Source organism: Rhipicephalus sanguineus, chromosome 6 (assembly GCF_013339695.2).
Source record: "Rhipicephalus sanguineus isolate Rsan-2018 chromosome 6, BIME_Rsan_1.4, whole genome shotgun sequence".
In the NCBI taxonomy this organism is placed as follows: Eukaryota; Metazoa; Arthropoda; class Arachnida; order Ixodida; family Ixodidae; genus Rhipicephalus; species Rhipicephalus sanguineus.
This window is the reverse complement of record NC_051181.1, coordinates 159,108,264-159,180,352: the sequence shown is the minus strand read 5'-3', so window position 1 is coordinate 159,180,352 and position 72,089 is coordinate 159,108,264. Positions and strand designations below refer to the sequence as shown.

The window sequence follows — 72,089 nt, the reverse complement described above, 5'->3', positions numbered from 1 at the left end:
ACGCTATTGAAGAGGCTCGACTCGGTAACCGAGGTGCATGGCTGGAGCGCTGCTTTTATGCAGCGTCAACGTTTGATCGATGCAGTGCGGTCGGAAGCTGACGGTAGGCCACGAATAGGCTGAAAAATCAAAGTGACCTTCTAGTCGACAAAAAAAGAAAAAAAAAAGAAGAAGAAAAAAAAAGTCACAGTTTCGCCGCAAGGGCGAAGCAATGAATGCGATAGCAAGAAACTAATGCTATACGAAGTGAGGCTCGCCAATGGATACTCTCAGTTTGAACAGCGCTCCTGTTGCAAAGGCGGCCGAAGCAGCGAAGGAAACTAGCGCGCTTCAAGTGTCGAGCTGTGACACTCGATAGTTCGCGCTCATCGCCTGTTTGTTCGTTCAGCGGCGTCCCTTGAGCTCGAGTGATTTTCGTACGCTCCGTAACATGAGCGCGGACACCACCGTGAAAGCTTGAAACAACCCTCTTCCCCTCACCACCAGAAAACCGCGCGAGCAGACAGCGGAAGGGCAAGGTTCTCCCTGCGCAATATAAGAAGAAGCGAGCGAGCTCGCCGACGACTTTTAAATGCGCCCGTCGTGCTCCTAGCGCCATCTCGCTGGTAATGAAGAAACGCTTATAAGCGCCGGCCGTCTCTGAGTCCGTCCAGCGGTAAAGGGTGTGTATATAACGCTCGCCGTTAGCTATGTGGAGGATCTGCGTTTCGTGGCGTAGCGGTTAGCGCCACTCGTTACGGAGCAAGAGGTCCCTGGTTCGATTCCGCGCTTCGGAAGCATTTTTCTGAATATTTTTCTTTGGGGCTTTTAATATATATATATATCATACTATACATATACGGTGCATGACGGCGACGGCAAAATTCAGCCGAGACTGTCCATATAATTGCTATCGCAATAAAAAACGGGTAAAGGACCCTCGATATTCCACATTCGCATAAATGACTCTTTTATTTGAAGCAATCTGTGCAATCTCATTTACTTGGTCAAGTCGCGCTGCCTCCTTTGAGGCCAAATTGTTGAACTGGGCTCTTTCGGTTCGATGTGTTTTGTAAAACTGTACTCTTGCCTATGGTAGCACAATGACCTAGTTAGTTAGTTAGTTAGTTAGTTAGTTAGTTAGTTAGTTAATTAGTTAGTTAGTTAGTTAGTTAGTTAGTTAGTTAGTTAGTTAGTTAGTTAGTTAGTTAGTTAGTTAGTTAGTTAGTTAGTTAGTTAGTTAGTTAGTTAGTTAGTTTAGAGTCCGCGCCTGCTTGGAGGAAGAACAGCGTCGTAAGACTTGCGCCGTCAAATAAGGCATGACAGAAGCAGTCCTATTGTGACAGAGCAATAAAAACTCACAGGTTTCCTTATATGCATTCGCCTGAGACGACTCGAGGGCGACAGCCATCTTCGTTTTCTTCTCAGTCAATGCATTGATCCTCCCCCAACCGCTCCCGAAAGCTTTCTGCACCTAACGTGGTTTTGTACTGCTTCGGTGATCGGCCCAGTTTTGACCAAGCACAAGCAACGATGTCATGCGATGTCGTCACAAATTTTGGCGATCCGTGACGTCATTATGACGTCATCTGGTGACATCGTCACGTGCTGATGATTTCTTGCATTACTCGTGTTGACGCCGCCGACGACGCGGGACGCCGACGGTCAGCCTACGCGTTTCATGGGACATCTAAGGCTTTCGTCTTAAGGCATCGAACTGAGCCAATAATCCAAACATACAGTTTCCAAAACGAACTTCACGACTTGCGATAAGCCCATGCGTACAGAAACCGTAAAAGAGTTGTGAGAGAAATGGTATAGCTTCCGCCTGAGACGAATCCTTTATCTGTCGTTGAACCTTCTGCGAAAACAAACAAAAAAATTTGTTTCTTGCGGCTCATTTGCAGATGTGTAAGGTATTTTGCTTGCGAGGAATGAATAGATTATCGCTTGTTAAATTCTTTCGGGTTGGGAGCCCAACCATTATCACGCGGTTTTGATCTGTCTTCTGCGCGGGACTCTCCTGTACTTCCTCTTCACCGCACGTGTCTCCGATGGTATCTTCTATTCCGACTTCTCTGCTGATCTCATTTCTTTCGAGCTATTTGCTTTTTACGCACACGCCAGAGTAGAGCCCGGCCACACAGCTCCATCAGCCCAGCAAGGCATACGAGCATATACTTGTGAATCATCTATAGAGTTATCCCTCTCTCTTACTCTCCCACCACTTGATTCTCTTTCCCACGTGTAGTATAGCAAACTGGCGATTCCTTCTATCTGGAACAGTTCAGTCATACTAGTGCTATGTAAGCACACTCGCCAGTCAAGGGGCAACGAGGGATGCTTATATGTGTTCCCTTGTTTTGCGAGTGCGCTTTGTACAACGACTGGTTAACATCACTACCTTTCATTTGCCCCCCCCCCCCCCCCCCCCCCCCTCTCCCTCTCTCTTCGTCACTTCCGGTGTTGGCCATTCTCGCTCCCGAGGGGAAGCCGTGACATGCATTGTCTCTCTCTGCTTCTCGTCCGATAACTTGAACCCGCCTCTTTTTGTGTGCATTACATTCCTTCCCAGTAATCTCGGCCTCCTCTGTAAACTCACTCCTTAAACTTCGCCTTAATCTCGCACTTTTTAGTTAACTGTGCTCAGCTTCCCACATCACCCTAACTCAGCTTTGCCGCCTCATCCATTTTAGGCCTTTATCATGTGCTACCGTTACAGGGGTCTCTGCAATGAACTTGGCTTGAGTTCTGTGCGCAAAAGAAAATGGGGCCAGGACCTCAGTCAGGTGTGCGCTAGCGCCTTTGGTACTGACCATTTTGGTTTTCCGTGAGAAAACTGAAAAAAAAAATTATGAATAAAAAAAGGAAAAAAAGAAACAGTAGCACATTTATATGTCAGCTTTAGACTGCGGCACCAGAAAGAGAAGATTAACAACTGTTAGCGAGCTCCACCAACAGGACATTTATGTTAGTATTCAGCGCCTTTGCGTCGGCGCAAGCTTTTCCTCGTTCTGCTTTTTTTTTCTTTATTCGCGTGCAACGCGCATAATATAAAATAGAGAACCGGGCACGCATTCCTCGTCCGCTTCTGCACTTCTCAGGTGCTCGCTCCGTGACCCGTGACAGAGGCCTCGACGCAACTTTTTATTATTTTTTAAAAAAACACTGCTTACTCTTTTTGGGTACGCGCCGGTGCAGACGCTTCGTCCGCATTTTCCTGCTAATATCCAAAGAGGTTCTCGTAAGTGCGGGGCTGTAAACATAGCACTGTGGGCTGTGCCATGTCCTTTTGCCTTTATTTGTGCCTTATTCGTTGAAACCTGTAGCGCAGGCAGCAAGCGGAGACCTTGTTCTGCTTTGAGTGAAGAAAGAAAACTTTAACGAGGAAAGCAGCGTCATGTTCGCAAATGTTTGTTTAACAAGTGCGCGAGGTGAGTTTCACCTACTTCCCTTCTAAATTCCACACACGGAGGTTTTTCCTCGCTGCTACACTGGCGTAGTGTTTAATGCGTGGAGTGTGCTTGTGGGCTGTACAGTGACACAGTACCAGTACGCTTCCCGCATCACTTCATGAGTGCATATCCTGGAGGGTATTTAGATCTGGCGCATACCTGCATACCCCGTAGTCTACGTCGTTTAAATATGTAATCACGATTTGATCTTTTCCGATTTTTAACTGAAGTGAGGGCGTGCCCAACCTAACGCAGAGCAAGTTTTCTTTCAAATTAAGAGGCAATGCCTTCTGTTTGGATGAAACCAACTGTATGTTGTTAGCAAGCTCAATACCAGGCCCGGAGCCAGGCCACCCCCCCTCCCGAAATTTTGTTGAAGTAGGTGTTTTTACCAAAAATAAGTAATGAAATTAGGTGTTTTTCTCAAATGGTCAAGGTTTTCAGCAAGTGGACTCCCCCCCGAAAAAATTCCTGGCTACGGGCCTGCTCTATACAGAAGCATTTAGTATTTTTACGTTGACAATGGAGTCATTAGCCTCAGTGACTTTTGAAGAAGTGTCTCGATTTATAAAATAGCCTGCAAGTGTCAATACGGTGCCTGTAAACCGCGCTTGAAACAAACATTGCTTTTGGTCTCTGTGACCCTTTCCTTCCTTGGCTTCGTTATCTGCTGGTTTTCATTAAGGTTGCGTCCAACAAAGAAGCGAGCTCTCGAAAAAATTCCCTTCCTTCAGTCCTTGCTATCAGTGTAACTCTTGTTAGTGCTTTAAGCGTATACCCACAATGTACCCTTAAAAGCCGTCGTGACAGGCGTCAGCGGCTTTCGTTCGAGCGGAGAATTAAATGTAAAGGTTCAATGTAAATATCCTTCTCAGCTTACGATGTAAGATTACTCTGTACGTTTTCATACGACCTGATCGACAAGTCCACTCACGCTTATAAACTTCTCTCAACATTTTAATATTCTTGCCGTCATGCATAGCTTCGCGAGCAGGTTGCACCGCCCCATATCGAGGACAGTGTAGCCGTCTTTCGCCTCCATTCGCGCGCTACGTCGATAACGCTTTCAAGAAGTATAAGCGAGCCGGGTAATAGTGGGGACTTGAAATTGCTCTTGACACGCAAACGCGCTCGATGGCCGGTCAAGGATGACCCCTATCGGACCGGTTGACAACTCTCTCCTCCGCCGGAACGCCGCGATCGTCGACAATCCGAGGTGCTCGCCTCCTTTTGTTCCTGCTTCTGGACGATGCCTATCTGCTAATTTTCAATGTCGGACATTGCTTGCTCGATCGGCGCAGCTAGGTCTTAATTTTAAACGTCTGACAGTGAAAAAACTCGCTGCGCAATTACAGCGACGTTCGAGCAGCATCGCCACTCCCTCCTTGCGAGCAGGTTTCTTGTCGCGACCTTTACGAAGTGGACGTGGAAGAAGCCGAAGATGAAGTGGAAATTGAAAGAGTTAAATGCAAGGTGGGCGTATACCTCTGCAACGACCATGCGCAAAAGTGCGCATTCCGAGCAATTTAGACGTCACAGCGGCCTTTCTTGTAGCGTTTGGGTGCATTTATCAGCTCTGTGTCTTGTGTTGTGTAGCATTTAGTTTTTATTGCACATAAGCAATTTCCTTCGTCTCACTCCAAAGCCTTCACATAACTCATCTCGTAGAGAACGAGTAGGATGGGACGAATAAATGAGAGCAGCTTGAAGGCGTGCCACGAAAATACGACAGCTGAAATTAAATCTTCGCATGGGGACGTGGGGGTATATTTTTCGAAATGAAACCTTGATGTAAGTCGCGATTGCACTAGTGTTGGGTTTACATGTGGGGCGTTCTTTCGTGTTAAGTTTAATCACAACGCGGCGCTCAGGCGGCGGCCCGAATGTTTCGTGGCGAATTATGGAGGTGACAAAGAACCATACTCACCCGGTTCTCTAAGGAGAAAAGCCAGCGAATACCCAGAACAAGAACGAAGAAGGCACACTCACTCGCACGCAATCTTATGAGCCGCTTATCCTGCGAACATAGAGGACGACGGCCAGTTGCTCCCTGGTTCGCCATTTCTGTTGTGGTGACACAGTAGGTCTGTGTACACACAAACACATACAGATATACACACCAACATGCATGAAAGGGGTCGCCCCTCTCTCCTGAAATGAAATCCTGGCAACGCCTCTGGCGCTGTTCTTGTCACCCTCTGTTGAATTGACCATGATATAACCAAGTGCCTCGGGTCGAGTGGTAAGCTCAGGTGTTAAAAAGAGAGAGAGAGAGGTTGAGAGCATATAGAACGATCGATGTGGCACACATGAACAATGATTGAAATACAAGCACTTCAGCAGATGGAGTAAACGCTGTTCTCAAAGCGGTTCCCTTTAATATAATAATGTATACACTACCTATAACAGGATGCATGCACAGTGCGGCAGTTTTACAAGCGTTCACACATACACACAAAAAAAGAATGTTCACTTTCTAAGTTAGCTATGTGGCGTTTAGTGGCTCAAAAGTGCCTGAGGCTATACTTTCCAAGTGCTGCGCAGATTACCGCGAGCGTGGCCATCTCATTTCCGTGACGTATACAGCCAGTTTACGTGCGGTGAACAGTGCTATTTGCATGACGCACATACGTGCGCTCTCACGTGCTTGTGTCGAAACAGTGTAGGTATGCCGAAGTCGCGCACTACGCCCCCTGGAATAGTTCGGGCGCAGTGGCCGATTATCGCTGCGGCAGCAGAAGCACCACTGGCAAAGCGGCCAGAACATATTACAGCAACTTTCTTGGCGGGCCTCCTGTAATGGGCATCTCCTCTCGGAGTGCTCCGTAATTAGCTCTCATTCCGCGCGTATTAATACGAGCCGTGCCCGTCTGCAGGGGTGTGTGCACCGGCGGTGCGTGTGCGCTCCGAGCAAGGTACCGTTGTCGCTGAGCCCTGCGAGGCGGCGCGTCATGAGCCAAACAAACGCGCACTGCCTTCGAGAAGCCACGGTTGTGAGGAGGAGACGGAAACGATGATACATTATCTTGGATATTGTGGGAGCCGGTTATAATCACTCCGCTTTCTGTACAATTCTCGGAAAGGCTTCGCTGTGTGATTCTTAAGATATTATCGCAAATCAGTTCTTTGGAATCCCGCAAGGTGGCGGAAGGTTTTAGAGAGGGAAATTGACAACCACCCGTATACGTGCTTCAAGTTGTCGATTAATTTACCCTCGCGCTGCCAATTGCTTCCTGGTTAGCTCAATTGGTAGAGCGACCACCCCGGAAAGGCGTTGGTCCCGGGTTCGATCCGCGAACCAGGGCGACTTTTTCGGCAACTAAGAAGCATTCTTTCTGGGAAATCCGTGCGGATCTCCTTGTGGCTTCGTGCTACAAACGGGTGGTTGTCAATTTGCTTCTCTTAGCTAGGGTAAGGTGAACAAGGGAGACAGTCTAGAGATTCTATTGCCGCGCGTCTTATTTTTCATGAGTTGAAGCTTCACCCACGAAGGCTGTGGGCAACGCGCTGCGCAGGCCGCGCCGCAATGTGTAAGAAGCTTCGCGATTGTTTTAGAACGTTCCGTTAAGATTGAGCGCCGCACGCGAATGTTCCAGAGCTTTGTCGAGAAATAACGCCGCCACCAGCGATATCGCTGGAAAGTTCGATAGCGCCTGTATAAAAGCCGACGCGCTTGACCGCTTGTGAGTTGATCGACGGTCGACTGTCTGTTCGCCGCAATCCGTGCTCATTGTGCATCGCTTGTAAAGTGACATTTCGTTTCTTGGCACAAGTTCGCCAAATAAAAGACTCGTTCTTATCCTGCTGACTTTTGCCTTCGTCCACGTCACGACCACGTGACACTATAGTACGTACATGTTTTGAGAAATGCTTACAATTTTTACAAAAACGCCCTTGTGGGAAAGAGATAGTTTACACGCGGGCAAAAAAAAAAAATTAGTTGAATGGGAGTAAAAGAAGAGCAGGGAGGTTAGTTACATTGCGCGTGGTCTGCTTCCGTATATGGGCAAAGGGGGAAGCAGCAGGAAGAACAAATATTAAGTACAAGAGAAGAAGGAACTAGGGATGCGCACACGCACATTGCAGCGTACATCGCGCAATCACAGACAGTCGCACAGCTCAGTAGAAAGAGATCGAAACGATAGTGGCCTTATTCGCTTACACTTTTTTTCCTTAAAGACCCCTCTTGGGTGTATTGCGTAAGGAGTCGATTACACACAAATATTACACGGTGAAAGTGATAGTGGCCACTATCAGGTTCACTATCAGTTCGTAGCACTGTCCGGCCAGAGTGTGTATGGGTAATCATTGTGGAGGAGTACTTTTGGGGTACTTTTTGGCTAGCTAGCTCACAATCATATCGCGGCTATGTACACGTCAAACTTCACCATTAAATTTTTAAAGGAGTTTTTTTTTAATGTTTGACAGCATATACGCATATCAAGCCTTCAACGTAGAAGGCTGGGTTGTCGAAGACATCCTTAAAATCATATAAGTGCCTTTAAGAGACGTCACAGGGTTGTGCGCAGGAATTGTATTTGCATGCGACCTGCAATGACATTCCGATACATGCGCAGGGCTGCATTTATCGGAATGCCGCCGGCGCAAAGGGCAATGCAGCCCGCAGCCACGGCGACCGAACGCCGCAACCGCTCAACACTGTGGCACAGTCGAGTTCGCATACCACGAGTCGTGTGTGCGTACAAGGATTTCATGACCTGCACTCGTTCTGCACGCCGTTCAATCGCTCGCAATGGACCAGCGAGAGGCCCGCACTGGCCTCAGTGAGCGTATACAACGCCGGCGAGCTCGCCACCCGCGTGATGACGCTGGAAATGCGGGTGCACTGCGATCTCTAATGGCTGCTCATTACGGGCGGACACACCGAGTTCTCCGCTCTGCCGGGGAATAAGCTAGCAGTCCGTAGAGCGAACCACGCAGAGCGCGCCCATATATATCGCATCGGCGAGCTTGTTTTCGACGGCACGCGGCTCCTTTCGTCGCGAGGCGTTGCGTACGCATGGTGCCGGGAATTTCGGGTGACGAGCCACCGCTCGCACCACGTTTCGTTGCCTCTTCGTTTGCCGTCTCGGAGCGAGCCGATGTGTCCCGCCACAGGCGGGCGTCGTGGCACGACAGCAATGCCAGGAATCCGTATTAACGGGCGCTCGCATTATCGGCAGTCTGTAGTGACGCGGGCCCCGGTAGTGAGGAAGAAGCTTTGGCGGTGCTTCTGAGCTGCCCGAAGGAATCCCCGGCGGCGGCGGGGTGAGCGAGCGTCTTTCAGGAGTGCACGTCGGGGTCGAGCGCATTGCTGCGTGCCGCGATTAGAGCGCAAATTACGGAAGCAGCCGCTGGCCTCGAGCTCCGAGAAGATGCTGCCGAGGTAGTCTGCCCCGAGAGAGAGAGCAGAGCCCTGCTGTCGACGGGCCATGGTTTGCTCTTGGCGTTCTTTCGCTTTCGTGCTTGGGACATTCTTTCTCGCGTTGGTATGGTGTAAAAAAAAGAATCGTGTCCTCGACCTTCTCAATCACTGAAGATATTGACACGATAGCTATCGGAACAATCTTTAAAGCTTTGCGTTATGTACATTACATATTTGCGGTGAAGATAGCCGGAGGTTAAGGATCAAAGGATTAAACGCTTATGGAAAGGTTGCGAGCGGCTGCCTTGGACAAGGAAGAGTCGAACGTTACATGAAGCAATGAGACGGTATAATAACTGACCACGCCTTGAAACAAGAAGGGTCGGTGTTTCATCAGGCCCTTGTTCAAACGAAATGGGCAAGGACTTTTCCCGAGTTTGTACGTACCAAGCCGTGGCGTAGTAAATGCGTGTGGACAGATGTTGCGCTTTATTGGTATTTAGCCTGTTTAAGATGATTAACAATTCCAGCAAATGTTCATATTCACGGTTTAGAGCTGTTCGTTGCCAGTGTAGTAACTTGCTTGACGACACCCAGAGAAATTACCTATAATGACGTTCCTTTTTTCTTACGACAGGTTGCTTTCACGTCCGAAAGTAATGCTCATTCTATACGTTTCTCAGATTCTATTGAGCTTTCCCGTATTATTTTTATTCTCCAGATGGCAACGAAAATGATGGAGTGCGATAGGGGTGCTGCCGCGAGAGTGGATCGCCAGCCAGAAGCGGGAGCCAGTGTCTTTCCGGTTTAGCTACAGCGGCACCTCGATGTGGCAGACCACTGCTTACTTGCCTCGACTTAAAGAAGACGCTCGCTCTGTTTCACTCACTCACTCACTCACTCACTCACTCACTCACTCACTCACTCACTCACTCACTCACTCACTCACTCACTCACTCACTCACTCACTCACTCACTCACTCACTCACTCACTCACTCACTCACTCACTCACTCACTCACTAAGCGACGGCGAGAAGTAGGAGAAATGAAAACATGCCCTTTAGTGACTGGTTGTCGGGGCAACACGCGTCGGTTGTGTGGCGACTGTGCGCACTCTGTATCCTTCTTATCGCTTCGTTGCGAGATGCAGCGTTTTCCTTCACTTGTTGCTCGTCTCGGATAGAACAGGTCTCGCCGCGCGGCCCCCCGCGCATTCCCCCGGCGCCATGTGCATGTGTCAGCCCAACAGCGCTCGGAGGCATGGCGATTTTATCGAACGAGGAGCACGTGAAACAGAGCGGAGCCGTCCAGAGCCAGGCGCGCAGCATTCCTGGACGAACCAGCTGCGGGCAGCATTAGAGTGCAAGCCCGGCTCATCGTTGCAGTAATGGCATGTCGTGTGTTGGATATGTTTCGCTTGAGCAATGCAGCGCCGCGTAGAAGCTACAGACGCAGTGTTGCCGACGCGGTAGACCGACAGTTAATCGCTCATAGCCTATATAGGTACTACTTCGCGTTTCATTAGTGGCCTGTGCATTGGTTACCGTATCGTTAGCTATCGTGACTGGCTCACCGCGACGGCGCTGATTGAGCACGAATATGCCTAACTCATGCGGAGAGTCTGTGCGATATATAGACTTCGGCGGTCTGCATGTCTGCCAACATATTACTAAGCAGAACAACAAGCTAAACGGAATGCAACACTGTCTTCATTAAATGTCAATCCGATAAATAAGTTGTCTTTCATTTCTTTAGCTGAGTTTCTTTTCCAGAGCATTGGACGAGTCAGATATGCGTTCGTTTGCGCAGTCATAGTCGGATTACGTTCATATGAAAAATACCTGGCAGTATTATGGAACAAGTCGGTGGGAGTATATGTGCCTGTAGAGACACAATGCACTGCAGACGGGTTTTTCCATCGGGCGAATCGTTCCCCGTGGTCGCCGAGTTTTCCTTAAAGTACATGGCGCTTATAAGTTTCCTCTTCGCATGGTTACACAGCCTCCGGTATTGGGATATCAGCTCTGGCTCGCCAGCATCGGGTGCAGTCCCTCTCTGTCTTCCGTATCCTGCATTCCGTGCCCAACCGTTGAGGATTATGACCAATGCTCGCGCATAAAACTGCGCCGCCTAACGGAGCACCCGGAATGTGTAGGTTGTACAGCTACGCCTCTACATTCCCGCCGCTCCTCTGCGAGCGGCACTTGGTTCGGACACCGCGCTAGCCCTTTAGCCCTGTCCAGTTCCACACCTGTGAAATCTGAGTAAAGAGCGGAGCTGGCAAGCAAGCGCATCCACCTGGCGACTGAGGTCTTTCTTCACCATCTTCTTTCTTTCATGTTCTTTCTTTATCTCTTTCTGTATTGCCCTCTCCTCCTTACTCTCACATCACTCTTGCTGACCCTCACTTCTCTTTCCCGCCCCTCGCCATGCTATCATGTACGTGGTTATGCCATGGTTTACCCTCTCACCTCCTTTTTTCCTCGTCTATTTCTCTCTTCCTCACCCTGACATCAGACCTCCTCACCCTCACTTCTCTTTCCTACCCCCTTGCTATGCATGGCTATTCTATGCTAGGAGCTGCTTGGCACATACCCGCTTTCTGTGGAGCATAGTTTTTGCATCCGACGCCGGACAAACCCCAAGATTAAACAGATCCGCCAGCAACGGATCGCCTCTCACGTTGTCCGCTGCAAAGCTCGTGTCTGTGTCAAGAAAGCGCCCACCGCAACGCGTTCTTGACGTCGCGGCTCGAGTGGCGCTGCACTGGACGGCTTCAGGCCGACCTACGCTCGGTGAACCGATCGCCGCGCGTAATCGCGAAGGCGAGGCCCCCTGTTTGCTCGCGTTGCCAAGCGGTGGGCGTGCGGCCGCTGCGGATTGGCATCGAGGCTAAGAGGTGCTTACTGTGGCGCGACAATCGACGTTCTGTGTGCGCTGGTCGTTGACGAAGCGCAACAAGAACGCGTCGGCGCTCGCTTGACGTTGGCAAACGCTGGCTGACTGAGTGAGTGGAATAACGATGACGCAACTTGCGAGAAAAACCGAGAACGATTTAGACAAATAGCGTCATCTCTCGAAGAGGCAGGAAGCGCGAGGCCCCGGAAGCACTTCATCAGTCGATCGGCAAACGGTGTCCTCGCTATGGCTACAGCTGTTTGACGACAGGCCATTCCCGGTCTCTTTCTTTTCTCGAAGTTGACGGACAGGTCGGGAAGAAGAATTGCGAAGAGCTGACTGGAAGAAAAGAACGAAAACGAAAAAGGAAGCTGCGCAGTTGGCTCAAGGGGGCAGACGAAATCCACGCGAAGATTTGTTCAGTTAAAGTGCCGCAACAGCTAATACACGCAGCTATTCGGAAGGATCGTGCTTTCCAATAAGTGGCATAGGTACCTTTGCATGTAAAAATTGCATATTTCGCGCTGGGCGAGTGCATTACATAGCGACGCATAGCTTGAGATCAGCGAGTGGATCCACGTGCAGCGTCCTTTTTACGTGCCATCCTAATGGGATCTGGCTGGGGCATCGCCGACACTTTGGCCGTCCCTTGAACAGGTATATTGTTCGCTTTTTCTCACTTTCAGTGAAATGTCGGATTCACACAGCCGTCAAACGCCCCGTCCCGTCACCGTCACGGCATCCATCATGACAGTTTTCTTGGCGGTTATTCAAAAATAGCACGCTGGCGATGCTAAGGGCAGTGGCCAAACGTCACTGGCCAACGTGACCGGCTTGCTATTTTCCGGAAGAAACCGGCGAGGAAACATTGTATCGAAACGAACGCCCATGCCACGACGTTGATGACTCAGCCATTTTCGTGCGGCGGCATACCGCTGTGCGCTTCGCTATCAGTCGGGAAAGCAGCTCGATCGGGAGTGCCGAAATCTCACTTTGAGTACATAATTATCAGTGGATATAGTAAAATAAGTCGCCTCGCGCATACTTCACGCGAATCGACGCCTTCCATTGGGTGTCTTTTTTTTTCGTTCTGACAGTATTTTAAATTTTGTTTCTTCATTGCAGTTTACCGGTTTCATGTTGTGGGCCGTCTGTATTGAACTTCCTATAGCCGTCGGTGGTACGGTGGTAACAGCCGTCAATACAGTCGGTACGACAGCACGGATCTAGAGGCCGCATTCTTAGAACTTCGGTGGGGACACGCACAGTCAGCGAAGAGGCCTCGTTTACTTCCTTAGAACGTAAGAATTCGCCCACACAGCCTCACATTCTGTGATTTATCAGCTTCTCACGTTGTCACGTATCTACTCATGATTTTTTTTTTCACTCAGTAGATGAAAATGTGCCTTCGTGCGAATCCATTCCGTACGCTTGAAAGGTACCTGTGTCAAGGACGAGAGGACTGCCGCTGTCGTCACATGTGAGCCACCGCTCCATGTCACCAAGCAAAGCAATTTTCCCTATGCTTTCTTTGGGTCTGTTGGCTCCATATGACTGTAACCGTAGCAGAATCGTGCCTCTCGGTTCCCCTTCTCGGACTGTTAACGGAATAACCAGCAGTAAGAATATAGATGCGAGAATTCAAGCTTTAGTAAACCTGTACAGCCGCTTGGCAGCTCTCAATCGAACCATTAGCATACGATTAACAGTCAGTCTACCGCGTTCCTAGCGTTAGTTTCCTTATTCTATTTTTCTGGCACGTAGAGGCACTGAAGACTCGCTTACGCATTTTCCCGCTCGTGCTTGTTACCACGACTCACTTCACTCCTATAATTCTTTTCATCCTGCCATGGGGACGTCATAATGTAGCTGTGTTCCCACCAGCCTTTACTTTCGAGCTCTATACAGTGTAGACACGGCCTGCCTTGAGACCACGATTTCCTCGCGGCGTTTCCAGCGAAGAGAATACGCAGCGCGTTCCTTTAACGTCGTCATTCTGCGCGGCGTAACCGCTTGTCTCATTCCACCCAAGCGGCCGACCGGTTCCTCCGTGACGCGGTAATCGCCAACAACGCGCGAACCGCGCACACATGGGAGCGGCGCTTGCACGGCGTTCTTCTGCGCGCTGCCTCGCACGTCCGCGCGGTGTCAAGTGTATGTGCCTCGCACCGGGCTAGGCGGGAGTGTCGAAGCGTTGGGCGCAACAATCGATTGACCTTGATGGGAGCGTGCGATGCGCTACCACCTTTTTCACTGTAGCGCGGGTCTCCATTGACAAACAGCCAGCCGCACTCTAGACGAGGACCGCGTCGAGGTTGACGGCGGAGGTGTGTGTGTGTAGTATACCCCGTATTGACCATCATCACGCTCCGTCGGCTGTGGCCGGCGTCTTCGCCGCTTAAGTCGTCGGCGCGTAGATATGGATTGTTTCCCAGAGTACACATGACACGCTGATAAAATGTCGCACGGTTTCTTTCTTTCTTTCTTTCTTTCTTTCTTTCTTTCTTTCTTTCTTTCTTTCTTTCTTTCTTTCTTTCTTTCTTTCTTTCTTTCTTTCTTTCTTTCTTTCTTTCTTTCTTTCTTTCTTTCTTTCTTTCTTTCTTTCGTACGTGAGCGCGATCACATTTAAGGACTCGATCTTTGTGACGTTTCTCGTCACTCATTACGTTACGTTTCTCGTAGCAAAATGACCGCGACATGCTTGCAACGTTAATATCCGCAGCCTGAGTATTTTAACATGCGCATTGCAACTTTCGATCGAACGTCTTTTTATACACGTAGACTTGGAAACGAAGGGCGGCTCATGTCTGTTGCAATCCGTGTTTTTGTATCAGTGTAATTTATCCCAGGAAAAAAACACCCTAATTGTGACGTTGATGATCGTTTCTGTTTTTGAACTTTGAAACGAAAAGGGGAAAGAAATATTAAGGCGATACAGCCGATTATTTGTTGAATTTTTCAGAAAAGTATAACCGGCGCACATTTATGATGTGAAGCTTGCGTCATATATAATGTTTAGGGCTTTCATTCTGAGAATTATGTTTCCGTCCATATGAATTACTGGTGTATTTCTTAGCTATAAGTGGTAAGATATCAGCGCACCACAGATTGTGTCCTTCAGCTGTACTAGGCACTGCGCAAAGTTAATGCGTTAATAGGCAGTTTTCGAATAGCGTACGCAAAGATTTGCGTTGGCGTTTCGCACAACTGCGCATGCGTCGTACGCTAACCGCTTGCGGGCTCCCGTTAAGTGACGGAAATAGCCGGCCGCAAACGCTAACTCAGCGTACGCTATTCGAAAGCTCCCTAATGTTGTGATTTGCCAGGGAAATACGCTAACACAAAGTGATACTATGTGTTTACATACATTAAATGAAAACAACATTTGTCGAAACGTTATCTCTTATGAAGAAAAGAGGTTGTACTGCAAATTCCGTATGCGTTCAAAGACGTTTAAATGAATCTAAGGACTTGTATTCCCGCGGTCAGCCTCCAGTTGTGAATGCACCGGACAGACGGCTGAACGACTCTCGAATCACCCTTCGTTCGTGGAGTGCCGGACTGCAGCAGTTAGTTGAACGCTGCAGGCTTATCGCGATTCTGCATTCCTGTGCGCGGCATCAAAGCAGGCGCCGAGCGAGGCATGCCTCGCATTCGGGTCGAAGTGGGTACTCACGATTTGTCAATAAATCGAGCACATTCAGGGAGCGTTCAGAGAGAGCAGCATATTATGGACTGTACAGGTCATACCTCTTACAACAACAGTCGTGTTCTCCATAAAAGTAGTTCGATATATAAGGTGATTCGTTATACCGAAACTCAGCTCTATTAATCTATAACGAGCACGTAAGTAGTCTTTCTAATGCTGGATTTTATGGCACAGAGATCAGTTGTTATCGGTATGGCTCCAGGAATAACTCTGTTAAGCCTTATTCTATTTCAAGCTCTGCCATTGTTCTCTGGTGTGGGTACGATAACAAAAAATATATAAAATGAATATTTGTGTTACAGAAGATATTACAAATTTATTCGGATTGAATGGTTTTCGTGTGAACTGGCCCCTTATTAGGGCATATTTAAGTGTACGGCACGAAGGCACACCAGATTAGAAGCGAAATCGGATGCTAAAAACACTGCACTCCACTATGACCTCAGACCAAACACACTCCGACGACGCGAACGTTTAAACTAAGGAATGCAAAATTTGGAAACTATATGCGAGCACGTCTCGAAAAAAAAGAATAATTTGACAGAATTTTACTGTAGTAGAGGCGTACCTAAGAAACAAGTCAAAGAAAACTTAGAGAATACATGTGTTCTGGTTGATAAGTACGACACTTACGCTGTCGTCATGCTCCCCGAGTTCAATACCGTATTTATTCGAATCTAAGCCGATGGTTTTTTTTTCTTCGAAAAAAAACGATGTACGAAAGTGTGTGTGTGTGGGGGGGGGGGGGGGGGGAGCGGCTTAGATTTGAGTACAATGATTAAGTTTTTTTTTTCTGGCCTTGCGAATTTCGGGGGTCGGCTAAGAACCGGGGCCGGCCTAGATTCGAGTAAATACGGTATATTATATATCAAGTTCATCATGAGGGATTTATTTTATGTGAGTGTCGGTCAGTGAGTTTTGCGTGTTCGATGTAGAGAATAATTCATTTTATGAAAATTTGTTGTGTATTCTAATTCGACTGTACACCGTCGAAATTTGGCCTCCGCCAAACTTCAGTACAATAGCCTTATACGGCTGTTCCCTCCTTGTAAGCAATGAAAGCTGAATTGAAATAAATTTAATCATTGACACTAAAGACAACTTGCTGCGATGGCTTAGTGACTTTGACTTCCTGTTACTCAATATGAATCTGTGGGTTCGATTGCCGGACACCGCGGTCGACTTACAATGTCTGCCGATACCGAAACTGAAATATCCGCGAAACGAGCTCTTTAACGCTATGGCGTTAATATATTCCTGAATATAATATACACGTCGGACGATGCATTTCTTACTTCAGCTTTATCGACTACTACTATTCAGTGTCCCGTAAAGACGCTGCTCGCGCTTTCGGTCACGACCGATGGCACGATGCCACTTGTACGGGCTGCGGATTCTGGTCAGAGGTGGGTTGCTGATGTTAGACCGGACGCCGCGGCTCACGGGAGTCGAGCCAAAACCCTGCGCTGCCAAGAGTCTCGCCGTTTGAAAAATGGCTGTGGCCGGGCTGCTCGCCGACTGCACGGAAGCGTTCCTGAAGCTTCATGGGAGTTATACTGAACAAACTCTCGCCGCGCTTGTTAATGCTTGATTAACGGCGTCACGCCCAAACGGTACTGCTCACGTGAGTTGGGCACAATGTGAAAACGATGCGCTAGAGAGACGCATTATAAGCGTCGCTGTGAATAAGTGCTGAAAGAAAGGGAGAGAGAGAGAGAGAGAAAGAGAAGTTGCCTGGCCGCACGCCTAGCAAAAAAGCTACTCGAGATACGCACTAATGAAGAACAACCGCAACTTTTACAATGCACCGCCACATGTCCTTGCACCCTCCTACGAGTGCGTCAACGAAAGGAGAACCATTCTCCTTTCATAAACCACGTAATGCCGAGGAAACCGTAAGGTTCGTTTAGTCATTAATTGTATTGTTCTTATTACGAAAATGAAGGCAAGTGAATGTGGGCTAATAAACAACTTGCCGAAAGTGGGGACCGAACCGACAACCTTCGCATTAAGTGTGCGATGTATGACCAGTTGTGTTATGGGTTAATTTCGCCATCTATATATAGGTGCTGCAAGCGCAGAGTAGTTGAAGCTATTCTCTCACAGTTTTCATTAAAGGCTCATTCACGCCTGCATCTGTAGCACCGGTCGCGCAACTATTTGCGACTGGAAGCCAAAAAGCGATTCAAGGCCACCGATGTTCACACCTGTTAGTGCTACCAAAAGCAATGAAGGACTCTGGTGCTACCTATACCCGTCGCCACAACGAATTCGCCACTGCTCACACTGCCATTGCCTCGCAAAATAAGTCTCCTGCGCGTCTCCCCGCGGTACAGAGAAACTCGATTGCCTCCTTCTTGTTGAACTCTGTCAAGCAACAAGTATCGGAAAAAGTTCTGTTGGGACCGCCACCTCGTCATCAGCGCAATATCCTGAAAGCTCTGAACAAGTTTTTGCGCGAGACGGAACTAGACAAGAGACTGTAAATAGTTTTTTTGGACATTCAAGATTTTGTTTCATTACCACCTTCCTCCTCATTGTCAACGCCTTCACTCCCCTCTTCTCCACCCCCTGCCCTTTCCTAACGCTGAGAAAATTTATTTCGGCCGACCTCTCACCTTTCTTGTCATAAAAAATCTCTCTCTCTCCCTCTCACGAAATAAACTGACGTCCTGTTCCTGGGCATCTTATTGGTTCGGAGGTTTGCGAATGCAATCGCGCGACATAGAAATAGAGCAGCGAGCGACTGAGCCAAAGCAGTCGCTTTTCGACCAAAGCAGCCATTTGCGACTGACTTGGTCGCGCGACCGCTGCTGTAATGGCCGGTATGAATTAGATTTAACTCTTTTTTATGACTGTTTGTCCGAAATAATAATAATTTGTGGGTTTTTACGTGCCAAAACCACGATATGATTATGACGCACGCCTTGTGGAGGGCTCCTGGAATTTCGAACGTCTGGAGCTGAATTCACAAAACTTGGTCAGCCGGCTTCATTAATGATATGTCCTACGTAGTATTGGCTCAAATATTGTTACGAACATTTTTAGCGAGAGACGTTTGTGTGAATACGGGTCCTGGTGTTCTTTAACGTGCAATGACATAGCACAGCACACGTGCTTCTAGCTGCGCCGAAATGCGACCGCCGCGGCTGGGAATCGAACCCGCGACCTTCGGGTCAGCAGCCGAGCAGCGTAGGTAGGCTAGTCCGAAACGAAAGCCTATTGCGCCTGTTCGCTCTCGTATAGTTCCCGGAAATGTGAACAGGCGCAGGCTATGTGCCCGACTCCCAAGAAGAGGCGTCGCACTTTGGTTGTCTTTTCCGGGGCACACACACACACATCTCGTCACGGTCCTTGTTCTCCTATTTTAGAGCTCGTACCACCACCACCGACAGCAGCAGCAGCGGCGGCGCTGCGGGGGCATTCACCTCAGGCTGGGGCGGGGTAAGGCGCGGGTGTTCGAATGCTGCAGCCTCAGACGGAAATAGCGGCGCCGAGGCACCAACACTTGGCGAATTTTTACTTCTTGCTTTTCACTGCGCGCTTGCTTTCGTCTGCGACGCTTTGGATTCTTTTTGTGGCGCCGAAAAAGTTATCTGCCGACGCCCTTTGCAGGACACACCTGGCGACGACGAGGGCCTTAATTAGAACCGCCTTCTCGTTCATGTTGGAGAGAGAGAGAAAGCGAGAATTGATTTGTTAAAAAACACCTACAGCGCACAAAAGGAACCAGACGCAGAGGTACGACGCGGATCCCTCTGTGTCCTATTCCTTTTGTGCGAGGAATAGGACACAGGGGTATCCGAGTGGTGCCTCTGCGCCATGTTCCTTTTGTGCGCTATAGGTGTTAAACATGCTCATGTTCTTTCTTATTACAGAAAGCCTCGTTTCCATGTTGTGATGAGCTGGTAGCGCAACACTAACACAGACTGAAGATAGAACAAACAAAGACGAATGCTCTGTTGACCCCCTCGGTGGTACAGTGGTCATGGTGCTCGGCTGCCGACCCGAAGGTCGCGGGTTCGATCCCGGCCGCGGCGGTCGCATGTCGATGGAGGCGTAATGCTAGAGGCCCGTGTGCTGTGCGATGTCAGTGCACGTTAAGGGACACCAGATGGCCGAAATTTCCGGAGCCCTCCACTATGGTGTGACTCATAATCCTGTCGTGGTTTTGACACGTAAAACCCCAGATATTATTATTAATATTACGATACCAAGTCGTCCGTAGGTCTACGCTGATACAGTATAAATCCTTGTTATTTCTCGACAACTTGTTCCACACGCCTTGTCTCTGGCTTTTGAAAACGCCTTTAGCAATGGTGTACCTAGACCTCCATGCGCGTAGCCATTTACTGTAAAATACAAATTAAAAAAGGCTTCGAATGCTGGAAGGATATATAGGCACAAAGCACAATATCAGTGACTACAAAGTGGCGAATTCCGCTGAAATCTTTTGTTCCACTAGGTTTTTAAACCGCGATATTGAAGGAGCATTTAGTTCTGAACAAAACCGATATCATCGAGTCCGTGTACTACATGTTAGACACCATATATAGTTCGGTCCAGTATTATCTGAAACGCATGATATATTAAAATGCCTGACTATGCCTCCTGCGACTACGCTTTCCGAGTTCTTCTAGCACCTCGTTTAATTATGCGGCTCTTCGTGACTTTCGTCGCCATGTGTGTCTAAAGTCAAGGCCATGAGAGCAAGTGCCAATATGTATAATAATATGGATCATTGAACTTAGCAGGAAGAAAAAAGAAACACCGTAAAGAACAGGCACAAGGAAAAGCACGGACTCGTACGAGTTAAGACTCGTACCTGTCATCCCTTATATTCTTTAATGTGCGTACCTGTAATGTCGTCCCAGGAAACTTGGTTGAATACGACACCTCAGAGTCTTATTCAGAGTCAACGCTGTCTTTAAGTCTCTCCAGGTTTCGCGTACTTAAAGCTCGCGGACTATTACGGTCACTGCCATCAGCTCAAACCTGTCTCCTCGCAGTGTGTACTCCTCCTGAATTCATTCGGTCGCGATTTCACGCGCCACCGCTTCAGCTAAAGTCGACCTGCTGCCGTGAAGAATTGACGGAGGCGGACCACGCACCGTCCACCGTGTCACGCACAGCGTCGCTACCGTTATCCTGCGCGTCAAGCGTGTAGATAGGCTGAAAATGTATATGCCGGTGCACACGTATACGGCAGGCGGCATGCGCTCTGTCAACGCATACACTGGAACCGTTAGTGCGATTCTGAGCCGCGGTGCCATGCTGTTGTGCGGGGGTCACGACGGCGTTTCCCACGTGCTTCCCTGGAGCGGCGCGATATCGTCCATCCACCGAACTCATCGATTCACGCCACGTTCGTCATGGACAACGGCCCGTTTTAAGTCACTGTTCCTGCGCATGCGCTGCTCTTTGTCTTTGCTCTGCAGGGAACGGGATCGGCGTGGCTTTGTTTTCCTTTCCTTTATCGCCGGGTAAGGTTAAGGTCAGAATAAATGCGCTTGCTAAGTTCGTCCGATAGCATCGTGCAAGGCGCCACGATAGGTTGTCTTTAGCCGGACTCCAGCTGCGGTGAGAATGGGGGCACGAGAACTTTCTCGACCGTGTTTTCCACGCGGCCGCAATGCTGAGTACAGCGCCAGATGTCTGCTTGGTTGAACGGTTGAACTGCATAACGAATGGTATAGCTGGATACCAGTACCTTAAAAGCGCGGCCGCTCAGTGGAGGAAAAGGTCAAGATATCTTACAACCGGGCAGGCGTACGCACAGGGCGCCCCCCTAATCATAGTAGGGGGGGAACCAAATCTGCCCCTCCTTTACTCTGTCTGACCTGTCCCGTCATTATTTAAATGCAAGGTTATGGCCATGCAGGTTTTTGACGATAATGGCAGCCGAGGACCCCTGATGTGTCACGTCATCGCTTGAATTTAATTTTTGTATCCGATGCGTATTTTCGTTCGGACTCGACCAATGACGGCGGGCCCTTTTCGGCCGTCTTGGGCGAAGTTATTTGAGTAATTTTCCGAAGTATGACAGGCCTTGTCAGCAAAGTTTGTATCACAGAGAGGTAAACTTCCAAATGATGAATGTAGAACAATACAAATCTTTCTGACGCAGTCGAATATACAGCGTTTCTCGTGCGCTATGAAGAAACGAGCTTACTAAAGACCTACAGATGATCGATGAATGACGACGGTTGTGAGCGACATGCAGTGCGCAGGAAGAAAACAATGAAGTGCTGCGTTTTCTGGACATGACTATAGTGGTGACGCTGCCGATGATGACGCAATATTTGCACTACGGCCATCGCTGCTTGTTCGTCGATAGCGTGCCCGTTCAGCTGCTCGTCAACTCGCACTGCAGCAGGGTCTTCACCACGCAGCCGCCAAGTCGACGCATCGGCGAGGTTTCCTCTCTCTCCTCGCGCGGATGCAGCATCTTGCTAAGGTCTGTCCCGCCTCCGTCGACTTTCGCAATCAATCGCCATTCTCCGCTCATTTGGCGAGGACCTCGACGCGTGCGCAATCGTCGGAGTCGTTAGCGGCACCGCGACTGAAATGTCTCCGCGTAGTCGATGTGCCTTTCGCCGTTCCCCGCCGGTTCGTTCCGCCCTTTTTGCTCCTCTGCTCGTTTTCCTCGCGCAGCGCTTGGCTGTACGACGGAGATAGACACTTAAGCTTCCGTTTGGTTTCGAAAAGGAAAATAACAACTCTGACAACTCGCTCGAGGAATGCTGACTGGCTGAAGCCGCGCTGTTGTGCCAGCGTCTGTCTGCGCGACAGCTGCTGCGAATTGCCATTGGCGCGCCTCTTCCTTCCTTCCTGTTGGCGCGTTTAATCTCGCGTGGAGAGCTCGTTTGTCAGCGGCGAAACCCCCTCCGGGGGGCGCCGGCTGCGAGAAGAAGCGGTGGCAATTACAACACGCTGCGATCATCACATTCGGCGGGAGTCCCCCTTCGAGACGCGAGGCGATGGCCCGCCGCCTCTGCGAGCGAAGCTTGGGCGCCGACCGTGCGCGCCGCCTGTCACCGACTTGAACTGCGTTGCGAAGGTTTATTGGCGCGAAACACAACAGACTAATAATGATATCAGCCTCTCAGGTATAGGCACACCTGCAACACGTCACGACCTCGTCAGGTAGCGCTCATGCGGAAGAGCTCTACGGACGTGCAGACGCAGGCCCTTCCGGCAAAGCGCGGCTGCTGATCATCCTCAACGTTATAATCGTCGGTGACTGCGTAGTGCGAGGCCGTTGCAGTGAATGTCGCAGTTAACGTTGCAGCGAAAAGTAGCCACAAGAAACGCATTTAAAGCTCGTGCAAAATCATTCAGCTCGCTTCATTTTGTGTAACTGCAATCGAACTGCAAGTGTGTCTGCTACGAAAACCAATCTTTCGCTAACGGCGCTATCTTCTCGTCGTAAAATCGCCCGTCTGGTTCTTTTTCACAAACTACACCATCATTCCACACTACGCAACGAACTCATTTCTCAGCCACAATGCATATCGCCTCAAATCGACCATCGCTACAAGGCTGTCCTCGAAGCGTGCCACACCAAATCCTTCTTTCAGTCATTTATTCTTCGATCATCCACTGAATGGAACCACCTTCCTGATGATATAGTATCAATTCATGATAACCATTTGTTTCGACCAGTTTTAGCCACTATTGTATGATCGGATGGTCCTCCTTGTTTTTACTTTGTGTGTGTAACCCGAGTGCATTCTGTTAATCCAGGACTTGATTTCTTACTACGTACATGTTCGTAACCTTAGTTCATTCTTTATCACTTGTCTGGGACCTTAGTGCATTCTTCATCACTTGTCTGGGATCACGTTATATGCCTTTGTTAATTGCAGCTAAAATTGTATAATCAGAGGCATTTGTACTATGAAGCGGTGGTGGTGGTAGCAACTTTATTCAGAAATCCGGCAAATTCGTGGCCTGGGCCTAGGCCGCCCCCGAGGAGGACTGGAGACCCTGCCTCCTCGCCGCCTCACGGGCTTGCTGGATGGCCCACAATTGATCTTGCAGGTTTGAGCTGCGCAGCGCGACCGTCCACCGCGCTGCAGCTTCAGCTGGGGAGACTGCATCTTCTTCGCCTATAACCGCGCATGCCCAGAGAATGTGCCTAAGAGATGCGTGAGTCCAGCCGCATAATTTGCAGTTATCGTCTGAATAGACGTCTGGGTATATCCTCCTGAGGTGAACAGGGTTGGGGAAGGTCTGGGTTTGTAATTGCCTCCAATCTACCGATTGGGCCCTGTCGAGTTTGGGGCTTGGGGGTAGATAAATACGCCTGGATTTTTGATAAAATTTTGTTGTCACAGCATCTGGTCATTCTGTCCCTCTTTGTCCAGCCCTCCACTGGATTTTCATCCCCTGGAGAGGACCTTTCTACACGGGCGCAGAACGTGAGACCTCGCGCTACGCGGTGGACCTCTCCATTGAGGCTGGGTACGGGGGTGTAGGGGGACGTATGAGCCGGGAACCATATAATGTGTCGTTCTTCCGTCTCTTCAGAGGTGATATAGTTCGCGTTCGCTTTGAGGATAGCCGCGGCCTCTGGTGAAACTCTGCCTTGTGCACAATTTCTGACCGCCGCCTGCGAGTCACTTATGATATATCTGCAACCGGGGCAAACGATGGCTAGGGCGATCGCCACTTCTTCCGCTACCTCAGGGCTTTTGCCGCGTACACTACACGAGCTGACCAATTGTTTATCAGTATTGAGGACTGCCACTGCGAAGGCACGTCGATCCGTGTATTCTGCTGCGTCTACAAACAGCGCTTCCTTGTCCCTACCGAATGCTTGTAGTAAAGACCTGGCTCTACTCTCTCTTCGACCCTGATTGAGTATGAAGCGGTCTGCTTTTTCTCTTTCTATCGTTTATTGTAAGCACTCCCCTCTTTAATGCCTTCGGCCAGGAGGGTTTGATAAACAAATAAATAAATAAATAAATAAATAAATAAATAAATAAATAAATAAATAAATAAATACAAAACATTTCTTTGCTCTTAACAGTAAACATTTTACGAGTCCCAGAGGCGAAGGAATCAAGATCAAGGCCGGCATCAGCAAGAAGTACCTATACCCGCTTTTATTCATTTATTCTTATCATCCACCGTTAACTGCCAGCCGATCGTGGTGATAACGACGCTAGAATCGCTGACAGGGCTGTCAAAATGGGTTGCATTGAAACAAAATTCTGGCGCCGCTTTCGTATGTACTCGTACCATCGGGAGCGTTAAAAGATGCGTGAAAGTGTTGTTGGAAATGATGAAGCAAAGGATTAATACAACCCAGAGCAGCAGGCCAGGACTCCATGACGACGCCAGCGTTTCGACAATGAAGACGTCGACGGCGTGACGAACAAAACTGCGTTGAAGGGGCACTCGTTTCCCAGGAAGCTTGCTCCTACGCAGGCCACCTTCGTGACGGCACTTGAAGTCTCATTATTAAGGCGAAATCCTTATATACCATGTCTTATGAAAGATCCAGCCTGATCACGAAAAGGTATAAAAACTACTACAGGTGAAAAAAAAAATCGGGCGAAGCTTGCACTAAGCTGCGCAAGGCTCGAAACAGCGCAACTGGACAATTCTGAAGACTAATCTGGCTGTTTCCATAGGTTGCTTCCAAGTGGTAGCTAGGCTTTAGCTAGGTGACGCCAGGTTGTTTCTACGTTGATTCTCAGCGCAGTGAGGTTCGCGTTAAACCACAGACCATCACAGACACGACACGGATGTCCATAATCCAGAGATAGAGAGATAATAATCATTAACGAATTTCCCGGAGATGCTAGCCTGGTTTGTCGCCTGGCTTGCTACTTCAGATGTCGGGTGGTGACTATGATATATACAATGATCACATATACACACAAAATAGTACGTACAGTCACAAACGCACACATATACACAAAATAGTCATTCACAAACCTCGCGCTGAAACCAAGCGCTCGCACCTCTCATAGATCTGCGGGCACGTCGTTGTTGGCGTAGGGCTTCCATCGCTTCGGGGTCTTCTCGTAGACGCCGTTGCCTTTTCCGTTCCCTAGTATTCTCTCCTTGTACGTACTCGGGGTCTTCGGCTCGCCGCCTTCGCTTCGCAGCCGTTTGGTTGGTTGGTTGTTCCTAGAGGAATGGCACAACCCACCACGGAGGATCGGCCACGACTAGTGCGGCAGTCGGATTTGTGAATAAAAAAAGGGATAATTCTAAAGAGAAAATTTGTTGGCCTAACTGTTGCCTTCTTCCTTTTTAGTGGAATTTGTGTGTAGTGGGAATCAGGGGCGTAGCCAGAAATTTTTTTCGGAGGGGGGGGGGGGAGGGTTCAACCATACTTCATGTATGTTCGTGCATGCGTTTGTATGTGTGCACGTATATACACGCAACCAAAATTGAAAACATTCAGGGGGGGGGGGATTTGAGCCCCCCCCCCTCCATTTGCTACGCCCCTGGTGGGATTTACCCAATTTCTGTCGCATATACCCGTTTATGACGATGATAGCTTTTTTTGGTACGGAGTGAACAAAGAACGAAGCCACGGTAAAAATTGGCCGCGTATCTTCGTGCTTCGCTACAAATGTCGTCTAAAGACGATAGAAGAGGCGCTGTGTGAGATATGGACGCCATCTGGCAATACGTCGGGAAACTTGAGTGCTGTATTGCGGGCTGGTAGTCCCGGCGCAGCGGCAGGCGAAGACCGGCGGTGACCAACGCGACCGGTGGGGACGCCGTCCAGCCCGAACACGCTGTTTGGCGCGATGCGCCGAAGGGGAAGAAACGTCCGCACTCAACGAGTACTCTCCACAAACTGTCTTATTTACACGTCGCCTGGGTAAAACAGGAATGCCGGAGCGGCGCCCCCTGTCATTCGTACAATGCAATACTGAACCGAAACCGAAACACAACATGAGCTTGTGCAGAGGGCACGGAGGAAGACAAGTTTCAGCGCAGTCGCATTTTCAGCGCACCTAAAGAAACTAGGGTTGTAACATGGTAGGGCGAGTAGGGCCAGAAGGACCGTCACGGCGAAAACCTGCCTCCTCAGTCGTACTCGCCTGGAACATTGGTGTGGCTTCGCGTTCCCTCCTCCGCTCCTGGCCTTTCCACAAAGCTACTGCCTAAGTACGAAGGCCCCTACCGCGTCCTACGTCAAGCATCCCCAGTTAACTATATTATTGAGCCTGTTCAATCATCTACGGACCGCCGTTGTCGCGGCCGCGAGACTGTTCACGTCGATCGACTGAAGCCGCATTATGACCCACCAGTTGTACCTGTTCCTTAGGTCACCAGGATGGCTCCTTTTCCGCGGGGGAGTGATTTGTAACACGGTAGGGCGCAGACAAGAACGCCTGTGAAAGAAGAAGACGAAGACGGTTGTTGTTGGCGCTCGCGCTTGCTCGGCTTGGACCGCTGATCGCTTCAGCTGTGGCAATCTTTTAATAAACGCGTTACTGTCTCAACGTTAAACGCATGCCATCAAGGTCTTTAAAATTGCGTATCTATGTATTTTCTATTAAAGGAACACACCACCTAATACTTACCTAATGATGTTACGCCTCAGATATGCGTAATATTTACTTTTTGATCGACAACGTTCACAAGTATGGACAGCCGTACCAGTTCAAGACGGGTGGGCGGTAAGCAGGTGGTTCAACTTTGGCCGGTTGGCTGAATCGGGGGACGTGCCGACAAACAGAAAGACAGACAGACAGGCAGAAAGACAGACCAAAATTTCTGCGTTTAAGTTCCCCAAGAAAGACTATCGTCTTTAAAATACCGTGGCTAGAGGCGTACGAGCTGCGCATTCACTTCGTCTTTGCGGCGTTCGAGTTAAAAACAAAGCAAAATATATTGCAATAGAATTGAAAGTTGGGCTAGTTGGTATGGTAGCATGTTTGTGTACAGCGCGAGAATCGAGGAAGACTGAAAGAAACGAGCGCTGTTTGAACAGAGCCCTGTTCAAACAGAAGGGACGCAGCGCTCGTCCGTGTCCCTTGCGTTCTTTCCGTCTTCGTCGATCCTCGCGCTGTACACAAACATGCAAAACAAAATCTTTGATCCTTCCGTCATAGAAATTGGTATAAGACGAAAATGAAACGTCTCCACAGAAGTGGCTGATTGCTTATTGATATATGAGAGCTTCCACAATGTCTATTGGTGTTTGGCAGCTGTAGCACCGTTTGATGTGGATGTCAAGATTACAAACTCAGATAACACAGCATGTGGTGAATTCCGCGCAAAGATAGCATTAGCAAGCACATAATAAACACTGGTACTCGATATGCACTCCTTCAAAGCGTTGTCATTTGGGGACAGAAAATCAGTCCTGCAATTATTGCGCAGTGATAGCCACGATTGAGAAGCGGCTTACGCCTACTTCGGGATACAGTAAAAAAAGAGAAGCAGAACAACTTGCATCAAATTCGATTATAGATGGCTTTGGCGTAAGTACGCGCACACGAATAAGTACAGGTCGCTAAAGCGACTGCATTGTCGGGATCTTCCGCCCTGTCTTCTAGGAATATGTCTACAGTACCGTAAAATACGAAGAGACTGCCTAACCGATCGAGTTACGCATTGCGCCCTCCTATAGACGGCAGAGCATTAACACGTATATATTTCTGCTCCTTCACCATTTAGGTCGCAAGCCCCTCGGCCGTAACCACGTGACGTGCACGAGCTTCGAAGGCGTGCCGCCGCAAGGGCGAGGCTGTCGACAGCGAGGTCTCGAGAGCGCCGAGGAGCTTGCAAGCGCAGCCGCACCAGCCATGCGGAACAGTTTATCCGGCTTCGAGGAACACGACTGTCTTCGCGACACTTCCGGAAGGTCGTGCTCCGGTCGCCTCTACAACCCTATAGCTTCATTTTTATTTTTTTATTATTTTTTTTTTTCGTCTTTAATACTGCGCCAAGGGCGTGCCATCGAGCGCGGCTTGCGTATTCGTTGGGTGCGGATGGAGACGTGCTGATTCGATCAAGTCATGCGCGACGCAGGAACGCCTCACGTTTTCAGTGGTTTCTGACTCGACTCTGTATCTCTTTACGCGCCTCGATGATACGGAATAACAATATCGTTAAGTAGGAAACGAAGCAAGAACAAAAAAGACGCGCTAGTGTGGGAAACCTACAAGCTTTGCATAATGGAGAAGTTCCTTATCGCGTTCGGGGCGTTGTCTTTCGTCCTGTGCGCCTATTCGTCCTCCTTTTGGCGCCCTCTTTCGTCACTTCGACTTGCGCCCATGGTGACAATTTTAAATGCGAATCATTTCTTAACGAACTTCTGACACTTAGAGCGTATCTATATGGCCGCCTACGACTTTGCGCCCACTTGGCCGTTTCGTTAACCTGATATATACCAGCATGGGTATGGCATGACATGAGTGTATGAAGAACATAAATGTCAGGTCGTAAATTAAAATCTTGACATGCATGGCACGTACGTCATGTTTTACATGATGCAGTCCTCGCCCTCTCGCGGGCGTTTTTTTTTCTATTTTTTTTTCTACTTTCACGTACACGAAGCAATGACAGAACTAATAAATTTTGGACAAAAAAAAAAATATAAGGAACAGAGCAGGCCGAACACTCAGCTCCTTGTTCGCTTCGGACCTTATATTTTGATTGAAGATGGATAGCGCAACAATACAGACGCAGCAGAGCGCTCTGCCGTGTGTCTCTCTTTCTGCGTGTCTTATCGAGTTGTTGCGCTATCCAACATCAGTTATGCTCTACCAACACGGCCCAGTCTCCAACCTTATAGCAACTTATATTTTCATCATTTCACAGCGGTTTAAGTGCATCGTAGTGCCGCGAACACATCCTGCGTGCTCGGGGGAATCCCCTTCTTCCACCAAGAACAGCAACAACGTGCTTGGGCACAGCGAGAGAAAGCGCCTTCCTTGCCAGGATTTAAAGGGCAACCGCGCGTCGTCGCTGCATTCACAACGGGGTTGGGGCGAGGATTAACCGCGCTGTGAAGATGGAGGCAGGGAGAGGAGACGCAGCCATTCACCCGTACCTCTACCACTGCTGCTAGCACGAACTCGTCGACGAGGCTCCCTGATACCGTGTTTTATCGTTAATAACCATTCTTGATGTCATGTGCCCGCCATCACGCCGCTCCGATTCACCGGTGCCATTTTCACTTCGTTCTTTTAAACTTGCTGTTCTTCTACTTTTGCTTTCTGTCATACTTTTAGGAGAATATTTTGAATAGTATATATGCCTTTGCTCGGGATTGTAGTACTTACCCTACAAGTTACATTCTTGCACTGTTTGGAAATTGTCTTGCCCTCAAACAATAGTCGTCATTTGCCTTCTTGCGTGCATTTTTCTTCTCTCTTCTTCTTTTACACACTTTGCGCTTGCTACTTTATTGTCATGAATGCTATATTACCTTGATGTGCGCATGTCGATTTGTGACGACCAAGGTAGATGGCTAACGTTGTTCGAAGACAGTTGCAAAGGACCGAACAATTTTAGGGTATAGGTGCCTCTGTTTCTTTCTTTCTTTACATTGGGTGAAAGTTGCTGTATTTTGTACAGACGATTATGATATGATATGGTCTATGACATCATTTGCATGTGGGGCAGAATTCACAAACATTCGTGTTTGAGTGTGTGTGTGTGTGTGTGTTTGTGTGTGTGTGTGTGTGTGCGTGTGTGTGTGTGTGTGTGCGTGTTTTGTACATGCGTGCGTGCGTGTGTGTGCGCGCGTGTGTGTGTGTGCGCGCGTGTGTGTGCGCGCGTGTGTGTTTTGGCCGTCTTCGCTCATACAATGTCAGCTTCGGGATTGAACGCCAAACAATTGCAGCGTGAGAGCTTTTTTTGTTAATGCGGGCCCCGATGTCGCCCGCGCAACTCTAAAATTCATGGCTTAACTTCAGCGTGACAAGCGTGACGCGCTGCATTCAATGTAAAATCGAGAGTCAGCCTGGTGCTCATAGAGAACGAGCGCGTGATAACACCAGCATTCGGCTCTAGCCAGCGGGCGTAGTTTCTGGACTGAGCAGTCCTGATTTGCGCCGCTCCTAATACGCGAGTAGATGCGGCAAAATGCGGTGCACGCCAGAGTCTCCGCCGGCCGCGGCCAACAACAACAACACTGTGGCGGTGCCGTGCCTGGTCCGCGGTCCCGAAGGTGCGCCCCCACAGCAGCACCGCGCACGTTGCGTGATTAAATTACCATACAGGGCTGCCCCCCCTCGGAGGATTTCCCCCGGTATGCGCGCGGCGGCGGCTTCATTACAGGGCACCGGGGCCTGGAAGAGAAACGGCGCTCTTCCACACATCGGCGGCACCGGTTTTTCTGCGCGGGGCGGAACTGCAGCCGATCGAGGGAGGGGCGCCAACCTGAATGAATCTTCGTCGCGATCGGCACTCGCTTGCGCAATCCTCTCTGGTCCGGGACAGCCGCATGCATACGGGGCCGAGCCGCTCCGTCTATGTCCAGCCTGCGGCGTATACGGGTGGGAAACTCGGGTTTTCAGGGCCACTTTGCGAGTACGTGTTATCATTTGCAATAAACATAATCGCCTTTCGCGCGACGTGCCCTTATCGAATGTCTACCTTTATCGAAAAGCCTGCCCTTTGCGCGGATGGATTTTTGACCGAGAAGACTGTGGCGATACCGGTGACAGCGTAATTAAAGATGGACTTGGCGTGCCGCTGTTTGAGGCAGAACAGTATTAAAGCAAATACAAAGCTCCATAGCGTAAGCCAATAGCGCTAACGACTCAGTGTCCCCAGAAGCATTTCTCACCTGGTCGACATATGGTTTGATTTTGACAACTTACCTACTATAGTTTCCGCCCAATGCGTTTTCTTTACCGCGTTCTTTCCGACTTTAACGCTGAGTATTCATCCACGTACCTCAACAACAAAGGCTTCACGGTGAAGTTTCAGTGGATTCCATTCCTTGTTTGTATTGCTTAGAAAACTGTAGGATTGGGTGTGTCGGTAAAACACGATTACGAGTTCTTAACAGCGTAAGAGAGACGAGGGCACAGAAAAGAGGAGACAGAGCGCTAACTTCCAACTGTTTGTTTCTTTTGAAACGCTTCACCTTGTGTAAAGTTTCACACTTTTTTTGCACAACAGTCATGCGGACATAAGGACATAACAGTAATGAGGAATCTGAGGTTCTTGCGTGCACAGCACCGTTTATCCTCATAAAGTGAAGACCCCGAAGAGTAGTCAAATTGCAATGTTTCACGTCCGCTACTCATTTTCTGTAGCTTTGTGTACCACTACACGCACCATTAGTATCGCAAGCGATTTCTTAGAGAGGGTGCATTACTTCTATATCGAAAAGACATGGTATGTTCATGCACAAACATTGCTTGTGTAATATGGGGCGTACTGATTCTCCAAACTGTACAGCACCCGAATAGACAGGTGAGGTCTAATGCTTTCTGTGGTCGTCCCAAAAATACCGTGATAAAAAGTGCGCTTGCATTGAGAAGCAGCATAAGAAAAAAATAACTTCCCGCATGCGACACCTTCTGTTTCGAGAAGGGTCTGTGATAGCCCGCAAATGCACATCTGGCATATCTCCTTCGATGCCTCAAAGAAACTGATCAGGGAAGTTGCCTGTCATGTTCTTGCATCCCTATAATATTTTAATCTGACGCACATGTGACAACGTACCGCAGGGAAATTTTAGGATATGCTAAGGCTGAGCTATTTGCGGCCTTGATCGTCAGGCTAAACCCGCCTGTTGCTGCAAACCACCACCACACAAGGTGCACTGATCCAGTCCTTTCCCCTCTCCTAAAAAAGCCATACTTGCGGTCAGGCTCTTTAAACTGCGGATGGCTCTTTCGCATCACTCCCAGCGTATAGTAAACAGTGTAGTGTGTGTAGTGTAGTGTGTGTGTGTGTGTGTGTGTGTGTGTGTGTGTGTGTGTGTGTGTGTGTGTGTGTGTGTGTGTGTGTGTGTGTGTGTGTGTGTGTGTGTGTGTGTGTGTGTGTGTGTGTGTGTGTGTGTGTGTGTGTGTGTGTGTGTGTGTGTGTGTGTGTGTGTGTGTGTGTGTGGTTATCAGTGTATATACCATAATCATCACCCAGCACCTGGAGTAGCATGTCAGGCGAATAGCCAGGCAAACATCTCCAACTTTTCATTAAAACATTCTCTCTCTCTAGCGCCGCTATATCGTGCCCTAAGTAAACCACAAATGAATTATTTCCTCCTAATCTAGCCCTTCAAAGCAACACAGGGCCAATGAATGAGGCCTCAGTGGAGACGACGCTGGTTGAGTCGTATGCAAGTGTTCTCTTTTTATTGCGCCCTCATCGGAATGCGGTCGCCGCGGCCAAGTGAACGAACAGAGCAAAGTTATATAAGTCGGCCGTAAGGCGAAATTGAAGAATGTGAATGATCCTCGATGTTACCTTTTTATTCTTTCCTCGCCTACAACGAGGTTTATGCAACTCGGTGTTGGTGCACGAGGCGATATCTCCGTCGCCGGGTGCGTGACGCGGATGCCGGAGTGGCCCCCTCCCTCTCTCCCCCTCTCCCATCCCGAGGCCACGAGAGGCGGCGCTCTGTCTGCTGCGGCGATCGCGCGGCCCGCCGATTAATCGAGGGTGTTCTGCAGCCATTTCCAGCTTGCCGCGGAGGATGAAAGGAGAGGGCGGCGCACTCCCTGTGCCATGGCAAATAGCGTACAGCGTCGCCCAGCCTGCGGTCGGCGTTCGCCATATATGCGGCTGCGGGATAGGATTAGCGGTGCTGTTAGCGCACGCAGTTCGGTTACGTGGTTAACCGGCACCTTCGCGGCCGTGTCGTTGACTCCCGGTATGTCAGCCACTCCAGCGCCAGTCGTGAACTGCTCTAGATGGACCTTCGAGTAAGCCGGTGCCACGTGCCCTGTGCGCCCTGCTGCACGGTTCTAATGAAGTGGCGGTGGCTACCGTGCCAAGAACGCTAGAAGGTAGCCATCGACGTTTCGGTCGCTGAAGAGAGGGCGAGGAGATGTGTTGGTGTCAGGAATTTTCTTCCTGGACCACTGGCGCCCCTGCGGGAGAGCGCAATTCCTGCGGCGTCCTTTCCGTGGTGCGTTTGCTAATCGGCCAAGCGGTCGCTTGCGTAAGCTCTGCTGCAGGGCGGCCGTGTTTACGCTGCAGTTGCACCCGAGAGGAGGAGGAGAGGGAGCTCCTTTCGCGCGCGCCCGTATTTCCGGGGCATAGCTGGACGCGTTTGTGGCCACTTCATCTGAGCCGACCATTCGTTGGGCGACGAAGCCAAGACGCTGCTGCGTTCAAGGTCAAGAGTCAACGCCCCGAGAAACGCTGGTGTAAACACCGCGGCTAACACGCATTCTGGGAGATTTGGGAAGCGCATGCGCTGACCCTGCAGCTGATTATGTGCTCCAGTGATAGATCACTCTTTTTCGCGTCTCGGGCCGATGTAATGTAACGATTCCTTTCGCTCGGTTTGATTCCTTTTCTTGTTATCCGCCGCTCTCCGATCCCGGTGATAACGTGGGCGGAGTGGCGCTCGCACCTCTGACGAAGAGTGAAAGTGAATAGAATCGGAATATAATCATTACATTACAGCCAGGCTTGGTTTGAGATTGACCAGCTGAGAACGATAGCGAAGGCTTTATGAAAAAAAAATGCTTTTCTTATTTTCGAGGACAGAACAAGGTAAGAAAGAATTTTTTTAAAATTGCTCTGTATGTAGACATGCTTCGGTAATAATTCGCTTCACTGGAAAAATTCGAGCACGAGAGTACGGGTTGCATGAACGTACTAGAAGAATTTAACCAGAAACCATCTATCGATGTTCTTTTGTCACAGTCAATGCGTATGACATTTCAGCACGTTAGAGATACACGCGTTAGACACGGATGAGTACAAATCACACCATACTTCAATCTCGTCGTTGATGAAGTGTTTCTTACCGTACTTATCTGCACCTATATTCGATTGAACGGCGACATGACTACACTTCGTCAGCGCTATGAAAACGTGCCAAGCGTCTCGACGCGTTGGCTTGCACAAAGGAAACTCTTCACGAAACCGTCAGTGGTGTGCAAAACGCGCCAAGAGCGTGGGCATGCTTGCTTACACGAGTCACTCGCGTTTACGTACCGTTGAAGCCGCCGATGGCAGCTGAATAAATCCCCTGAAACACATGGGGACGTATAGCAGTGTCCTAGACGTGCCATCAGTGGCAAGTACAATGTTTCACAACCCAATGACGCCGCTAGACAAACAGCGAAAACTCCGCAAACGTTTACACAAGCATCTGGGAAAGCCAAAAGGCACATGTTTGAGTGAACTCGCGACTCCATGCCACGCATGAGGAATTCCATAATATCATGTATGTTTTTGAACGAATAAACATGCCGCGCTAGAATAAGAAGAAGACGAGATGACACTTACGCGGCGCTGACTATAGCCAGCGCCGTGTTTAGTCGGCCGTTTAGCCGCATTTAGTAGCGGACTGTAGTCAGCGCCGTATTTGAGTAATCTCGTGGTTCATGTAAGGAAGGTCAAGGTTCTTCGTTCATGTAAGGAACGAAGAAAGCAAGAGAGAAGGCAGGGAGATTAACCAGACACGTGGCCTGTTGGCTACCCTGCGCTGGGGGAATGAGAAAGGGCAGTGGAAATATGAGAGAGAGGAGGATCAAAATCTGTACGTACCAACCAGCCCAATTCAAGACGCTTATACAGTTCATATACATAACCGCATGTTCAGTAATAGTCAGTGCGCGATAAGGATAAGGAGACTTAAGGTGCTCATATTTTTGTTAGCCGCACAAATGCGGAGTGACAATGACCTGAAGCATTTCGTATACACACGCAAGTTCTAGCAAGGTCAAGGCGAAATCGTTCCTGCGAGGCACGCTGGGACTTTCCGGTAACGTTTTCTCCAGTAATGTCTCTCGGAGTATCGCTGATGCATCGCGCGGGTCTCTGTTGTGAAGCGTATGCTCCGCATGCGGCTTTGACGTGAGCGCGGCGAAAACCTTCAGGAAAGCTGCGGCAGGCTGCGGCTCCTTTGGGGCGTCGTGTTGCTTCGACGGCGCCGGCTCTGTAGTGTAGCCCACTTTCAGGAAGCGTCCTCCTCGGTGGCCGTCCGGCATTAAGCGGCGCGCGCTAATGATGACGCACCATCTATCAGCGGACCGATCGGCGCAAAGGGCCGCCGCGCTCCCAGAGCCGCCGTAAAAGCGATGAGTGGCGGCGGTGCATTTTTCACGTCTCCGCTCGACCTTTTCCTTCTTCTTTTGCATCCCGTGCACTGCTGCGATGCTCGGCTGCACGAATTCTCCCTGCGACCTTCCGAGACGGTTGCGCATTATGCCATACTATACGATACTCCTCCACACCTAGCAGCACCCCGGTGCAGCCGAGGTCACGGTTCGCTTTTGAAACGGCTTCAAAGGAGACGGAGCAATGCGGGGGCAGCGCGCAAGCCCAGTGACGGGTTATGCTTTGAATTCGCACTGTCTAGTATCTAAACCCGACCACAGTAGCGTTAGATGATAATCAAGAGAGAGAGAGATGAAAAAAGGAAGGCCGGGAGGTTAGCCAGATATTAGCATTTGGTTTGCTACTAATCAATATTTTATTTCTGATATTTGATACCGAAGGCGGTCGCCAGGGCGTTCTGCTACCGAGTTCAAGGTCTCGGGTTCAGTTATCGTTCGTGGCGGTGACATGTACATGTAAAGAAATGCGAAAACGCTAGAGTACTTATACTTTGAGAGAGAAACGTTTATTGTGGTAGAAAAGCTGAGAGATCGGCCTAGACCATACTTATGACCTGCTTACTCAGGTTTTGTAGCAGGAGAATGGGTGTAAGGAGAGTATACTTTGAGTTAGGCAAGCGTTGAGCAACGCTAGGTCCGCAAAATGTATATGCGAAACGTCGGCGTCCCTCATGACACACTGCGCAGTTATGGGGCATTGAAACCACGTAATTGATATCTTGAGGTAATATAAACCTCAACCTCTCCACAGCAAGCCAGTGAAAACCGAACAGAACAGTACAGAAAGCAGCGCACAACGAAAACAAAAGTGCAAATCTTTACATTTTTTTTTTCTGATCAACAGTTATACCATTGGTAATATGTACTTGTAGAGCTAGGTTAGTGAGCAGGTGCCAGCCTAAAGGCGTGTGGTGTCACCAGGAACATTGAGAAACGGAGGGGGAAAAAATAACATATTAGTTTGCATTACGAGCTCATGTGACAGTTATCGTATGGTGCACTCAGCGCTGCCAACAGATTCGTTCAATACTTATCTTTGAGACCGATGACGGCAGAAACCGTTCCGGAATGTCGTCCTGAGAGGTCATCGCGGGTGAAGGCGACGAAGGCAGTGTTCAACTTCTTGAAGACATCAGACCTGCACCGGCGGTTATAGAAGGAGTTAAACAGTAACCTTTAAGCGAGAAGCGCCACTACAAGATAATTTGCTGTGGGCATATCAACCGAAGGCATCGATGGTTTTCATCGCACGTTGGCTATGTATTAAGCTAACATAAGTTAAAATGTTGATTCCACGAGGAACTACGGCACGTGATGCGAGCAACTACGCAGAGATCAGTTTAGCTCCGCTGCTCCCGCTAACTTGAACTCTGGCTTTGAGTCATCATTGCCCGTCTCACTGCCGCACTCAAGTGCAAGTGTTCAAACCGTCGGAATTATGAGGCACTGTTATGGCTCGAGTTCCGACGAGGCGCACCTACTGAAGTAAGCAAATGATCTGCTAAAGGCTGGTACAGCTGACGTCATAAATTTACACACCTCGGAATCTGATAAAACGCTGAACTTACGAGCAATTTGTGACCCTTATCAGTTTAAACACGCAGCGCTGTGTCATTCGCATATACGGCTATATGTGTGCTTTAGTGCGGGAGAGTCTGTTTGATCCTCAACAGCTGGGGGTCACGTGACCTGAGAAGAAAACGTCACGTATGACGCCATTGGTAGATCGGCGCGTCGCTGTCGACCATGGCTCTGGCAGATAGTGACGCTGGCAAAATAGCGAGAACCGCGAAGTGGCCCGGCATAGGTTGCTGGACCCCCCAGCGACACGGGCCAACCACGCACACTGGCAAAATGGCGATGTCTATGCAACGCCAGGCAGAACCTTGCCTTTCATTCAAATTGTACGGCGGTGGTATGATGTCATGCGGGACTTTTATGCTCAGGTCAAGTGATCCCGAGCTGTTGAGGGGCAAATCAGTGTGTCGAAACAGAACGAAAACCAAAAACGAAAAAAAAAAACGATATTTTTTGACCGGAACGAAAACGTTACCGAAACGTTATCTATTTTTTTTTTTATTTACGACAGAGACTTGCCCTTAAGGCATAATATTTGTTGGGTATATTTGTGTTAAATGTGACAACACATTCCACAAGACACTTCTTCACTTCATACACAACACCGGCCTAACGAAACGTTATCTATTATTTAGTTCCGGAGTGAAACCGAAATGTTTTTTTTTTATCGTTTTTCGGTTAACGGGAAAACTTGGCGATTTAGAACAACGGATCTCATGCATCGTAATATGACAATATCTGGGGTTTAACGTCCCAAAACCACGATTTGATATGAGAGACGCCGTAGTGGAGGGCTCCGGAAATTTCGACCACCTGGGGTTCTTTAACGTGCACCTAAAACATTTTCGCCTCCATCGAAAATGCAGCCGCCGCGGCCGGGATTCGATCCTGCGACCTTCGGGTCAGCAGTCGAGCGCCATAACCACTAGACCACCGTGGCGGGGCCTCATGCAACGTGAGCAATAATGCATATCTCGGGGTAAAGTATTAGCGGGTGTCTCAGGCAGGAATTATTCCAAAATAAAGGTGGGTACAAGACATTCTCGGCGCTGGAATTTTTTTATCAGAACAGCGGTCTCGCATATCAGAGACTACACTCGATGGCGGGCTGCATCTTAGATCATGCTCACTCCCTCGACACAAAGCATTGAGCCTGCTCAAAAAATTCGTAATTCACTTTTCAGAAAATTAAATGCCATAACTAAGTTAGAAGGGTGCTGGTTTGCGCTACTCGGTAGGAATCCGTGGTGCACTTACTTGCGCTCCTCTCAAGAACGTGGGAACGACGTGTTTTACCCATGCCCACGTTCTTAAAGGGACACTAAAGTGAAACAGTAAATTGGTTCAGGCCGATAAATTATACTCTGAAAGCCGTAGTGTCGCTAATTTCACCGTCGTAGGTTTATTAATAGATGACAAAAACAATGTAAAAAGCTTCATATTTAAATTTCCCGCCGAAACTTCCGATGGCGACGTCACGGATTTCAAGGTGTTTTTTTCGTATTTTGGCCACATTCACTCAACTAAATTCTCAGAAACTTAGTATGTTAAGTCTCTGTCTCCCTCAGAAGACAATGTACTTCATTTTTTACCTATTAGGAACTACATAAGGCCTAGTAGACGCCGCCAAAATCCATGACGTCACGGGGACTGGTGCGAAAACTAGAAAAGTTGGGCTAGTACCAACTAGTCCAACCTTCTATCCTGTTGCGAAAACTTCAAGGTGGCGTCGCCACCCGCATTTTTTTTTTTTTGCTAGTTTTCTTGCTTACCAAACGTCTTCTCGCGGCAAGTGTGTGGATTTCGGTATCGTGAAAGAGTAATTTACTATATAACACGAGAAAAATCGTTTTTCTATTTAGTGTCCTCTTAAGAGCAGCGCAAGTAACTGTACCACAAATCTTACGTTTTTATCGTTACTTTAACCTCAAATTTTTGAATACAAATAAAAACCGTTACGAACCGTTGCGCAATTTTTTTTCGTTACGGAACAGAAACGGAACGGAACTTTTTGCGGTGGAACGAAACTAAAACCGAAGCGAAAAACATTTCGTTCCGATACCCTGGTGTAAATAAACTCTCCCCTGTGGTGCACACGAATACCAGGCTGCTTCTGTATATATGCTGCGGCAATATTCAGCTTCTACTCAGACCTCGCGATCCGTAAACATTTGACGCTGATTGCACATCCGTTTGCAGACGTATAAGGGCCAAACGCAGCGCGAAGTAACAGCTGCTTTCTTTGTAAAGCCTATGGGCCGTGTAATCTGGAATTGAAGTCTGCTGTCTCAACCTGATATTGAGAACAATGTTGCGAACTTTCACATTACGAGACGTACACTATTGCTGGCAAGAGAAAGATCAGGTACGTTCAGCAACCAACACCAAGGCGCGACGCTTACACTACCGTGCACGACATGTAATGACACCAGCCATTGAACCATGGGGCTACTGCCTAATTTTCCAGGACTTGGAGGCGCGCTGACCCAAGGCGTGCATTACAGTAGTGCGGGCTCACAACATAAAGTCTATGTTTCATATTAGTGTTCATGCAATTACCCTATAATAGTCATTAAGCCGATATGTGTTTCTTTTACAGCGAAAGCTGTTATGAGATCATTTCAGCGGCCGTTTTTGGCGCCGTAGTTGTCCGCCGCCGCCGCCCCCGCCGGTGTCCGTAACCACTATCGCTCGAAATAAGAAAAAAATTCCAGGATGGAACGAGGTTCGAACCTGTGCCCTCTGAGTGGGAGCCCAGTATTCAAACTCTGAGCCATGCCGGTGCTTGAAACTGCTTTGCAAAAAGGCCCTATACAGGCTTCTTGTCCGGATGGAACCACATTAACATATGCAATATAGCGTGGTAGAAGAGTAAAATAAGCACCAAGCGTCGCACAACGCGAATTCTGTAACCAGGCGCCACACAATGCGAATTGCGCAACGAGTAGGTTGTTGAATGCTTCCAACCCATTACAAAGGGCTCCGCCATAATTCTTCATCGTCATCAGGCACAGCATCAACAAAGTGCGCATAATGCCTTACATGCGTTTAGCAGGTACCACGGCTGTCCGTAGAATGACGAAAAATGGCATAGTGCGTGCTTCCCTACTTCTCAAAAATTACAATGATTTAGAGCGTAGTGGTTTCCTCGCAAGTGCACTTGTATTGGTTGCCAAGGAAGCCCATAAGCGTATGATTCATTTCCTCGGGGTATCAGTTAAGTTCTTCGCCCCCCCCCCCTCCCTCTCTCTCTCCCGCGTCAACGTATGTTATACAGCGTGGTGGAAAGCTAAATAGCGACAGGGCGTCACCTAATGCAAATTGCATAACTGGTGGGCCGTTTCAAGCTTCCAACCCATTACAAAGGGCTGAGCCATAATTCTTGATTGTCATCAGTCGTCGCTTCAACAAAGTGCACGTAATGCCTTACAGACGTGTAGCTGGTGACTCCCTTCTCCGCAGAATGACGAATAATGGCTTAGTAGGTGCTTCCCAACTTCACAAAAATTATTTATGGCATAGTCGGTACCTTACTAGTGTACTTGTATTAGTAGCCCCAAGAGAGCTTACAACGGGCTCTAGAAACGCCGCACTTCCAGCTTTCGCTGTGACTGTGCTGCGGTTTCAGCGCAGGCCTGGCGTTTTTTTTCTCATGTCTCATTATGAGTCAGTGCCATTTGACTGGACCATGTGCTGCGTGAACAGTGGCTATTGAAACAGTTACTGTAAGAGTATACGGTAAGGCGGTCGCATTCAGTTACTGTTGAAACAGTTTGGAGCAGTATGTGGTAAGGCGGTCGCTTTAGTTCGTGTGCCCTGCCTTCGGCTGTCGGGTGATATTCCTCGGATGCGGTTTAAGATAGTGGAGACCGGGGAGGCTCCCGAGTACGTGCTTCCAGAGATCGGGGGCGACCCGGCCCCAACTGTGCTCGTCGCCGCGGGGGCAGCGAGGGGGGAGGGGGGGGGGGGGGCACCTAGCCCCACTTCTGCCGACGCCGCTGCTCTCTGGTGGCGGCGCGGCATTCCAGCCAGTTCAGTGACATCGCGGCAGCATGCAACCCCCCTGCTTTATTTTTTTCTTTGCCGAGTCCAGGAGTCGGAGAGCGATCTCCCCCATCGCTCCGATGAGCGCCCTCCATCGTAGCCCGGAGCCATCCCTGATCCGCTTCTCGGGGGCAAGGGGGGTGATTGCTCTGCGTCGCCCCCCCGCTCGTGCCAGGCAGATAGGTATACACTCCTGAGCCACGCCGCGGGCATGCCGCTCGGTCAGAGCGCGCTGGCTGCTCGGCTTTATTGGGAAAGCTTCCACAGAAAAACTGGCGCATCGGAGAGTATGGCCTTGTCGATCACGTGTTACTCGCGGCAAAGTGCCGTGTTCGTATTTAATTAGGCGCAGTGTGGCGTCTTTGTGCGATGTGCGAGCGATGCTTTGCCAAGCTGTGCCTTTAGTTCGTAATGTGCAGCAACGCTGGGTGAAAATAATTAATTAATTAATTAATTATTTATTTATTTATTTATTTATTTATTTATTTATTTATTTATTTATTTATTTATTTATTTATTTATTTATTTATTTATTTATCATCGTCACCGGGACGAAGATGGGGTGTCTGAAGGCATGCTCAGTGCAGGAACCATGCCAGGCGAAGAAAGCGGGAAAGAGCTGGGAGGGGAAAGGCGTTTCGTGACGTCAGCGTACGCTGCTGGTGAAATGGACTGCACGGGGCTAGCACGTGGACGCCAAACACACTATCGCGCTTGAGTATTGTACACAAACGTGTGCTTCCGGTGCCACTTACGACCTTGAAGCTGTGATTATAGCTTCCCCAGCACATTATGACAGGCTGCGGTACAATACACCGTCCCATATTCTTACGCACGCCCCGAAAAATTAAAAAAAAAAGGAAGGAAAGAAAAAATGCACAGGAACACGCTTATTTGCACGCAAAGTCAGACGGACGGAAAGAATGAAAATCGTGGTTAGAAGGGCCGCAATTGAACCCAGACATTCTGCGTGGCAGTCAGGTATTCTACCACAGAGCCACGCTAGTTCTTGAAACTGCTTCTGAAAAAGACCCTGTACACTCGTCACGTCGGGGCAACGTCAACTGTGCTTGCAGTGTTGGCTATTCGCTTTCATAAAAATGTAATTAACATTACATATGAACTCCTATGACTCGCCAAGCTCCAACCATTTCTCAACCCGGACGAATACGGCAAAAACCGCTTCTTACGATGTGCATACCATCGCACCGTAGCGTGCAGTTCGTTTCGATAAAACTGACATCTGTGCTCTAACGTGAGTGTCGACGTTGCGTCGGACCATACGATACCCTTTGGGCGCCGGTGTAGTCGGCGTGCCTGGTAAGCCCACGATATACCCAGAACTACTCAAAGTACACAAAGACGTTGGTCCAACTCGCAATGCTTGGCTCAAAGCTATAAAAAGGAAAATGCGGTATTGGCCGCTACTCGCCTACTGCTTCGCATGACATCGACTCCCAGAATGTGTGGGATCTGCCGGAAGTTTTGGTGACCTTCATTGTGTTTAATTTTTGACGTTTATAGCGCATGTTGTAGCAGTAAATAAACATAGGAGTACAGGTAAATTTCAAATTTCGAATACGAGTCGGAACGTCGGTGCTATATACGACGTTTCGAATTATAGAACAGGGTATGTTCTATAATTCACTATTTCGACTGATCGAAGGCCGGTCTCTATTTCAATACATGTAGTTAAGCGATAAGAAGAGTTATTGGAGCCTCGAGCGAGGCAGATTTCTGCAAGTGGTGACTGCTCTGTACCGTTCTGCATGCACGCTGCAGGAAAACCGCGGCTCTTGCGCGAATGCGGCCAGTTCCCGAACAAGCGAGCGAGGAAATGTCGTCTGTTGAATAATCTTTTTGGCATTTGATTCACTTGATTGTGATTTATTTGTTTATCACAACACGCATGGTGGGAGGCGAATGGAAAAGCCATCCAAGGATGGCTTGAAGGAGTCCATCACCTCTACATTGGCAAATGCAGCAGCAAAGGCACGGGCATTTTGTTTACATTGTTGTACACTTTGACAAACCATCATTATGAACATAACATTGCCATACACTTTGACGAAACGAGCAAATTAATAAAACACGTCATGTGACGTTCAGTTTATTCGCGTCTATTGTGGACCGAATAAAGTTGTTTCACTCACTCACTCATTCATGTCATTAGTTGTTTCCCTACATGGAACTCCGTGCATTAACATATGCCATATCTGCGTGATACACTTGCACAACTCTTCATTTCAGCTTTCGCACTGTAATAGTTGCCTTTTAAGAATTAATTGCAAATCAAAGACAGCTGTAGAGGTCATTTTTAGGCTTGAAATAACCCGTACAGGTCAGACATATATACTTCGCGAGTACTGATAAAGATATATATATATATATATATATATATATATATATATATATATATATATATATATATATATATATATATATATATATATATATATATATATATATGTGTGTGTGTGTGTGTGTGTGTGTATATATAATAGTCATTAAGTTAAATCTGCGTCGCTTTCAGGCACTTTATATACGGATTTTCCGCCTCAACTTATCTGAAGCAGTAGCTATTCCAAGAAATTCAGAATTCGAACGTCTTCAAAGAGTACACCAGATCTCAATTTGGCGTCCGTATAAGATCGCCACGATCCGCCTACTCTGGCGCAGCGTACAACCACTTGACGGTGTCGCGACCCTTGTTCTCTTTGAGCGGCGAAGGGGGGCGCCCCCCCTTGGGCTTCTCCGCCCGCGGCGGCGAACCGGCCCGACTGGTTCCCACTGTTTTTACGCTTCTCCGGTTTTTTTTTTTTGTTTTTTTTTCTCTCGGCCGCCCCCGAGCTGTTTTCGGATCCCTCAATGATTGCGTGCGTGCGGGCCGCAAGGAGGCTCGATTTATGGGCTTAAGGCTCACGGAGCGATGCTTTTCTCTTGTTTCCCAAACATTCGTGGCACATCTCTGGGGGAGGACAGGCCGTGCATTTGGACCGTCTGCGAGAAAGAAAATAAAAGAGCGCGATGAAATAAAATCTGTACCCTGGAGGAAATTAAGGACACTGAACCGGCATGTCGTGAACCTCGGCACCACGGTTTTTATCTGTTACGCGGAAAACTATAGATTGTATTTCTGCCATACCTTTACACACGCGTAGCTATAGGTCACTGCGGAGTGATTTCTGTGGAATGTGTTGTCTTCACCTTCATACACAACACCGGCCTAACTGCGCACATTTAACACAAATATACAAACAAACATTATGCCTTAAGGGCAAGTCTATATCGCAAATTAAAAAAAAAAAGATTTCTGTGTGGTATTTGGAAATGAAAACTTCCCACGAAACTTCCGTTCCGTATTCGAACGAAGTAGGCAACATAATATGGAGAAACATAATTCCACAGGGCATCTATAATTTATTTTAAAATTTAAACGCGCAGAGATAGTCCTGTCCTGTGCCAGGGAGAGAAGGGAAAGGACGCAGTTCATAATTATGGCAGCACAAATGGAGACTGCATGCAGTAACATACGGCACAGGAAGGGAGCTAAACATTCGTAAGTCTTAAAAAGCTTTGAGGGCTTAGAGAGGTTCATTTGCGACGCCTGCTTCCACGCCTATTTGGTCTTGTCTTTCTTAAAAATCAGCTCGTGATGTCTGCTCACTGGAGAAGTCTATACGCTCAGGTAAGTCGAGAGCTTCGCACTCTCGGTGCGCTGTCGTAATAAAGGCATCGCCAAGAAAAATAAGAAAGAAGCAGCAAATTCTGCTGTCAGTAGGATTGTAGAAAGAGAACAAGGAAAACAAGGAAAAATGTTTTAGGCGACCTCTGCCTCTAACTTTCAAACTCCCCTATCCCTTTCTCCAGTGTAGGGTAGCATACTAGTTATTCTAGACTGGTTAGCATCCCTGTCTTTCCTCTCTCTCCTGTTACTTCCTTTTCGACTGTCTTGAATGGCGCTAGTCCATAGTGTTCGGGCGCTGACGGGGGCGCCAATCGAGTGCAGCGCGAAGCACACGTAACGTATCACGGAGCTGGAGCGCGGCGGAGCGAGGGGGAGGCGAGGCATACACTAGCCTAGCCACATACGCTTAGGAACTACATACCCATCAACCGTCACTTTCCTATGTTCACATAGGGCGAACCAATGTGTTCGTTTGTGCAGTTTTCATGCGCACATATCACCATTAAGCTAACTTTCATTAAATATCCGGGCTGTTAATTGGCCCTCTTCCGTACTAAACTTGTGCTCCTATATCATATCTATTGTATACAACCCTTAACACCTTCTTTCTTATGGTGTATAAATCTTGTTTGGTGTTTTTAAAATTTATGGACAACCCTACTCTGTGGTGAATCTGGAGTGCTCCGCAAGGAACCTAATGTCGCTAGGTGCTTGTGCCAGAAAAGGTCGCCTTGACCGCCGCCCAATCCTTTGACCCTTCTTGCAACGGACAAGGCGCTCGTGCGTGAAGCTTTCCCTTCAACGCGCTCTCTCCCACCGTTCTTGCGGTTCAGAAACGCCAGGCGCGCATTCCTGCTCAGCGTCTTCTGCAGCGAGGCCTTATACGTAATCCTGCTTGCACAGTCGGTCGACCCGGCAGGATGGAGACCTCGACCTTAGCGCGCGCGTTTCTGGTTAGCAGAGCCAACACGTGCAGCCAAGCAAGCTGGCACCAGAGGTCACGGTTAAACGGAGGAGAGTCCGCGCTCTCTCGCCGATGTCGCAGCCATCGAGCCGTGGCTGCGGCGGCGGTGCTTGTGACAGAACGACGGCGCGGTGTACGGCACGGTAACAGGCGCCCCTCTTACATTGCACTCCGCATTTCAAGCGCAATTGCTGTTAAGGAGCTTTTTTTATAATAAATATTTGTGTAGGCGAGCAGGTGCAAAGGCTGAGAACAATAATAATGGTTGGGGTTTTACTTCCCAAAACCACGATATGATTATGAGGGACGCCGTATAGTGGAGGGCTCCGGAAATTTCGACCGCCTGGGGCTCATTAACGTACACTTAAATCAGAGCACACGGGCCTCTAGTATGTCGCCTCCATCTAAATGTGGCCGCCGCGGCCGGGATTCGATCTCGGAACCTTAGTGTGAGCAGTCGAGCACCTTAACCACCAGACCACCACGGCGGGTGTGGGGGAGAGCAACGCCACCTAGACTAGCTCAATGCCGGAGTGATGTCGCCGTGACGCAGATGGCTTGTGGCCGAAGCGCAGGAACGTGTTAGCACATGTCTGTTTAATAGTCGTACGAGTGTTTCTTTTTTTCATTGCGGCTACGCATGTATACTACAGCGGCAAAAAAAAAAAAATGTTTTTTTTTTTTTGGGGGGGGGGGGTGTCTGCCGCCGCCCCAGCAAATCACGCATGTGGGTGGTGGCCAGTGTCCGTATTATAAAACAATTCTATATATATTTTTCTGTTAGGATGAACACCCTCTCACACTGTTGCAGAGATTCGTATATACACAGGAAGATGGATCACAACAAATGAATAAAATCGGGCAAAAAAGAATCTTTGCGTAACACAGTGCCGGATATGACAACCGCCACTTTTCACTCAGCACGGTGACCTATAGGAGACCCCGAGCAGTAAATCTCGCCTTATGCACAGAGGTGCATGGGCGTATAATGGAGGAACGAGGTGCGGCCCCCGCGACCAGTGCACGTGCAAACAAGCGGCGTGCGGCGCCGTGGCACTGTGCTCTCCTGTACGGCTGCCAGTGCGTACTCGTGCACCAGCGCAAGAAGCTGTCGCGTGCGTGCGTGCGTGCGTGCGTGCGTGCGTGTGTGCGTGCGTGCGTGCGTGCGTGTGTGCGTGCGTGCGTAGAACGGCAAACCACCTCAGCTTTGCGGAAACTATTTACCGCGCGTTGTACACGCGCCTAGCGCCAAACTACTTCCGCTTTCAGCGTGTCTGAACAAGTTATAAGAGAGGCATTGGCGCCAGCAGTCTCATCTAAACCATGCACCACTGGGGAAGCTGTACGACACGTGTTGAGGGAGCGAAGAACAAAAGCACTTGTGCATTGAACTTCCAGCAAACTGCTGAAAGCACGTAGACACGCACACGCGCAGCAAGCATCGAAGTGCGGATCAAGCAACTCATTAATCGTGTTATGCGGCAACCGTGTCGAGTTTATTTCTCTGATGTGTACATTCAGCGTGCATGTCGAGTCTACGTGCATCCACGTCGCTTGGTCGTAGGTGGGCCGATCCCGGAGGCACGTGAGGTGCAGAAAGCTTGCAATGCGTCCGATCCCGGAGGCAGTGCAATACCGCGCTAGGGGCAGAAAGCTTTAGAGAGTGGGAGTATCAATACAGTTGACTGGGAAGAAAAAGAAGATGGCTTTCGCGTTCGAGTCACCTTACAGGAATGCATACCCTGTGAGTTTTCTATATATACGTTATCACGGGTTTCTGTCAAACGTTGCTTCTAAACATGTACCAAAGTAGACGTTGTCATTAACATATTACACAACATTATCACAGCGCACGTTGACTTAGTACGTCAGAGGAGCGTGTGCTCGCAGTCTTGACGCGAGCTCCGTCAACGCTGCAGGGTTTTAGCGACTATCTCGCCTCTCCGATGTGGGAGAAACGCGTTAGAGCGCGGTAACTAATAGCTTCCCTTCCCGGTGTGTCGGAGGCGACCGTGCACCGCGGGACGTCGTTAGTCAGCGCCGGCGCCTCGGCTCCGTGTGCGGCAACATAGTCTCTCTTTCCGGGTCATCACTTATGCACCGGCAGCTTCAGCTTGGAACACTGAGGTGCTGCCGAAGGCTACTCGAGCTATTCGCTACGTACAGCTTCATACCCGGCGCCTAGCGCTATGTAGTGTTTACGGAAGCCTGCCGGGTGACAGTTCAGGTACAGGATATATATGGACAATTCTTTCTTGCTCTTTCTTGATGTTTTTGTTTCTTGCATAAGAACGCTACGCAACGCGGACATTTGCGACGCCTGCAGCGATGAATCATTTCTTGACATCCACATTGAAGGTTAGAAACTGTTTTCGTCCACGGTGTTCATAAACCAGTCAGGCAGTTGGTGCTCGTTCAGTTTTCTTTTTCGAACGTTTCCGACTGTGCACGTGATGCCGTAGCGATTGGCTGCGACCCGAGGTTGTGTACGTGGCCGCTTCAACATAGCGGACGACGTCACTTGCTTAAAGAGAGAGAGAGAGAGAGAAGTGCTTGTATACGTGATTAGTGCAGAGCAGCCCAAGAAACCTAGTATGGATGCAGCGGCCTTCTTGATTAACCAGAACACACCTTTAAATGTGTTGCCTTCACTTTGATATAGCTTATTACATTATCCTACCAAAGCGTGTTTACACTCCTGTTGACTAAGCCGCTATGCATATGTCTTCATCGTTCGAGTTCGGTCTGACGGTGCATGGTTAAACCAAGGAGGTTATATACTATTTCTTCTGGAGTGGAGGTGGCGCCCCTCGTAAGTGAAGCCGGTCGCCGCCATATTGCAAAAGGAAAAACTCGGAAGCAGACGACGGAGTGCGCTCTGTTGTCCCGCCGTCGCAGTTGCTATGAAAATGGACATCATGTAGCATTCCAGTGGATACCTGCACACTGTGGCGTGATGGGGAATGAAGAAGGCTGACGCCGAAGCTAAAACAGCTTTACATAAGTGCCCCGGAAGTGTGCATTGCGTTTTCGCGAGCAGACACTAACGCCTTACTTCGGCAAGTAATGCGCACCTACACTTCGGAGCACTGGAACAAACCAGAACGCCGGCACGAGCGGCTTCATAAATGGGACCCAGAAATGAAGTTTCGTATGCCTCACAAGCTGAAGCGAAATATGACATGCATCATTCACCGCATTCGTCTTGGTGTGGCATTCACAAGACGCTATGCCCACTTGATCGGCTGCAGTGACACAGGTCCCGATTGTGCTCATTGTCGGATACCAGAGACACTTCAACATATATTTTTGCGCCTGTCCAGCGTACGCACGAGAACGACAAAAACATGATCCATGACGTAGGCCTTTAACCGATGAGGTTGTGTTAGGTCCTTGGCCTGACCAGCTCTGACCAGCTCTGACCACCTCTACTCCATGTAAAACAATTTTATCTCTAAAATAAGGTGCCGCCGTTTCATGGCCGATCCCCCGCGGTGGGTGGCGCCAGGTTGCCAAGGAACAACCAACCAACCAACCACCTTCACTTCGCAGAATGCTGCTTCGACAGAACGGGGCAGACGACCAGGGCAGACGGCCTGGCAGTGTGCCTACAATTTTTCCTGCTTTCCCAGCGCATCTACAAAAGCCGTTTAGCTTCTACCTTCTTGACGTGCTTCAACACAAATAGTTACGAAAGAAGAATTGCGGCAAATGCAAGATGGTAACTCTTCTGAAATCCGACCAAAACCGGACCGAAACACCGATGGACGCGGCTGCTTTACTTTTTATGCGTCTATTCTGAGAGGGCGAGAGCTACCTCGTCTCGAGGTTGTGCGCGCTGCGCTTGCCGTGATGGCACACGTCGCCCTTAAGGGGGGGGGGGAGGAGCAGCTTTGAGTGTGGGGGCATGCCCCCACTGGTTTTGAACCTGTGGGAAAGTTAAATGCGTCAAGCAATCGCGCACCCCATCAGAAAGTTAGCGAGGGCAACACAAAGCAATGAGTTGTTGGTTGATTCATGCACTATACGCGGCAACAGAAAGGTTGCGCAGGCGAGAGCAGTGACGATACACCTGCACTCGTTCGCGCACTTCACCGTGCGGCCAGTTTTCTTGCCGTTTTCGCGTGATGGATGTGTGCTTATGTGAGAATAAGTGCGTTCCACGTTAGCTTGTGGTTACCCCTTGAACACTGACGCCGTTACATCACAAAAACCCAGTTCCTAGTAGCACATATGTAATTACAGTGCGCCAGCGCGCTCGATATACGAAGCACCCCTTCGACAACAGATTATTCTGAAAGTCTGCAGCTGACAATGGGTGTATGACATAATTTGTTTCATAAACGAGAAGAGGCAACATTTCGTGGGCGTAACTTTAAAGCAGTTTCCATCTCATTTTTTTACTGTGGGACTGCAAACCAACGCGCGCGCCGCGCGTATTCCATTGCCCGGTCGCGCCCTGTTTGTCGCGACCGCCATAGCATGTCGCGTTCACTTTTCTGGTGCTGTCCGCACTTCCTAGAAAGTTCACTGATGCTGCAGGCTACAGGGAAATGGAGGAAACATTTTCTTTTCTGCCTTACTATTCTATTATATTTATTTATTTATTTATTTATTTATTTATTTATTTATTTATATTATTTATTTATTTATGGCGACAATTTGTAGTCGATAGATAGATAGATAGATAGATAGATAGATAGATAGATAGATAGATAGATAGATAGATAGATAGATAGATAGATAGATAGATAGATAGATAGATAGATAGATAGATAGATAGATAGATAGATAGATAGATAGATAGATAGATAGATAGATAGATAGATAGATAGATCCAAAGCCGCAGGAGTTCGCTAAGAAATGCCTCGCATTTAAAAGCCGTATAATAGTCGTCTCAAAGAGCCACTGAAATTCTTTACCGCTAGCTAACCGTTCCTATACTGCTAGCTAACATTCGCTTCATCGCTGAATTGAGAAACTGAAATTTATCCAGAAAGCAAAAATTCTTGTACATAAGTTCATTGACTGGCCGATATCGTGGTGATCACCTTGCTGTTAAATGAATTAAATTTTGACAGTACGGCTCGATACGTCTTATGGTTATTTCGGAGCGAAATCGCGCTGTGGAACGCCGCGTACGCTGACTTTTATGTTGAACGTAGTACGTTGGCTCTGGAAATATTTGTAACGATGATGATACCTTCAAATCTACATAACAAAACGCCCAAGTCTGTGTGTGTTTTAACCTCACTTACAGCGAAATAGCCGCGCAAATACTTATGAAAATGACAAGGTCTACAAGTTCGCTTTGTGGGGCGGGGTAGAGGTTGAAGAAGAGGAAAAGAGCTGATGAGTACTGCGTCACGGATTCGATTCGTAGTCACGGCGGTCGCATTTCGAAGGAGGCAGGGAAAAAAAAAGCAACACCTCAGTACCGCGTCTTGTGTTCGCGTTAAAGACCCTCATGTAGTTAAGTTAGTGCTAGCTATGACTGCTCTGTCCTTTATAACCCAACGCAGTTGCTATGCGCAGCATCGGCACCTATAGCCACAGTTTCTTTTTGACGTAGCATTCCTTTAGGTCGTACGAATGTAGCTATTCAATGCTATGCTTCTGTGGGGTGCTTGAACGTGCATGGAGCTGGCACTGTTGCTTCTCTCGGTGGAAACAGGAAGTACGGCGGAATGAACAACTGGACTGCGTGGCGCGGCCGTATGCAAAAAGAAGCGCCGCCTTTGAAGTGGCCAGGGGTAATTAATGGACGGCCACGCTTCGTTCATTGTTCCAGTGCGAGGTGCGCCTGGAATGCCACACTCCCTGCTCTACTCACTCTTAAGAGCTTCAGCGCACCTCGGCATGCTATATAGCGGCGCAGTCTGTTCACCACATTGCTGCATAGCAGTATGCACTGCGGGCGAGCTGCACTGCAGACCCAGACGATAGTTCGTGTTCGTAACGAGCTTGCGGGTGCATACAAGTGCGAAATTAAGTCTGACTGATGTTCTGTCGAGGGACAAAATGGGTACTTCGCGGCTTCGAATGTTTTTTCCGTACTTTATGAAGCGCAGTCAAAGCACTGGATAAGAGGGAGGCGCACACCCACCGCCGTGGGCTAGTGGTTATTGTGCTCGACTACTGACCCGAAGGTCGCGGGTTCGAATCCCGGCCGCGGCGACCGCTTGTTGATGGAGATGAAATGCTCGAGGCCCGTGTACTTAGATTGAGGTGCACGTTAAAGAACCCCCGTTGGCCGGAATTTCCTGATCCCTCCACTACGGCGCCCCTCATAATCGTATCGTGGTTTTGGGACGTAACTGAATTTACTGCACTATGCTTACATGCATGAAAGACACACTCACATAAACGTGATGTCATAAGACAGTCGTCGAGTTCCTCTATGCCGCGGCGATCGCATTTCGATGGAGGCTAAATACTAGAGTCCCATGTGCTGTGCGATGTCAGTGCCCGTTAAGAACACCAGATGGTCGAAATTTCCGGAGTCCCCCTCTAAGGTGTCCCTCATAATCATATCGTGGTTTTGGCACGTAAAACCCCAGCAATTACTACTTTTACTTCCTCTACGCAGAATGCCTCGCATATCACGGCTTCGCGCTCTGTACGCATTCAGTGTGCACGTGTGCTGCCAGTCTTCGACGCACCCTCACCTTGCTATCCGCAAATTGAGCATTATGCTCGTCTAGCCTGTGAATAAGACACCTCTCTGTCTGTCCAACGCAACGGTTGCAGTAGGAAACGGGGCTGTTAAAATACTACCCCTGCCATGAAGATCGTGACACGTCTCTTTTCACAGACGCCGCTCTTCTCAGCACCATTAAAGAACGGCACACATATGTGTCCTCTTATGTGAAGCTGAGAACGTCGATGAGGTACTGAATTTTAGCATCACTTTTCTGAGGTAGTGTGGCAGTTGGTGCACCTGCGGCACAACTGGACGCTTCTTTGGATGGGCATTTGTACACCTTGCGTGTTCCTTCCACCAGATGTTTCTCCTTTACGAGACTTTTCGGACATTAACAACAAGCTTTGGAATTTATTACCAGGCTGATACCGGGTATCTGCCTAGCATTTATGATGGTGGAAAAATAATGAACAATGAGGAGGAGGAGAAATTCATAGAAGACGAGAAACAGCATGAACCACAGGACAGCGGGACAGAGACGGACCAAGCCTCTATTCCGTTGTCCTGTGGTTCGTGATGCTTCTCGTCTTCTATGAAAATGTACCAACCGGCCTAAATAAGTGCTCTAGAAGAGAAATTGTTCGCACTTCTTAGAGGACACAAATAATTCCGCTCATAGTTCGCTTCACGACAAGCGGTCATACAGGCTTGCACATCTCATGAAACACTGCAAGCGGAACTGGGTGATATCGAATCATTTCATGCGGGGCGATGACTTATGCTATCATTATTACGGTGAAAACATTAGATACCTCATTAAATGCGAAAAAAATTGATCGTTGGTGCCGGCGGAGTCAGTACGAGCGATACAAAAAAAGCATCGCGCGATGGCGTCATCATGACGTTACAGATCGCCAAATTTGGTGACGTCACCGTGACATCACCATTACGTCGCATAACGTGACGGGGCATGAGGACGTCATCGCGTGACATCGTCACATGGTCAAAGGAGGGCCGCGATCACGGAGGCAGTGCAAAACCACGTTAGGTGCAGAAATCTCTCGGATGGGGGCGGGGGAGGATCAATGCCTCGGTTGAGAAGAATAAGAAGCAGATAGCTTTCGCCTTCGAGTCGTCTTAGGCGAGTGCATAACGGACCCTTGGTGAGTTTTATTTCTCTCTCTCTCTCCTTCTTTCTGTTTGATGCAGCCACTTGTGATGTGGCAGCATGACCGCACTCGGATCCGTATATGGCTCGTGAAAGGCGGCTAGAGCGCCGCGATTTTGGAAAGGCAACAGTTGGTCTCGCACTGAGTGAGAGGGGGGGCTCGTGAGGAAGCGTTCCTCGGTGGGGCAGCAAGGCTGTTTGCTACGGTCTCAACTCTGCTTGGGACATCAGCGGCGGCCCGTCCCCGAAAATACTCGCCGTCAAGGTAATTACCCGGCCGAGACGGCCGACAAAGTAATAGCTCACAAGCTGGCTCGACAACGAGCTAAAATTAACGGGCAGCTTTGGCTCGGCGCCCCCACCGGGCACGCGTACGGTGCGCGCTCTGCTCTCATGAGACTGTAACCCCAGACCCGTAAGCGTGAGGCGGCTGCCAGACATCAAAGGTAACGCGTCGAGGAACACAAGGTTGTTCTGTCCGAACCACCAGGGACGGTGCGACGAGATCCGACTCACGGCGCCGCTGTATTACGCCATTGTTTGTCACTCAAGCTATAGCTATATACAGTGCATTTCTACACTCTCTTTGTATACGAACAAAACGGTCCACAACGCCGGCAAAGTAACTTTGTGCAATTCCGTCACGGGCTGAATTCTCGAAGCCGTTACTCAACGGTGCTTCGTCTTTGCTATTGGCTATCGTAACAATGGCTATGATGGCCTAGCAGATTTTGACCAGTCACAAGCCGCCGTCACGCGTTGAACTGCTTTAAAGGGGAACTCCGGGGATTTTTCGATATTCACCGATTTCAATTAAACTTTCAGCATATGTTCTCTTCGGTACCCTGATGATATGTGCCAAATTATACAACCGTAAGTCATTTAGTTTTTTAGAAAGCGAATTTTAAAATTGGTCGCCAATTATGGAATCACGCCTTTAAGTGCGGGCCACCCTGTGTACGTGACGTATCTTGTCTACGTACCCCTGGTACCCCGGCCCGCCTCGCCCAGCAGACGGACGCTGCGCGCGCTTTCTTCTTCGAGGCGACGAAGGCAAAAGGCGATGCTTCCGCGCTCAGGTAGAAGCATTCGTCGCTGCAGTCATCGCTGGTTAGTTCGGACGAGCTGGCATAGCTAGACTCCGCGTCGGAAGACATCGCTGCTTGGTTTCCGCGCGGTAGAAGAATCACGTGTGCTACGGCCACTACGGCGGCGGGAGTGCTCCTCGTGACGTCACCGCCTACGAGCTGAAGCGGCTCCCTATTTCGGTTTCGGTTTCGACTCATCGTTCATTGCTTATTTAAAATTATTGACGGGTCTCTCAGCAAAATGAACCACCCTAGCCGTTACAAGACTGTTAATATTATTTGAAAACAGCATTATCTCAATATGGTCGAAAATGCACCGGAGTTCCCCTTTAACCCGTTTCCGTCAATCACCTCTGAAACACTCAAGAGGCGTCACAAAGGCCGTTAGCACAGATTCAAATGGAAAACATAGCGAATTGCTGTTGTCTACCTGAGGTCTTGGAACTGTTCCAGGGTAAAAAATAAGCCCTGGAGGCGCGCACGTGTCGCGTGCGAGCAGGTAGAAACGTTAATTTACCGTGGCCCAACGGTCCCTTTTCCGGGTTTCTGGTATGAGAACTTGCAGAAGCACAAGAGTTCTCCCTTGTTCACGAGCTGCGCGAGGAACAAAGTGCGCCACTTCAATCCTCATGTGAGGCCACCTCGGGCCGGGTACTCGGTGGAGTCTTCCAACAGCTATCATTTGCGCGCCCCTCAGATGAATTAATGCAGTGCTGTGCAGACTTCATTACTGAGCAGGGCGTGCAGGTAGCGACCCTTGCGTTAAGCTCTTAATAGCTCGCTGAGTGGGCAAAGTGGACCCCAGCTAATCACCGAAACAGCTGGCTATGGGCGCAGGTGTATATACGTCGGTGCACTCATGTCGGCTCCTCATCCTCATTAAAACTGAGCTCGAGGTCAAGAGTGCGATTGCCGACCACCAAGCACGAATTCAGATGTGTCGGTATGGAAAGGCACTCACGTAGGGAACCTAATAACGTTCATGTTGAAGAAAACCCATTTGGTCTACATTATTCCGCAGCACTTCATTACGGTTTCCCTCACAGCACTCGTACATCATGCGAGCGCCAGGGAGCACACCCATGAAAACAAGAGGCATGTGAGCTTTAAGCCGTGACGTCACGAGTGTACTTAATATTAACAGTAATAACAACTTGAATGATGATGTTGATGAACGCGCCGCCGTTAATGTACACTGCCTCCTCGCGAGACGCTATAGAGTTTAGAGCACGCTGAACTTCTGTTATTCAGGAGTTATCTTTTGAGGAAGTCAAACGCTTAACACGCTTATGTATTCGAGCCTCCGGATGTCACTAGCAATTGTTATTTTTGGCCAGAAGCACGTGACCGTTTCTATCCATCTATCTATCTATCTATCTATCTATCTATCTATCTATCTATCTATCTATCTATCTATCTATCTATCTATCTATCTATCTATCTATCTATCTATCTATCTATCTATCTATCTATCTATCTATCTATCTATCTATCTATCTATCTATCTATCTATCTATCTATCTATCTATCTATCTATCTATCTATCTACAAATTGTCTCCATAAATAAATAAATAAATAAATAAAGAATAGTAAGGCAGAAAAGAAAATGTTTCCTCCATTTCCCTGTAGCCTGCAGCATCAGTGAACTTTCTAGGAAGTGCGGACAGCACCAGAAAAGTGAACGCGACATGCTCGCCATCATGCAGCTGAACCGGTTTTCAGAGGATTCAATCATCTCGTACCGATTCGCATAATCGCTGCTGCTGGAGTGTTTTTTTTGTGTGTTTGCTTTCTTCGTGGCGATTCTGCATATATTTTGCATGTGCACGTACTCGGCTTCGATATCACAGCACGGCGTGCGACACGGTCCATACGGCAGGAATGATAGTGGCCCGGAAGTCGGGCGCACCCATGGCTGTCTGCATGTTGGATGACGCGCTAAGGTATTTGAACATCCGGTCTCCGTCTGCTCGGTGAACTGGCCGCGAACTGCAGAGGACACGCCCAGCTATATATACATGACGTGTACATTGGTCGCGGTGCTTCCTGTGTTTGCCCTTCGTCGGGCGGGATGTCTAATGGGCGCCATCTTATTTTTACGCGCCATGTTTGCACTCCTGTATGCTTTAGGCAGAACGAAATGGTCGAGCCGTAAGAAGGGTGCTTACACCGTTAGATGAATGAGTTGAGATGTTCGTGAACTGTTCGAACGCAGAGCAGGGTCTTGTAGACGTACTGACGTACACGCCGGACGTAATAGCACTAAGATAATAAAATACACGTAGAGAGACTACACTATGTTATATAAATGTTTCGTTTACTATACCCCTCATTGCATCGCTATTCGAGATACTGCCCGGATGTGAGATACTATTGGTGTAGCGCCTCTTAAGACGGGAGCAAGAGGCACTTTGGTCACATGTCAGAAGCGCTACGCGATTGGCATTTCAAGTGACGTGCCAACAAGCTCAACGTGCAGTCGATTGGCAAGATCATGGTGTCCAATGTGCGGCGCGAAGCACTGAAGAGCGGAAATAAAGGTCAAAGATAGGACGCGGGAAAGCAAGAGAATAACAAACACGAGCGGTTGCTTTCCTCCGTCCTTAATTCCTCTAACCTTTCTTTTCGCACTCAAATGCTTCGCGCTGCACATGTGGCACCACGAACCGACTCGTGTAGGCTGTTCTTATTCATTCCATGATTAGCAAGATCTCGCATCGCATGCGGAAAACGCTGAAGTGCGACTTCTTTTTTCCTTTTTTTTTCATTGGCGCCAGTATGCCCCACGGCATAACCTAAATAAAGAGGAATAGTTCAGTTTCCTGGATAAAATCCAGGAGCGGTCGATGCAGAGGACCGTGCGTCCAGCGCGTTAAGTCAGGTGGTCGACCGGTGTGGTAGTCAAGGCCGCGTAGGTGGCGGGTGCGGGCCTTGTGATGGCCCGGCGGGCCCCGGTGCGACGTGAATGGCGTAAAAGTGCACTGTAGCGCAAGGTGCGTTGCCGCAGTTTAATGGACTGTTCAGCGTAGTGCATACTTAGTGAGGGAGGTGTTGTAACGTTCTCAAGCTCTCATCGTTCCCCAGGAGTGCGTCGACCGCTGGCAGATAAACTTGCATGCGGCTGCGGCGGTGTGTTACCGTGGCGTCCGACAGTGTAAAACGTACGCCACATGTGATAGCACTAGCTCTTGGTGCTGGCTTACATGGCTGATCACCACCTGCTGCCATTTCGTGCAACAGAGCCCGCAGGACCACGCCCAAATTGATACCAGTGATTTCCTCCGCGCAGTGCGCGCAAGGACAAAGACGTGAGGTGCGGGTTTCATCTTTGAACTCGCTGCAGTTGGCTCTCTCCGTGCTTCTGCAGTGTTTATAGCAGGCGCGGCTGTTCTTCGTGCGTGCTTGTTATGTTGTGGTACGTGGGAGCACGTCCTGGTATAGCTTCAGTGTGTGTGACCGCCGAAGGTGTCTATCTGCAGGCAGACCTACCGCGAAGATTCGGTCAGTTCACTAGCATGCCGACGTAGACGGATGGGATCGTGATTGTTACGCCGCGTGCGAGACGCTGCCCAATATTTGAGCCCAGTACTTGCGTGTTCAAAGGTAGTGCTGCGCAACGGTACATTATGCGTTGGAGCTGGATTACGTTGCAACACTGTTCCGATTTTACGCATGCTCGTTCATGAAGAATTAACCATTTACATAGCCCTTTCGATAAGCGTTGTCGTTCTCAGATTCGAAGGCAGTAATGATACAATTACTATAGCGGGAAATACAATTGCTATAGCGGGAAACAAGCAAGAGTGGTGCACATATTGCAAAACGAAATTCATTGCTGGTCTAGTTGGTTCATAGTGTTAAATATTCGACACAGGACAAAGAAATAACATGTAAGCATAGAACTCAAGACACTCGCAACAATATATATTTAACATGTATGGAAGTTTTACTTTATTTTTATTTTGTCGCTTTTCATAATTTCAAGGTGATTCAGCTTTACCACTTCCTTCCTTAGCTCATCTTTTACGCACTGCAGGAACTGTAGCCACATGCACACCTGTTTTGGCGTCATAATGAGCGAATCAATCATTTAATAATAATAATAATAATAATAATAATAATAATAATAATAATAATAATAATAATAATAATAATAATAATAATAATAATAATAATAATAATAATAATAATTTCTATGTTGTTAACTGACTCTTTTTCTTCCTATCTAAGGAATGCAGACGATGTTTCCAACAGTCTACCGGTCACAACGATTTCATTGCCTATTGTTTGCGGACTTCACAATCATCTGGATATGCATGACGGAGGATCTGTTATAAGAGGAGTTTCACATCCGCTTTTCGTGCTTCGGAGCAGACCTGCGTGCGACGGCATGCCCGTGGCATCTATCAGCAACACACCGCGAGTCGGAATACCATTTCTTTTTTTTTCGTCGGGACGTGATTATCGTTGAGTATAACAATATCGCAGTTATACCTCGCCGTACACGTCACAGGAGTAGACAACGCCCCGTTAGCTCAGTTTGTTTAAACAGTTTTCCGTAATTTTCGCCCCTCACGTTATATCCTATACAGGCTGCGCACTGGACGACAGCTATGCGTTTGTACGGCTTGTGTAGTGCAGACGCAACCAGCTCAGCCTTGGGACTCCCGAAGCGGCCATATGAATTGGGCGAGAGCACGCAGGTGGTGTGAGCGACGAAGAATCGCTGAAAATAGCCTCCGAAGAGCGTAAGAATATCACACGCAACTTCGCTGTCTTTGATGCATCGCTCGCTCACATTGGTGTGCATCCGGAAAGGGTTTTGTAAAAGAGCCTTCGCAGCAGGCGTTCCTCAATTCGGCACCCACCAATCTTTCATTTTTTTTTTCTTTTTACTTCCACTGCTCTTTTTGCAAATAAGTATTGTCGAAGATGTATGAGTTGTTTCTCAGGCTAGCTGAAAAAAAGTCAGACAGCTGCAAGGTCAGGACGAGCGCACCACAGCATACACACTACAGCGTTAATATTAGACACATGTTTATTACATAGTAAGCATTACGCATTAAGCGATTCAGTACTGAAGGTCGCCGTTCTCGTGTGTTTGTTTTCTAATGATGTCCTTTGCACTGTTTCAGACTTTTGTATTTAATGTCTTTACGGTTCACTAAACCGCACTTACTAATACCTCCGTGGCCTCACGTATTACGAAAAGTACCAACAGCAGCGGCCAGAAAACACAAGCAACCAGATAACGAAACAATGAACTTCTTGGCCAGATGACGAAAACACGCGGAAGCTTGCCGGCCACGCCGTCGTTCTATACGCACGCTCCGTCGGTGCTCGAGCGACGGGGTCTGCGGCTCGGTCGACCGGAACACCCGCGCACGGCTCCAGTGCGACGCGGTAGTTAGCGCTGCACCCCGTGGAGATCGCGGGTTCGACCGCCGGTCGGTGAGGAGCCGCGTTTGGCCGGCCTCGTATGGGTACCTCGTGGCCGTGATCGCTTTTTGTTCATCGGCTGCGGGACGTGTTAGGACTTAATGAATTTCTCGCGCTCCACTTATTTTAATGTATCGGACGGTTAGAAGCGTGATGCTGCTCTTGCGATTGGCGAAGGCGCTCGCACCATCGTTCGGGGGCGCAGTGCTCGAGTGCGGCCGCCGGATCGTGCACCGCTCTGCGCGCGCTCCGCTTGACTGCGGCCACGAACAAGCCCGCCTGCACGCATCTGTGCTGCTGGTGGTGAGGTGTACCTCAAGTAGAATGCACGTCCTTTTTTTTTTTTTGCCATCTCTTTTTTCTCTCTGGAGCGGCGGACACCGAGTGCTTTTCGCACCGGCACTTCGAATGGGGGATGCAAATTTTACTGAGTTCAGTCTGTGCTTGCTATTCACATTGACATATTTGACGTGGGAAAAGAGATCGACGCTGAGGTCAATCAGTTGCCGGCCAGGTCTGACAGGCTAAGCCCGCCTGTAACAGCATCATTACCTCCGTATATACACCACCACTTCCTCCCAGTAGCGTGATGCAGTGCCACGGGACTGGTTACGCATGTGAAACCAGGAGTCGTTCTTTAGTTATCATTACAGGCCGCTCGTATGCAGAAGACGGTTACGCGATCCATACTAATTTCTTCGGGTCGTTTCGGGTATTTGCGAAGCTGCTCGTTACCGCCGTACGAGCCCCTGCGGCTCCATCGTCTTCTCGTGACTTCCACCGCCGGGTCATTCTCGCCTTGACGTCGGCGGCTCCGGGCGAGCGAGCCTCGTCGTACGTATGTACATATTACCGGAATCCGGAACAGGCTCACGCCGAGTGCCTATTAGACGCGCCAGGAGCCGAAACGGAACGCGCGGAGGCAGCACCGAAAAAGCGAGAGACGCGAATCGTCTCGCACGCTCGATTACCCCATCAACGAGCCGGTGCAACACTCCTCTTCCACCTGTTGGGCATGTTCCATTGATGGATGCTGATTGCAGGGCGGCCTCTGTGTGGAGTAGCCGCCATTCAGGCCTCCGGAGAATAAGACAAAGCGGGCCCTCGGTCGTCGTCCCGGCGTGTCGCCGCCATTTGAATACGAAAGCGAGTCTGACGCTGAGCGGAAGGAAGCCGCTCGCTTCATCTGCATTTCGAGTATACGACGGTGCATGCGCCTGACGGGGGCCAATTTCCCACACGTCATTCGAAGAGAGCGGGGGTCACGGTTTCGCCGAGCGACGCGGAGAGTGGTGGCGCCTCGTTTGGGAGGAACAACGCTGCCGACGACAAAAGCGCCGCACGTCGTGTAGCCCCGGCCACTACGCCGCAGGTGACGGCGGCGACTGCAACTGTCGCTGGAGACGACGTCACGACGCGTATGAGGCGACGCTTCGTCGCCCGTGTACACACGCGCACACTTTGTTTCGGAGCGAGCTGACAGGCTCGGTGTCGGCCGTGTAGAGTTTCCCGGCGCCCGTCTCCCGGGCACACGAGAGGAATCGCTGACAGGCGCGCGTGTCTCGTGCACTTGTTCCAGAGCTATGCTACACCACCTGCAAGTGCACTTCCCAAAGCGCAGTGTTCATTACGCGAACATGTCACGGCTGTGGGGCGTGACCTTCTAACGGTTCGGGAAGGGAGTTGGATTTCCTCTCCGAACCGTTGCAACAATGCACGCGCTCTGCGCTCGGCTGTGTTTCGTTTGCGAAAAAAAAAAAAAAATGTGGGGTGGGGGAGTGAGGGGTGTTGGAACGTACTGCGCTCAGAACGATGTTCCACATCCGCTGCTATGGCCGTCGCTGGCGCTGATGCAACACCCATATAACGTTAAACTTGAATGCATAAAAAGATATTCAAGAAAATAACTGGATGGACAGCTGCCACAATATACCTATTTTGCAGTGAAATTGAAGCTATAGGTCAGTTATTTTTATTGTGTCAAAGATTACTCCAATCAGGCAAAAGGTTCGGCTCCATTTCAGAAGATGGGATTAGGAGGATTCAGCGATTATTTTAGTCGAAGCCACTACACTAGAACGACAGGAAGCTGAGCTTAGTCGGCAGCCATCCACTACGAAAGAGGATGGACACAAACGAAGAGAACTCGTTTTCTTTTCCCCCTCTTGTACCAATTTCTGCACGCCCACCCACTTTCGTGATGAATCGTTCCACTCGGTTACATTAGAGTATGTCACCTCCGCCGTGTTCCTAAATTTAAGGTGGGGTGAGGCTTTAAAAGTGCATTTCAAAATTTGGCCGTACAGCAGTGGTAATGAAAGCTATGGCTATAAAATATGCGAGGTATTTTAAAGATGCACGCAAGTTGCATTCGATCACAAAATTAGTTTCAAATTGTGGTTAGTGTTTTCTATTTTTCTATTCTTATTTGTTCTACAAATCTACTTTTTCGTTGAGATATGTTATGTGCAGAGCATTGAAATTTTTCACTGAGGTAGCTACTAATTCTTTACAGAAGTGGAACTAAAATTGTGAGCGTACAACAACAAAACAACAGCTAAATTTATTATGTTTTTTACGTTTTTCGATGTACGAAAATTGCCACTTATGAATGTCTCTTTTTAATACTTGAAACACTAATGCACCTAGGCTACTGATTCTAGCTCCAGTTATGTAAATGCCACTGATTAACACATGCGAGAAAATTGGTTTGTTTATGCCTGATAGTTCCCGAGAAAAAGGTACGCAAACTTCAAAAACGTTGTTTTGAGAAAAACGCAGAAGTTACGTACGCGTACACGCGCATTTCCTGTCAACGCGCCAAAGAAAAAGGACCAAAAATTATTTTTGAAAGCGCGAGTGCCCAAGTGTGTGATGTAGTTTTTGAAAAATAAAGAAATTCTATATCACATTATCGCAAAATCCCCCCCCCCCTCCCCGAATTGTTGCTTCTTCAAGTAGGTACTTTCCTCAAAAGAGGTGCATTTCTAAAACAGTCAATGCCTTCAGCAAGTGCTCCCCTCTCCCGCCCATCCCCCACCGCCCCGAGAAAATTCCTCGCTACAGGCCTGCCCACAAGATACCAATGAATACTCAAAATGCACAAAGAAGTCGGTCCAACCCGCTACGCTTGACTCAAAGCAATAAAAAATTCGGTATAGACTACTACTCGCCTACTGCTTCGCATGACATCGACTCCCTGAATGAGTGGGATCTTTCTTTCTTTCTTTCTTTCTTTTGCTTTGCTTTGCTTTGCTTTGCTTTGCTTTGCTTTGCTTTGCTTTGCTTTGCTTTGCTTTGCTTTGCTTGCTTGCTTGCTTGCTTGCTTGCTTGCTTGCTTGCTTGCTTGCTTGCTTGCTTGCTTGCTTGCTTGCTTCGGAAAATGTAGAATTTAGACGCAGGAAAAGAAACTAATCGGCCGTCTAGGGTATATAGAAAAATTGAAGAATTATTAGTTTATGTAAAAAATAAAAATAGGAATGGGCCAATCATATGGAATAAAATGAATTAGCGCGAGGAAGTCAGATGTACCAAATTCTGATTGGGAATAATTAACAAGGAATTCTTGTGTCCCGAAGAAATTCGCATACGGCTAAGCAAACGTTCCTGTTGCTTTGGCCTAGAGAAGATGCATCAAGAGAAATAATATTTTCAGAGTTAACAGTAATTCTTAAGTTTCTGAATAACATTTCGAAATGTTTTTTTTTCCTGAGGCTAGTGAAACGACGGCCAGTAAGTAAGAAGTGATCGATGTTTTCAGGTTCTTGACAGTAAAAGCATAGAGAAGATGGCACCAGACCAGACCTGTATGAACAAAAATTAAGAGGGGGTATGCGACATCGAAATCTTCCAAAAGATACTTCCAATTTGCGCGTGGGACACCATTTATTATCCCAAGCAAAAGAAAGAGGACCATATTCTTGAACTGATAATTTAGCTTTCATAGAATCTTGAAGTAAGGAATATTTGCGGAATCTGGATTCAGTAATAAAAGCCGTATCAGGCACAGTGGCCATTAAAGGACCATCTAGAGACCACCGCGCGAGAGCATCAGCCATGGATGGATGGATGAATAAACTTTATTTCGGTCCCTCGGAACGCGCCCTAGCACGTTGCGGGCCGCTCCCACGTCGGAACAGAAAGACCAAGTCTCTCTGCTGCGTCGCGGGCCCGTTGGACTGCCCATAGTTGTGCTTCGAGTACGGAGCTTGTAATAGCTTCTTCCCATTTTGACTTCGCCGCCGTGTAACGCGGGGCACCGCCAGAGCATATGTTCGAGATTAGCGATATCTGCGCATAATGAACATGCATTAGTTGGCTGTATTTCAGGACAGATCTTGTGCAATAGCGCGGGGTTAGGGTACGCCCCGACTTGAAGTAGCCTGAGTGTCAGAGCCTGTGGTCTGCTTAATTTTCTGTGTGGTGGAGGGTACTGTCTCCGCCCCAGGTAAAAATGTTTGGTAATTTCGTTATACGAGGTGGGCGGGTCCCGATTCTCCAAAACCTCAGCGCGCCCTCCGGTAGCTACGCGGTCTACTAGTCCTCGCGCAGCTATGTGGGCCGACTCATTGAGATTGGGCGGGGCTCCCTTGATCTGTCCCATGTGAGCTGGGAACCAGACGAGTGTGTGTGGCTCGATGTTCTTGTCCCGGAGGATCCGCAAGGCCGGTTCCGGGATGGTGCCCTTGGCAAATGCTCTAATAGCTGATCTCGAGTCGCTGTAAATCGTGGACCTCTTGTTGTCCAGCAAGGCTAACGCAATCGCAGCTTGCTCCGCTATTTCGGCTGCGGTCGTCCGGACCGTTGTCGAGTTCGTGATTATCCCCTCGTGGTTGATGCTCACTGCCACATACGCCTTCCCCTCGGGATACCGGGCCGCGTCGACGCCATCTCGTTTAAAAATATGCCTCGATGATCTGGTACCCATACCAACCGCACTCAACTTCCCAAGCACCGCTGGGTCTCAGGAAAATACTTGGACCTACGTCTTCTGCTTCTCAGAAACGTCAGATTTTAATATTTCTGTTCAGGTTCCTCGAGGACATTAACCGAATTGATAAACTGTAACGCAACTTACATCGGCACCATTGCGTTGGGACATGTACATACCACGATCACATTGTCTTCTTTTTTCCCCTTTCCTGCCCTCCTCCTCCTAGGGTCTTTCCGTCTCAATCTCCTCCCCTATACATAGTAGCATGTAGGCGCCTTTACATACGCCGGCAGAATTCTTTGTTTTTCATTAAAGAGCTTTCTCTCTCTCTCTAGGGATTAATGAAGTGAGAGCATTCAGACTCGGGAGGAGAAGCTGAAGTGAGGGATCTGCCGAATTGTTTACTTCTTCGTTTTCTTTCTTCCATATCTATTTTGTTGAAAGTGATTCTCCGTGTATGTACATTTTAGGATATTTACTATCCCTTGCGTGATTAAATCTTGCATATTTTTCCATTTATAAGCCTCGATGGTCACTCTTTTCGTATATTCGTTAATTCGATATTTTTGTGTTGATTTTCTGTCCGTGTCAACTTGACACATGCGCCTCCTGCCGCCCAATACCTGTCCCATCCTCCTTAGTGGTTATGCACCTTGAAGAATGAAATATCGCCATCATCAAATTCTTAATTGAATCAGGGCGATTTTGATTCTCAATTTTTAAATTAGCATTATTAATATATTCTAACTTTCTATAATTCATTTTCACATGTGACCACTTTTACCTATAAATTATTCGTTTCTTGGCCAATCCCCCAGAGTGGGTGTGAGCATTTATAAAGGTCATCATCATCATCGTAATCGTCATATCGTAGTGGAAGAAGAAGAAGAAACGACAACGGACCGGAAGGCGAATATCTGTGGTAGAAGAGACCCCCTGTGTTGACAAATGACAGAGCATATTGAAGAAGGGATGCTGGCTGAGTGTCCCGAGGAAGGAGACCACACCATCGCCCAGGAAGGAGACCACACCATCCGAGGGCGTCTTGTCCTCACGGCGGCATCCTCTGAAGAGAGCGTCCGACATGGCGGCCAAGTTCCCCCGGTAGACGTCAATCCTCTGGTGCGCTCCTAACTCTTCTATGCCTTCGTACAACGCACTTCGTCTTCCGAGTTTAGGTGACGTGGAACGGCGAGTGAGAAAAGTCACGTGGCAACCACGTCGTTTGTGGCGCGCTTGCTGTGATTTCTAAAAAACACGTCACGTGAACGCATCTGCGGTGGTTCCAGATGTCTCCATCGGTCCTCGTCCCATCGCCTTTATTATTTTTTTCTTTAACAGCGTAGTGCCTCCATTGCAAAGTTAGCACACAACAAGCACCTGAGGTACTCTGCAACATTTACCGCATTTACGTGAACTCGCTTTCAACCACAGCTCTATTGCTGCAAGAATCTAGCGCAACAAATTATATAAACAAGAGAGAAACACGACAGACTGGGACCCTTGTGTATGTGTACGTTCTATCATACGGTTCTATCTTGTGTTTGTGTAATTTTTTTGCGCTAGATTTTTGTAGCAATAATGTCAGGCCAACTAGCCCAATAACCAGTCCACAATAACCACAGTTTGATCTTTCTATCTAAAACCAGCGCACGTCCTCTTCGCTGACGATCTAATATCCCGCTCCTGCTCTTGCGCTGTTTTCCGATGGTTGTAGGTTCGATTCCCGCTGCTGGTGTTCAACCTCACTCTGTGCATAGCCGGCGTCGCGTTGAGCGCCGTGTCCGCGCTGTTGCTGGTGCAGACCCTGCAGTGGCGCGACGACATCGAGGCCCTGCGCCTGGGCGGTCTGGGCGGCCTTCTCATGTCGCACCTCGAGCTAGCCCTGCTCGGTGCCGGACTCGTCCTGAGCGCCGTCTCGTGTTGTGGCTGCGTCGGGGCGCTCCGCGAGAACGCCTGCCTGCTACGCGCTTACTCCTTCTCCCTGCTGTGCCTCATCATGACCGCCACGGTGCTTGGCACGGTTGTGCTTGTCATGCCAGGTGGGTTCGCTCTCTTCACTCACACATTGCCTGTAGTGAGGGTCAAATCATCGCACCCGAACGCCCGTGAGACGAGTGAGATCTTGGAACTACAGTGAGAAATGGACAGTGCTGCAGTTAGCATACAAACGGCAAAGGGACCATGGATATAGGCAGTACTTCGTACTGCATTATCCATGATCCATTTGCCGTTTGTTTACTGTGCCAACACACATGCAGTGCATGCGTGCTTCAGCTTAGAACCCTCAGCGCATTGAACTTGTTGGCCGTGCAGCTCCTCCAATGCAGAGGTGCCCAACGGCGACAGCTAAGCCGTCCTCAAGAGGTCTGCTTGTAGAGCGATTGGTCTAGGACGAATTGGAACTGCATGCTGGTAGGGATGCGCTTTCGAACACAAGGACAAAGTAACGCGCGCATTTTTTTTTTTTTCCTGTGTGCCCTACTTCGTTCCCGTCTTAGAAAGCGCAGTGAGCACGTAAGAGCTGATACGTCAATAGCTTAGGCGTGACGTCAGAAACATGCGTTCACGCAGCCGGAGCCAAGAGAGCCGTGCAGAGGACGCTGTCGTCCACGCTGGTGGTGCACTACCGTGACTCCCCGGACGCCCAGCAGCTGGTGGACGCTGTCCAACGCCACCTGGGCTGCTGCGGCATGACAAGCAAGAGCTTCAGGGACTGGAACGAAAATATGTACGCGTCGATTTCTTCTTCACTGTCGAGTACAGTGCGTTATCGCCATGTGTCGTTGGGCACTTGTCCGCGAAACAGCGTGCCCAGTTTTGCATCCGATGCAGTGTGTGACTATAGGGCTATACGAATAACTGCGTCCAGCCAGTTTGCTATAGAGTCTATCAGCTCATCAATCGTTCATCAGGTCAATCAATCAATCAATCAATCAATCAATCAATCAATCAATCAATCAATCAATCAATCAATCAATCAATCAATCAATCAATCAATCAATCAATCAATTTATTATAACAAAATAGAGGACAATGCGTCGTAATTAAACAGTTGGGACCGCGGAACTCAACGTCAGTTGTGGAAGGAGTCCCTATTTATATCCGCGTAAAAAGAACTTATAACTTATAGATAGGTGTATACATTAAAAAAATATTCAAATCGTACAATACGTAAAAGGAAACATTACAAAAATAAAAACAAAACAAGAAGGCAAGAAGTTACGCAATACGTAAAAGGAAACTATTTTTTTGTGTGTGTGAATTTTAAGTCTAAATACATACGGTAATTATATATCCTCTTGTTATAGCATAACGGAAGTGTAGTTCCTTGTTATGTATCCCAGCGTAGATAAGTGTGCTATTTCAACAAACTCTTTCAAATATCGCGCAACTCGCGAATGAATCGTTGCCGTTTAAAAAGGCGTCAACGAGAAAAATTATGTTAGGCTGTATTAGCGAACTTCCTTTCTATAAAGTGATATATCGAACAAGGCAGTTTTGCTATTTGTGCATGCTTGCTGAGCCAGAATTGACGTAAAAAAGATGAGGAGGTCGCTCTGCCAGCTTCAATTTTCCAAACCAGCTCGTTTTACCGTTATGTGTACTGACGATGTCTAATCGGACCTAGTTCATATTTCATCTGTAAGTACGAACTATGCAGTGTATTCAAAAGAAGCCGAACATTACACAGAAAGTTTCGAGAATATTGGCAGTGCCATAACAGTATACAAGTACGTTAGGGTCATATACAAAGTACTTTCAAATATGCGGCTTCTCATTTACGCAATCAGAAGTCCCCCGCGGCGTCGTGTCTCATAGTTGTATCGTGGTTAGCACGTGAAACCCCAGAATTTACCATTTATATATAGCTAATCTTAAACAGAGAAAGTAACAGATAGCCATCGCGAAGAAAAACAGGGCTGCTTGAACACGAACAGGAAAGAACACACGTGCCAGCAAGTCCGTTTATTGTGTGTGCACAAATATATATATAGCTAGTAAAAAGAGGGAAGATGAGAAGTAAGATTGTTGCCGACCCGGATGGTTCTGACGATAAAAACAAATGCGTTCGCCATGATTAGTGATTGAGAAAGTTGTACTGTTTGTCAGATAGGATACGTGACTGGGCGTTAACACACGTTGGGCCTTTGCACATCATTGTGAAGGTTTCGAAGATTTCTCAAGTGCGATCTGGGTTCTTCATGACGGATTTATACCAACGAGCTCGCATTCAAACCCTTTTAAGTGACAGCTTCTTGAAGATGTATTTCAGCAGTCAAAATTGCCTTAGTGCTTCTATTTAGTGCTAGGTTAGTGACCTTTTTCGCTGCAATCAAAGAGCGCGTTATTCGCCCGCAAGGGTGCTTTCTTGCCTCCATATATAACGGACACTGGGTCGGCGTGTTGCAGCTACTTCAACTGCAGCGCGGACAACCCGAGCCACGAGCGCTGCTCGGTGCCGCACTCGTGCTGCAAGGGCAACGCCAGCTTCGTGGCGAAGCCGTCGACAGCGGCCAACTTCCACTGCGGCCGAGGCGTGCTCAACATGAGCGACTACGAGGCCTGGTTCCACATCAACTGGAACAACTGCGCCGACGCGGCGCTGCACGCGCTGCGCACGCACGCGCTCGCCGTGTGCGGGGGCTGCCTGGCGCTCTCGCTCTGCCTCGCCTTCCTCGACGCGCTGGCGCACACCACGCGCTCCGAAATCGTGCTCATACGCGAGTACTACGCGCGACACGGACTAACCGCGTAGCGCCGCCGCATGTTTGTCAGAAAGATACAAGAATCGATAAATACGTGAGAAGCATCTGGATCTTTAGCATCCAGCTAGCTTGGGTCGATACATAAAAATTGTTATTACAGAGATATATATGTACAAAATAGCGCATTTGAATTAGATTTAGGCATTATTACGGGTCTTTGTAATAGCGTTTCAGGTTAACAGGAAAATGTTTACTGCGTTTTATTTCCACAGGAAGATTGTTGCAATAAGTTCAACCAACGCTAGACAGCCGTCTTTTGCCATATGCATTTTTATGATAAGTAGCGGTAAGAAGTTGCGGACTGTAAGAAGTTACCAGGCCGCGTAAACGCGGCTCTGTTTAACACTAACTAGATTTACGGGACGCTCGCTTAGGGTCAAGCGATTCCCGAGAGAAAAGCGCTACGTGCAGTGCTCGCACCCGGCGGTCATTCTTTCTTTTGCTTATTCGGAATGCATTATTAAACGGCACAATCGTCCGACGGTTGCGTGAATAATGTGAAATCACATCTGCATACAAAGTGCGCAGGTCAATATGTCATCACAAACTGCTCCGAGTGAGGGAAAACGGCGCCGAAAACGGAAGACCACGAAGAGAAGAAGCAACAGGGTATAGACACAGAGGCGTGAGGGGGGGGGGGGGGGGGGCAGGCGGGAACCCCCCACCCCCTCATAGTCATCAAAGGGGAGCGCCGAGTCTGCCCGATACCATTACTCAGTCGGACCAGTGCCGTTATTCCACACAGGTTATTGACGATAATGGCTGCCAAAGGCCTCTGATATTGCATTCAAAAACTGTTTGCTTCCCACCTTTGCAAAAGCAGCCGTTGTGGAAAGCACGACATCGCTTCATTTGCATTTTCGCGTCCATTGAAAAGTTTCTTTTCTTTCGGCCCCTAATGGGGTACTACCCTGCGCATGCCTATGGTTGGACACACGCCTCTCCTTTGTGTTCTCTCTTCGACGGTTTTCTGTGCTGTTTCCCTGAACGACGAATAACTACACAGACTCAACAGCACAAGCTTACTGCTGCCATGCAGGTTGATTTTTTTTTTATTGCTGTGCGTTATGTCCCGACGAAATTGCCGTGTTTCGGAATGCCGTGTGCTGAAACGGGCACATCGCCACGTGATGGGAGGCACAGGAAGCCGAGGGAAAGGGGAGGCGTACACGGAAATGAAATGCCGGCATAAAAAAAAGTTACGCGGATCTCACGCTCCATGGGAAATGACGTTAAGCGAAGCGTTTTGCAAATAACTCGTTATCAAGCGTCTTGTGTGGTTCTGCAAGGCACTACCAGAGGTAACCAGCATGTTTGGGCCCGGTTTTCCCATGAGAACAGTACATCCATGCCTTGCTTATGCGTGACCTTTTCATATTTGAGGCCTCATTTCCGGAACTGTCTTCCAATTTTCGAGCGATCAATTTATTCGAGCAGAGCGGTAAGGTAAAGTCACATGTATTGGTATTTATGCGGCCTTATTATTATGGTGCGCGAACACACGCGAACAAACGTATTCGAATGAGATGTATTAAATCGCTACCTGCAAACGAGTCCTCCGCGTCGTCAAAGTGCTGGCACCACGTCGACACGTGACTGAACATGTCGAAGAACGGCGGCTTCATTTATATAAAATGTGCTGTAGCTATCAAATGAATTTTAATTTCGAAAACAGTATATGCGTCAGAGATTTCTCGATTAAGGTAAGAAAAAAATCGGCAGATCCCACGTACCGTGGGAGTCGATGTTATACGAAGCATGAGGCGGGTAGGGGACTGTGGCGTAACTTTTAAAGACGATAGTCTTTCTTGGGGAACTTAAACGCAGAAATTTTGGTCTGTCTTTCTGTCTGTCTGTCTTTCTGTTTGTCGGCACGTCCCTCGATTCAGCCACTCGGCCAAAGTTGAACCACTTGCCCAAGGGCCAGCCGTCTTGAACTGGTACAGCTGTTTCATACATGTGAACGTTGTCGATCAAAAAGTAAATATCATGCATATCTGAGGTGCAACATCACTAGGTAAGTATTAGGTGGCGTGTTCCTTTAATAGAAAATGCATACACACGTAATTTTAAGGACCCTAGTTTCTTAAGCTGCGCTGAAAATGCGAAGAATGGAAGCTTGAGCGA

General features: G+C 48.6%; 1 protein-coding gene across 1 annotated transcript; it reads left to right on the top strand.

The window, feature by feature from the left end:
* Positions 1-30,479: 30,479 nt before the first annotated feature.
* LOC119397670 (tetraspanin-33) lies at positions 30,480-69,952 on the top strand. Its single transcript, XM_037665092.1, has 5 exons — positions 30,480-30,564; positions 66,149-66,315; positions 66,911-67,235; positions 67,768-67,924; positions 69,607-69,952. Exons 1-5 carry the CDS (start codon positions 30,480-30,482, stop codon positions 69,950-69,952), a joined length of 1,080 nt encoding a protein of 359 aa, XP_037521020.1.
* Positions 69,953-72,089: the final 2,137 nt, after the last annotated feature.

Excerpts from the sequence above, each read along its gene's own strand:
- LOC119397670 (XM_037665092.1), top strand. The coding sequence starts at position 30,480 with ATGCGGTGCACGCCAGAGTCTCCGCCGGCCGCGGCCAACAACAACAAC. Across the intron at positions 30,565-66,148 it reads CCTGGTCCGCGGTCCCGAAG|AGCATATTGAAGAAGGGATG; the intron begins GTGCGCCCCCAC and ends GACAAATGACAG. Across the intron at positions 67,236-67,767 it reads GGTTGTGCTTGTCATGCCAG|CCGGAGCCAAGAGAGCCGTG; the intron begins GTGGGTTCGCTC and ends GCGTTCACGCAG.